A 71,484-nucleotide genomic window follows, 5' to 3' on the forward strand; every position below is an offset into this window, starting at 1 on the left:
GTAATAGGCTGTGGTTTAAAAGAATAAAAACAGCTCATTCATATACACAAATAAACCTGAAAATGCAATTTCTCATACATTTTATACTCTGCAGCTGGTATAACAAGTCTTTGAAAATACATTAAGGGGAAGAACAATTTTACAGTAAACTGTCCCTTTAACACTGATTGTATAGGTTTACCAAACCTTCTGTTTAATACTTTTTTGTTGTACTTACAGCTGGCGGTGGGATTAAGAAGTCTGGGAAGAAATAATTAGATAAACTGCAGCCTAACATGGAGGTTGATGAAGACGTTGGTTTAGCAGCTGAGTTGGACAGTTAGAATTTCCCTTGTTTAATAGATACTTGCCCTGAAATTCTTGTTTCTCTTTGTGTACAGCGATAATAAAAAAAAATTGTTGCGTTTTTTTTTAATCTGATGTTGGAATTGTTCAATACACTCAGTGTAGACAGTTTTGTTTACTACTAATTTACAGTGCAATAAGTGCTATATGTTATTTATTACTCTACAGAGCAGACAACCCGATCCCTGTTAAAGGGACATCAAATCCAACATTTCTTTCATGATTCAGAAAGAATGAACAATTGTATAAACTTTACAATTTACTTCTGTTAAATTGACTTTCTCTTTGTGTCCTTGAAAGGCCGGTAGGTAGGCTTAGGATTTTGTGTCTGGAGCATTATATGGTAGTTACAAGAATGCTTTTAACAATGTTAGACATTGTGCAAAACTGCTTCTGTATAGCACTCCTGAGTCTGCCTACCTGCTTTTTAATTACACACGGCTAGATTTAGAGTTGGGCGGTAGCCGTCAAAACCAGCGTTAGAGGCTCCTAACGCTGGTTTTTACCGCCCTCTGGTATTTGGAGTCAGTCAGGAAAGGGTCTAACGCTCACTTTCCAGCCGCGACTTTTCCATACCGCAAATCCCCTTACGTCAATTGCGTATCCTATCTTTTCAATGGGATCTTTCTAACGCCGGTATTTAGAGTCGTGGCTGAAGTGAGCGTTAGAAATCTAACGACAAAACTCCAGCCGCAGAAAAAAGTCAGTAGTTAAGAGCTTTCTGGGCTAACGCCGGTTTATAAAGCTCTTAACTACTGTGCTCTAAAGTACACTAACACCCATAAACTACCTATGTACCCCTAAACCGAGGTCCCCCCACATCGCCGCCACTCTAAATTTTTTAACCCCTAATCTGCCGACCGCACACCGCTGCCACCTACGTTATCCCTATGAACCCCTAATCTGCTGCCCCTAACACCGCCGACCCCTATATTATATTTATTAACCCCTAATATGCCGCCCCCAACGTCGCCGCTACCTACCAACACTTATTAACCCCTAATCTGCCGAGCGGACCGCGCCGCTACTATAATAAAGTTATTAACCCCTAATCCACCTCACTCCCGCCTCAAAAACCCTATAATAAATAGTATTAACCCCTAATCTGCCCTCCCTAACATCGCCGACACCTAACTTCAAGTATTAACCCCTAATCTGCCGATCGGAGCTCACCGCTATTCAAATAAATTTTTTAACCCCTTAAACTAATTCTAACCCTAACCCTAACACCCCCCTAAGTTAAATATAATTTTATTCTAACAAAATAAATTAACTCTTATTAAATAAATTATTCCTATTTAAATCTAAATACTTACCTGTAAAATAAACCCTAATATAGCTACAATATAAATTATAATTATGTTGTAGCTATTTTAAGATTAATATTTATTTTACAGGCAACTTTGTAATTATATTAACCATGTACAATAGCTATTAAATAGTTAATAACTATTTAATAGTTACCTAGTTAAAATAATTACAAAATTACCTGTAAAATAAATCCTAACCTAAGTTACAATTAAACCTAACACTACACTATCAATAAATTAATTAAATAAAATACCTACAATTACCTACAATTAAACCTAACACTACACTATCAATAAATTAATTAAATACAATATCTACAAATAAATACAATGAAATAAACTAACTAAAGTACAAAAAATAAAAAAGAACTAAGTTACAAAAAATAAAAAAATATTTACAAACATTAGAAAAATATTACAACAATTTTAAACTAATTAAACCTACTCTAAGCCCCCTAATAAAATAACAAAGTCCCCCAAAATAAAAAAATGCCCTACCATATTCTAAATTAAAAAAGTTCAAAGCTCTTTTACCTTACCAGCCCTGAACAGGGCCCTTTGCGGGGCATGCCCCAAAGAATTCAGCTCTTTTGCCTGTAAAAAAAACACATACAATACCCCCCCCAACATTACAACCCACCACCCACATACCCCTAATCTAACCCAAACCCCCCTTAAATAAACCTAACACTAAGCCCCTGAAGATCTCCCTACCTTGTCTTCACCTCACCGGGTTCAGCGATCGGTCCAGAAGAGGGTCCGAAGTCTTGATTCAAGCGGCGGCTGAAGAACTCCATCATCGGGCTGAAGTCGGAAGTCCATCATCGGGATGAAGTCTTCTATCAAGCCGCATCTTCAATCTTCTTTCTTCCGGAGTGGAGCCATCTTCTTCCCAGCCGACGCGGAACATCCTCTTCAACCGACGCCTACTCGCCGAATGACGGTTCCTTTAAATGACGTCATCCAAGATGGCGTCCCTCGAATTCCGATTGGCTGATAGGATTCTATCAGCCAATCGGAATTAAGGTAGGAATATTCTGATTGGCTGATGGAATCAGCCAATCAGATTCAAGTTCAATCCGATTGGCTGATCCAATCAGCCAATCAGATTGAGCTTGCATTCTATTGGCTGTTCCGATCAGCCAATAGAATGCGAGCTCAATCTGATTGGCTGATTGGATCAGCCAATCGGATTGAACTTGAATCTGATTGGCTGATTCCATCAGCCAATCAGAATTTTCCTACCTTAATTCCGATTGGCTGATAGAATCCTATCAGCCAATCGGAATTCGAGGGACGCCATCTTGGATGACGTCATTTAAAGGAACCGTCATTCGGCGAGTAGGCGTCGGTTGAAGAGGATGTTCCGCGTCGGCTGGGAAGAAGATGGCTCCGCTCTGCTCCGGAAGAAAGAAGATTGAAGATGCGGCTTGATAGAAGACTTCATCCCGATGATGGACTTCCGACTTCAGCCCGATGATGGAGTTCTTCAGCCGCCGCTTGGATCAAGACTTCGGACCCTCTTCTGGACCGATCGCTGAACCCGGTGAGGTGAAGACAAGTTAGGGAGATCTTCAGGGGCTTAGTGTTAGGTTTATTTAAGGGGGGTTTGGGTTAGATTAGGGGTATGTGGGTGGTGGGTTGTAATGTTGGGGGGGGTATTGTATGTGTTTTTTTACAGGCAAAAGAGCTGAATTCTTTGGGGCATGCCCCGCAAAGGGCCCTGTTCAGGGCTGGTAAGGTAAAAGAGCTTTGAACTTTTTAAATTTAGAATAGGGTAGGGCATTTTTTTATTTTGGGGGGCTTTGTTATTTTATTAGGGGGCTTAGAGTAGGTGTAATTAGTTTAAAATTGTTGTAATATTTTTCTAATGTTTGTAAATATTTTGTTATTTTTTGTAACTTAGTTCTTTTTTATTTTTTGTACTTTAGTTAGTTTATTTCATTGTATTTATTTGTAGATATTGTATTTAATTAATTTATTGATAGTGTAGTGTTAGGTTTAATTGTAGATAATTGTAGGTATTGTATTTAATTAATTTATTGATAGTGTAGTGTTAGGTTTAATTGTAACTTAGGTTAGGATTTATTTTACAGGTAATTTTGTAATTATTTTAACTATTTTAGCTATTAAATAGTTCTTAACTATTTAATAGCTATTGTACCTGGTTAAAATAAATACAAAGTTGCCTGTAAAATAAATATTAGTCCTAAAATAGCTAGAATATAATTATAATTTATATTGTAGCTATATTAGGATTTATTTTACAGGTAAGTATTTAGCTTTAAATAGGAATAATTTATTTAATAAGAGTTAATTTATTTAGTTAGATTTAAATTATATTTAACTTAGGGGGGTGTTAGTGTTAGGGTTAGACTTAGCTTTAGGGGTTAATCCATTTATTACAGTAGCGGCGAGATTCGGTCGGCAGATTAGGGGTTAATAATTGAAGTTAGGTGTCAGCGATGTTAGGGAGGGCAGATTAGGGGTTAATACTATTTATTATAGGGTTATTGAGGTAGGAGTGAGGCGGATTAGGGGTTAATAACTTTATTATAGTAGCGGTGCGGTCCGCTCGGCAGATTAGGGGTTAATAAGTGTAGGCAGGTGGAGGCGACGTTGAGGGGGGCAGATTAGGGGTTAATAAATATAATATAGGGGTCGGCGGTGTTAGGGGCAGCAGATTAGGGGTACATAGCTATAATGTAGCTTGCTGTGGTGTACGGAGCGGCAGATTAGGGGTTAATAATAATATGCAGGGGTCAGCGATAGTGGGGGCGGCAGATTAGGGGTTAATAAGTGTAAGGTTAGGGGTGTTTAGACTCGGGGTTCATGTTAGGGTGTTAGGTGCAGACTTAGGAAGTGTTTCCGCATAGCAAACAATGGGGCTGCGTTAGGAGCTGAACGCTGCTTTTTTGCAGGTGTTAGGTTTTTTTTCAGCTCAAACAGCCCCATTGTTTTCTATGGGGGAATCGTGCACGAGCACGTTTTTGAAGCTGGCCGCGTCCGTAAGCACCGCTGGTATCTAGAGTTGCAGTGGCGGTAAATATGCCTGTACGCTCCCTTTTTGGAGCCTAACGCAGCCATTCTGTGAACTCTAAATACCAGCGGTATTTAAAAGGTGCGGGAGAAAAAAAGCACGCGTAGCTAACGCACCCCTCTGGCCGCAGAACTCTAAATCTAGCCGTTAGTGAAAAAAAGTAAAATTGGAAACTTTTTTTTGGTTATACCTCATAAGTTTAATTTTATATAAATAATTTAAATTTGACTACTTACGGTGCAATGTTCTTAAACCTTTTATAACAATATATATTTTTTTATTTTGTACAACATAGTACATACAGTATATGAATGTCTGAGCATATGTGTACTCACAGTCTTGCTAATGGCAAATATGTGTTGTGTTGTGTGTACACACTGAATGATACCTTATCTGCAGGAGTTATCTTATTTTAACAGAGCGAGCATTAAAAAGGTAAAAAAAGGACGTAAAACCAACTAAACTCTGATACAGGACATTCACTTATGGATATCGGGGGAGTGTAAAGAATGAAACCTTTGTAGTAAAATCCTGGTTATTTAATAAAAATACAAAAAAAATGGCAAAAGTAGAAAACAAATTGCATCAAAAAAAGAATTTAAAATATACACTGTGTACAAAATAGAGAAACACATTTAGTTTCAATTTTTTTTTAAAAAAAACGTTTCTAATCCCCACAAACACTTTTTTGTTGTACACATATCCAGACATAAAATATGTTAATTCTGTGAAACTGGCTGTAGTTATGAATTCTATTCATGGTTCAGTTGAAGAAAAATACTTGATCAGAAGTCTTTACTTTTTCTTGGTGCTTTTTGGTTTGAGTTCCACTTCGACTGGATAGTGATCACTCACTGCTAGTGTCTGAAATAAATAAGGGTTATGTGTGTTGAGATACAGGTCGAATAATTTTTTTTCCTTACTGGCTAAAATAGGAGAGACCGCCCAAAAAAGATCATTTAATTTAAATGACCATTAAAGGGACAGTCTAGTCCAAAAAAAACTTTCATGATTCAGATAGGGCATGTAATTTTAAATAATTTTCCAATTTACTTTTATCACCATTTTTTCTTTGTTCTCTTGGTATTCTTAGTTGAAAGCTTAATTTAGGAGGTTCATATGCTAATTTCTTAGATCTTGAAGGCTGCCTCTTAAGAATGCATTTTAACAGGTTTTTCACCACTAGAGGGTGTTAGTTCATGTTTTTCATATAGATAACACTGTGCTCGTGCACGTGAAGTTACCTGGGAGCCATCACTGATTGGCTAAACTGCAAGTCTGTCAAAAGAACAAATAAAGGGGCAGTCTGCAGAGGCTTAGATACAAGATAATCACAGAGGTAACAAATATATAAATATAACTGTGTTGGTTATGCAAAACTAGGGAATGGGTAAACAAGGGATTTTCTATCTTTTAAAACAGTAACAATTCTGGTGTAGACTGTCCCTTTAAATACAATAGAATTGCATAATCTACAAATGCATAATAAAAAGTCAATGCAATAGCACTTAGTAGTGCAGGACTTCTTAAAAAAAATCAGATTTGCATCAGAGGTTTGTAAACCTCTCAAATCAATTCCAGAATTCTGAGCTCCATTGAGAGAAATTAAACATTTTAGCATAATTATCCAACTGCAGAATCATTTGTGCACACGATCAGGTCAGCTGAACTTGAATACACAAAATAGATCTTAACCTTTGTAATATTCTAGTTCAGTGTAAAAAAAAATTTGTTTTAACTGATGAGCTTCTTGCAACCTTAGAGATATAGCCAATGTTTTTGCAAAGTTGGTCAGTCGTTTGCAGTGTCATTCTGGTATATAATACACTTATTAGTGGGGTAGCTAGCTAAAATGTCTCCCCCCCCCCCTTTACATATTTGGGCATTTTGCAAAGAGAAGAGAAAATTGTTTACGTGAAGAGTTAAGATTTAGAGGCCTATTTATCAAATGTCTGTTGGAACTGATCCGACAGTGCGAACCAGGTCCGACAGACATCGCTGAATGCGGAGAGCAATAAGCTCTCCGTATTCAGCATTGCACCAGCAGCCCTTGTGAGCTGCTGGTGCAACGCCGCCCCCTGAAGACTCGCAGCCAATCGGCTGCCAGCAGGGGGGTGTCAATCAACCCAATCGTACTCGATCGGGTTGAATTGCGGCAATGTCTGTCCGCCTGATCAGAGCAGGCGGACAGGGTTATGGAGCAGCGGTCTTTAGACCGCTGCTTCATAACCGCTGTTTCTGGCGAGCCTAAAACACGGGCCCTCAAGTTCCATCCAGAGTTTGATAAATGGGCCGGTCTTGGTGTATGGAGACTACAAGTGTGGGGAATAGAAAGTAGTAGATCTGCTTTTTATTGCACACCTTGTAAGTATGTACAATATTTTATCATGTCCTTACAAACACAAATGTTTAGTATTAAAGAAACGGTAAACACCTTCAGATTTTATTATAAAAATGTTTAGTTATGCTTAATGAAACATTTTTCATTATTTATGTTGTCCCCTTTTTATGTAATTCAGCTCTGAAAATTGAGGATTGAACTTGAAATGCACACCGCTGACTTCTTAAAGGGACACTAAACGCAATTTTTTTCTTTCATGATTCAGATAGAACATTCCATTTTAAGCAACTTTCTAATTTACTCCTATTATCAATCTTTCTTTGTTCTTTTGCTATCTTTATTTGAAAAAGCAGGAATCTAAGCTCAGGAGCCGGGACATTTTTTGTTCAGCACCCTGGGTTGTGCTTGCTGATTGGTGGCTACATTAAGGCAGTTAAAGTAAAAAAATGCTCAAAGTCAAAATCTATGAGTATTTTGTAGTCTAAAACAAATCAGATGTATCTCTTATGTTTGACTCGTTCTCTATTCTCTGTTTTTAATGGATGGATAATAAGTATTTTTTTTAAATCAACTTCATATTGTCTTTCCTGTTTTGACATTAGTTTTGGACTAGAACATCTTATGTTTAAACATATGTAAAATGTGTATGCACTCATAACCAGCGTGTTTATTCTTACGTGGTCTGTATATCCTTGGAGTGTTTTTAACCCTTTATAATTTCTTAGCGAGATTTTATACTTACTTCCTGATCGGTTAGCTTGTATTCTTCCTGGAAGTTAAATGGTGTTGCAGATTCTGGAATAATGTGTTGGAACATGTCGTCGTGAACAACAATTCTGAAATGAAAAATAGGAGTATAGTATTGGTATCAAGACTTATGCTGGACATTATGCACAAGATAGATTTAATTTGTACACACAGTGTTATTATCAGATTCTAGTCAATGAAAGGTCATTTATAACTGCCCAAAGAGCAATTAAAGGGACAGTCAAGTCAAAATTAAACTTTCATGATTGAGATAATGCATGCAACTGTAAGCATCTTTCCATTTTACTTTTATCATCGAATTTGCCTTGTTTGCTTGGTATTTTTTTTAAAAGCTAAAGCGAGATAGGCTCATATGCTAATTTCTAAGCTGTTGAAGGATGTCTCTTATCTCGGTGGATTTTGACAGTTGTTTTTACAGCTAGACAGTGTTCAGGTGTGCCATATAGATAAAATTGTGCTCACTCCTGTGGAGTTATTGACGAGTAGGCACTGACTGGCTAAAATGAAAGTCTGTCAAAAGAATTGAATAAAGGGGACAGTCTGCAAAGGCTTAGATATAAGGTAATCACAGAGGTAAAAAGTATATTAATATAACTGCGTTGGTTATGGAAAACTGGGGAATATGCAATAAAGGGATTATCTATCTTTTTTAAACAATAACATTTTTAAAGGAATTGTCTCATTAATAAAGATTAGCAGATCCTTTTATTTTATTTTATTACAGTTTGGATGCAATAAACTTTGAGCTACACACCTGTTTATGAAGCAGGAGCAATTTGTATAGATTTATGTGAATTGCTTAGCCCAGGAATTCATACAGTTGTATTAGAGCATTTGTTGACAGGGGCTACTCTGTATATGATCACACAATTTAGGCCTACTTTCTATTGAGGTGGTAAAAACATTTATCTCCACTAAAGTCTATGGAGAATTTTTACGTTAATACCAGTTGGCAAACTTTACCACCTCAATGGAAACTAGACCTTACACAATAGGGATTTGCATTATTTTGTTAATCATCATTTGTTAGTGAAACAAATGCTGAAAATGGTTGTGGTCTGCGGAATTCGTCTTATTTCTGTGTCAGGATTATTAGACTAAAAGTGCCACACGCAAATACCTGTGTAAACCCAGATATTTTCTGCACTTTAATGAATAAGGAAAAAGGGCACATCCCTATTAACCTTTTAAAGATGTTAGGATGTTCCATGCCGTCCTAACTGCGCTGGGCTTTAGAGCCATTACGACAGCATGGAACGTCCTAGCTGTTTGGCTGTCCTGAAGCCAACGGTGCTTACTGCATGGGATCAGGTCATGTAGACAAATTTAACCTGACATGAAAGGGTTAAACAGCTGTCAGAACTCATTGTCTCACAGGGGCATAAATTAGTGTTTAATGGCTTACAAGCACAACTAGCGCTGTATCAGTGCTCATTGGCTGACACATAACTCATACTGCTATGTTAGAGCTTATTGGCTAAGAGCTACAGCTACAGTATAACCCATACTGATATTAGTGCTTATTGGCTGACAGAGAGAAATCCTGCAAGGGTGTTACTGGTTAACAGACACCACTCATACAGCTGTGTGTGTTCACTGTGCACTAGCATTTAGGAATATCACATTGTCACAGATACCAGACCCCCAAGGCTAACCCCCACCCCCTTATTACCTCACCCCTGTAGTTTATCAGCGGGTTTGGGCTACTCAGAGCAACCGCCATCTCTGGAAGCTTTTGGTTGCTTGTTTTTGTCATAAGTACTTTGTCAGAGAATAGCTGGCCTCTGACCGAAAAAACCCTCCTAGGCTGGCCGGGCTCCTGGAACTCCCGGTTGGCCGCCTCACAACAAACACCCGCCTAACCCCTGGTCCCTTCAGTGACCCTTTGCGCCAGAGCTCCGCTCTTTTGGGGATTGGTAGCCCCTAAGGAGGACAAGAGGTGGGGGAATTACAGGAGGGGAGCTCCTTTGGGAACCAGGGGTTTGGACACCCCTACCCCCATAACTTCAACGGACTGTATCTCTGGTCCCCAGTAACGAATCACACCGCTTTTTGGACTGTGGCATCTGGGGACCGAGAGATTTCAAATGACACCCTAGAAACTGTCACCCCTGGGTCCTGGGATTCAGTGGATTATGGATGCTATGGAGGCGCCAGTCTATCTAGAGGGGCGGGAATGGAGGGAAAATTGTAGGATTGTCCAGTTTCTAATCAAGATGAGCTTTGTGTATAAAAGGAGTGTGTGTTTTCCAATAAAATCAGTTCCTGTTTCACCTGAATGCTAGTATGTCCAGTTATTTTGGTGGGTTCCTGCTAAAATCACTTTCCTGGGCTACATAGCAGCCTGTTCCAGGCAGAGGAAGGACCCTCTGGTAGAGTTACCCAGTCTGGGTAGCCGGAGTCTGCCACAGGGTTGGACCCTGAATACTGGTGCTGTTGGGCATCAGGGGTGGCTACAGGCTGTGATCACTTGCCAGCTACATAGCTGCAGTCGGCGGGGGGGGAAGCAGGACCCATTTGGTGGAGCTACCCAGTCGGGGTATCCGGGGTATCCGTCACATACATATAGCATTATTAGTTTTCAATAGGTGACATGAATTCTGTGCACACACACATATATATATATATAAAATTATATAACAAATACAATGTATGGGCACGTTACATCCACGGTCCCAGCCTGTAATTTAGAACATCTGCAACCTTTGTTATTGCATTTGCCATAACAAACACAGTGGATCTGTTCTGGAATGACTTTATTGAGCATACACATAAGAAACATAACTTTTTCCCTCCTCAAATATCTTAAAAACTTGCTTGGTTGCAAAGCTCATAAGAAAAATGACATAAAAAAATATTAACACAGAAAGTCTGATACTCCCTTGCATGCTCGCTGGAAGAGTTAATTACTGTATTTGCCCATTTTTTTTCCTATGGGTTTTGCGCCCAATCTTGTCTGGTGTAAACTTCCTTGAAGAAAACCCAGTTTCTGCCTGAGCGCTGGTAAGCACCCAGGGCTGTGAGTTTTCCCAGTGGCACGAGATGTGTAACCCGCTGTAGTTTGAGTTTGTGTCTAGGAAAATTACATAACCTTGTGTCATCATTGTTTGGATTGATGTTATCATGTGTGGCTGGAGGTTAGGGACCCAAGGAGGAAAATACTTTGCTGTGGGCCTGAGCCTATCACCATTTGGTGGAATGCAGTAACTACCTCTTCCCATTTGTTTTTAATCTAGCTGTGTGCTTACTAGTAAGTAGCAGACTGTTGTGTTTATATTTGTATGCAATATTTCCTATGGGCTTTGCACCAAAGCTTGTCTGGGGTTAACTGCCTGAACCATTAAGGGAAAATGCAATCATCTGTGTGAGCTGGTGAGCACCCAGGGCTGTGAATTTCCCAGTGGCATGGAATGTGTAACCACTGTAGTTCAAATTAAAGCAACAGCACCTCCATTCTGCATCAAAAAAATCCTTTAATGGTGAGACATCACAGTATACAATAACGACGTTTTGTCAGCAATTGATTGACCTTAATCATGTTATACATAACCATATCCCTGTTCACATTTTATACCCTTCAATAGGGGAGGGACTTAATTACCTGTTCAGGTGTAACATTTTTTTTTTGCATATATTCACATTATCTACACCCCCCCCTCTAGTGGACACAGAAGTAGAAATCTTCTTAACCCATTAAGACCTGAAAGACATATATCAATAATTAAGAATACAGTCATTAAAAAATTAAAAACATTAACATTATCAAATTTTATCATCATATTGATCATTAAATATATTGTCAATATATTGTAAACCACACCAGTAAAGCTGTATGAACACAAATCTAATATTAGACGGAAAAATTTAGATGCTCCAGTTTCTAATCATTTTTTGCATGCAGGTCATTCAATATCCCAACTTAGATTCCAGATTATACTTAGAACATGTTAGGAAACCTAGACGGGGAGGTGATAGACTAAAAATTCTTAAATCCAGAGAAACATTCTGGATCTATACCTTACAGTCTATGTTACCATTGGGAATGAATAAAGAGATTGACTGGAATGTCACATTATAAATTATAAACTTGCTATGATTAAGTAGTGCTGACATAGCTTCTTTACTGGTGTGGTTTACAATATATTTACAATATATTTAATGATCAATATGATGATAAAATTTGATAATGTTAATGTTTTTAATTTTTTAATGACTGTATTCTTAATTATTGATCTATGTCTTTCAGGTCTTAATGGGTTAAGAAGATTTCTACTTCTGTGTCCACTAGAGGGGGTGTGTAGATAATGTGAATATATGCAAACATTTGTTACACCTGAACAGGTAATTAAGTCCCTCCCCTATTGAAGGGTATAAAATGTGAACAGGGATATGGTTATGTATAACATGATTAAGGTCAATTGCTTACCGAAACGTCGTTATTGTATGCTGTGATGTCTCACCATTAAAGGATTTTTTTGATGCAGAATGGAGGTGCTGTTGCTTTAATTTGAATCAGGGATCTGTGCAGGGTCCCTACAACGTGCACCCGGCTATTGGACTGTGAGTGAGTGCTGTGTTATATTTCTTGTAATAGTAACCACTGTAGTTCCATTTCTGTATTTTGTTTGTATATGTTGCGGGTAAAGTAAGAAATTGGTTAATCCTAGCATTACCCAGGTAAACCTGACATTACCCAAGCGGCTTTGGGTAAAGCTGATGTAACATGATACATCTTCTCAGAGTGCAATGAGTTACTGCAATAAACATATACTGTATACTATGCATTGTAATTCACACATCCTCACTATCTTTTTTGCCTCCTCCTGGGGGTTCAAGGGGGGCAAAGCTCATTCTCCAAGATTCACTTGGGGTGGGTGCCAGAGGATAGGTGGGGTACCTTCCTTGAACCCCCCCCCCAGGCAGAGGCAAAAAAAATAGTGTAGATGGGGGAATTATATTACATCTGGCTTTACCCACAGCCACTCGGGTAATGTCAGGTTTACTGACTTTACCCGTAACATATATATGTATATATATTCGTTCATTCGAAACGAATTTTTAATGTTTATATAACATTCTAACATTCAATTTTTGAATTTTCGTTTTCGAATTTTTCAATAAAATTTGAAAATATTTATTTGAATAATAGAATGTTTAGTTGTGTTTTTTTTATCACATTCAATTTCGAAATGTAATATTCAAATTAGAATGTGACATTCGAATTCAAAATAGTATTTTTAGTCTGCAACTGTGTTTAATAAATAGAAACATAGAGACATAGAATTTGACGGTAGATAAGAACCAAAAAGGCCCATCAAGTCTACCCATATTACGTTACTTTTTCCTTAGGATAGCCTTATGCATGTCCCAGGCATTTTTAAATTCCTTTACAGTCTTTGTGTTTACCACCTCAAATGGAAGTTCATTCCATGAATCCACCACCCCTTGTAAAAAAATGCTTCCTTACATTTCTCCTGAATCTGCTACCCTTTAACTTTAGATTGTGACCCCTTGTTTTGGTATTTATTTTTTTGGGAAAAATGCTTTCAGCTTCTATTTTATTAACTCCCTTCATATATTTGAAGGTTTCTATAATGTCACCTCTTTCCCTTCTATCCTCTAAACTATACATATTTAGATCATAGAGTCTTTCTTTGTACGTTTTATATTTTAGACCATGTACCATTTTAGTAGCTCTCCTTTGGACAGCTTCTAGTTCATTTATATCTTTCTGAAGATGTGGTCTCCAGAACTGTACACAGTATTCCAGATTTGGTCTAACTAATAATCTGTAAAGTGGCATAAGAACCTCGCTATTTCTGCTACTAAAACCTCTTCCAATGCAACCAAGCATTTGACTGGCCTTGCTGGCTGCACTGCGGCATTGTGTACCAAATTTTAAATCATCTGAAATAATAATTCCCAAATCCCTTTCTTCTTTAATTACAGTCAGTAATGTATCATTGAGACTATAATCGGCCTTTGGGTTTTTGGATCATATATGCATAATTTTGCTCTTGGAAATATTAAATTTCAGATCCCATTTATTTGACCAGTCCTCTAGTTTATTAATATCACAGTTCATTTGATCAACTCCTCCTGGAACATCTACCCTGTTACAAATTTTTGTATCATCAGCAAACAAGCAAACCTTCCCCTTAAAGGGACATGACACCCACATTTTTTCTTTCATGATTTAGAAAGAGAATGCAATTTTAAACATCTTTCTAATTTAGTTATATTATCTAATTTTTTTATTCTCTTGATATTCTTTGCTGAAAAGCATATCTAGATATGCTCAGCAGCTGCTGATTGGTTGCTGCACATAGAAGCCTCGTGTGATTGGCTCACCATGTGCATTGCTTTTTCTTCAAATAAGGATATCTAAAAAATGAAGCAAAATAAATAATAGAAGTAAATTGTAATCTTGTTTAAATTTCTATTCTCTATCTGAATCATGAAAGAAAGATTTTGGGTTTAGTGGCCCTTTAAGCCCACTTCCAATATCACTTATGAACATGTTAAACAGAACAGGCCCAAGAACTGACCCTTGGGGAACACCACTAGTAACTGATGCCTCATTTGAATGTACTCTATTAATTGAAACCCTCTGTCATCTATCTTTAAGCCAGCATTCTACCCACTTAACAATCTTAGCATCTATTCAAAGGCAATACATTTTGTGAATAAGTTTGTTGTGTGGGATGGTGTCAAATGCTTTGCTAAAGTCTAGATATACAACATCTACGGCTCCTCCCTGGTCTATTATTTTAGTTACATGGTCAAAGAAATCAATTAGATTAGTCAGGCATGATCTTCCAGCAGTGAAACCATGCTGTCCTTTGTCTTCTAAGTTGTTTGTCTGAATGAAAGATACAAGTCTTTCCTTTAAAAGAGCTACATTCAAATTTGAATATCACATTTGAATTCGAAATAGTATTTATAGTCTAATACTGTGTTTTATAAATGTAATATTCAAATTCGAATGTGACATTCGAATTTGAATGTGATATTCAAATTTGAAATAGTATTTCTAGTCAATGAGGCCGAATTATCAAGCCGTCAACTATGCTGCATTCGCCGGCACCAATATGCTCACCTAACATCGCCTAACATTGCGGCCGAGGACATGAATACGCTCTCCTTATTTATAAAAAAAGCTGTCAAAAAGCCACACACCAAGTACGGGGTGATGAGCAGTGGACTGTTGTTAACTAACAGTCATCGATCTCGCTGCTATTCGTCTTTTTCCCAACTTTATTTATACCTTGTCACTAAACACTGCCACTATACTAAAATGTTGAACCCCTATCCCGTCGCTCCCGGACCCCACCGCAACTAAATCAAGTTATTAACCCCCATCCCGCTGCTCCCGGAGCCCACCGCAACTCTAATAAAGTTATTAACTCCTATCCCTCCACTCCCGGAGCCCACCGCAACTTTAATAAAGTTATTAACCCCTATACCTCCGCTCCCGGAGCCAAGTTATTAACCCCTATCCCCCACTCCCTGAGCCCACCGCAACTCTAATAAATGTATTAACCCCTAAACCCCTGGCCTCCCACATCACTACAACTTACTAAACCTATTAACTCCTAAACCGCCAGCCCCCCACATCGCCATAAACTAAATTAAGCTATTAACCCCTAAACTTAACAACCCACTAACTTTACATTAAATATTAACTCATCCCTATCTTATAATAAATTTAAACTTACCTTTAGAATTAAAATAAACTATATTAAATGACTAATTACCCTACCCTAACTATTATACTACAATTACATTAAACTATATTAAACTATTAATTTACCTACCCTAACTATTATACTAAAATTAAATTAAACTATATTAAATTATTAATTAACCTACCCTAACTATTATACTAAAATTACATTAAACTAACAATTAAATTAACTATATTACATATTTAAAAACCTAACCCTACTCAAGTTATTTAAATCTACAATTAAAAATTACTAAGTTACAAAAAAATAACAACTAAGTTACACAAAATAAAAAACACTAAGTTACACAAAATAAAAAATAAATGATCAAATATTTAAACTAATTACACCTAATCTAATAGCCCTATCAAAATAAAAAAGCCCCCCCAAACTAAAAAAACCCTAGCCTGCAATAAACTACCAATGGCCCTTAAAAGGGCCTTTTGCGGGCATTGCCCCAAAGAAATCAGCTCTTTTACCTGTAAAATAAAATACATATGCCCCCCCAACAGTAAAACCCACCACCCACACAACCAAACCCCCCAAATAAAAACCTATCTAAAAAACCCAATCTCCCCATTGCCCTGAAAAGGGCATTTGTATGGGCATTGCCCTTAAAAGGGCATTTAGCTCTTTTTTAGCCTAACCTAAAATTAAAACCCACCCAATAAACCCTTAAAAAAAACTAACACTAACCACCGAAGATCCACTTACGGTTTTCGAAGACCGGACATCCATCCTCATCCAAGCGGCAGAAGTCCTCATTAAATCTGGCAGAAATCTTCATCCAAGCGGGCAGAAGTCTTCATCCAGACGGCATCTTCTATCTTCATCCAACCGGTGCGGAGCGGCTCCATCTTCAAGACATCCGGCGCAGAGCATCCTCTTCTTCCGATGTCTGTTGCAGAATGAAGTTTCCCTTTAAATGACGTCATCCAAGATGGCGTCCCTTACATTTCGATTGGCTGATAGAATTCTATCAGCCAATCGGAATTAAAGGGGGAAAAATCCTATTGGCTGTTGCAATCAGCCAATAGGATTGAGCTTGCATTCTATTGGCTATTCCAATTAGTCAATAGAATTCGAGCTCAATCCTATAAGCTGATCCAATCAGCCAATAGAATGAAAGCTTAATCCTATTGGCTGATTGCAACAGCCAATAGGATTTTTCCCCTTTAATTCCGATTGGCTGAATTTTATCAGCCAATCAGAATGTAAGAGATGCCATCTTGGATAACGTCATTTAAAGGAAACTTCATTCTGCAAGAGATGTCAGAAGAAGAGGATGCTCCACGCTGGATGTTTTGAAGATGGAGGCGCTCCGCGCCGGATGGATGAAGATAGAAGATGCCGTCTGGATGAAGACTTCGCCCCGCTTGGGTGAAGACTTCGGCCCGCTTGGATGAAGACTTCTGTCGGCTTTGCTGAGGACTTCTGCCGCTTGGATGAGGATGGATGTCCGGTCTTCAATGACTGTAAGTGGATCTTCGGGGGTTAGTGTTAGGTTTTTTAAAGGGTTTATTGGGTGGGTTTTAATTTTAGGTTAGGGACTTTGGGCTGAAAAAGAGCTAAATGCCCTTTTAAGGGCAATGCCCATCCAAATGCCCTTTTCAGGGCAATGGGTAACTTAGGTTTTTTAGATAGGTTTTTATTTGGGGGGATTGGTTGTGTGGGTGGTGGGTTTTACTGTTGGGGGGGTGTTTGTATTTTATTTTACAGGTAAAAGAGCTGATTTCTTTGGGGCAATGCCCCGTAAAAGGCCCTTTTAAGGGCCATTGGTAGTTTATTGTAGTCTAGGTATTTTTTTATTTTTGGGGGGCTTTTTTATTTGATAGGGCTATTAGGTTAGGTGTAATTAGTTTAAATATTTGATAATTTTTAGTTGTTTTTTTTTGTAACTTAGTAATTCTTTATAGTAGATTTAAATAACTTTGAGTATGGTTAGGTTTTTAGAAATGTAATATAGTTAATTTAATTGTTAGTTTAATGTAATTTTAGTATAATAGTTAGGGTAGCTTAATTAATAGTATAATATAGTTTAATGTAAGGGTAGTATAATAGTTAGGGTAGGTTAATTAGTAGTTGAATATAGTTAATTTTCATTCTAAAGGTAAGTTTAAATTTATTATAAGATAGGGATGAGTTAATATTTAATGTAAAGTTAGCGGGTTGTTAGGCTTAGAGGTTAATAGCTTAATTTAATATATGGCGATGTGGGGGGCTGTCGGTTTAGGGGTTAATAGGTTTAGTAAGTTGTAGTGATGTGGGAGGCCAGGGGTTTAGGGGTTAATACATTTATTTAGTTGTGGAGGGGTCCGGGAGATGAAGGATAGGGGTTAATAATTTTTTTAGAGTTGCGGTGGGCTCCGGGAGCGGCGGGATTGGGGTTAATACATTTATTTAGTTGTGGTGGGCTCCGGGAGCGTTGGGATAGGGGTTAATACATTTATTTAGTTGCGGCGGTGTCGGGGAGTGGCGGGATAGGGGTTAATATATTTATTTAGTTGCGGCGGTGTCGGGAAGCAGCGGGATAGTGGTTAATAACATTATGTAGGGTGCGGCGATGTTGGGGCGGCAGATTAGGGGTGTTTAGACTCGGTGCTTATGTTAGGGTGTTTGGTGTAAACGTAATTTGTTTTCTACCATAGAAATGGGATATCTGGCAGCATTGAAAATAAGCTTTTGCTGCTTTCCGACTCCCATTGATTCCTATGGCATCCGCGGCCTCCAGGGTGGTGGATTGAAAACCAGGTACGCTGGGCCAGAATAGTGGCGAGCGTACCTGTTAGAAATTTAATAACTTGCAAAAGTTGTCAGATAGTGCCGAATTTCTATTCGAAACATCTGTAATGACGTAAGCATCGATCTGTGTCGGATTGAGACCGGTGGATCGTATGTTACGTCACAGATTTCAACTTTTGCCAATCTGCAGGCTTTGATAAATGGGTCGAATCAGGCTCGCCACAATTACGCCGCGGAATTCCAGCGTATTTGCGATTGACAGCTTGATAAATATCCATCTATAACTGTGTTTTACAAATGTAATATTCAAATTTAAATGTGACATTCGAATTTGAAAGTCACATTTAAAAACTGTAAATAACATTCGATAATAGAATTTTTAAGAATATTCGTTCTTATCAACATTCTATTATGTAAATCGAATTTCTACAATAACATTTGTTCTAACATTCAAATTCAAATATAAACACATTCGCCCATCCCTATACTCAATGTATATAAGCAGGCTAGTCATTTACCTGTCGTATGAGCAATCTGTTGTGTTGGTGGCTGTAGTATCTTTATTATCATCAATTAACCAGTGAAAATCAGTGTCTGATCGAAGACGTATTTTCTTCATTTTCTTGCCTGAGACATAAGCTCCGTCTGCATTAAAATCTCCAAGCAGCATTATGTTCTGTATTGAAGGACATGGAAATAGCTATACGTTATGGTGTTTCTGACTATATATGCACCTTAAAGGGACATGGAACCTATTTTTTTTTCTTTCATGAGTCATATAGAGCATGTCATTTTAAGCAATTTTATAATTTACTTCTATTATCAAATTTTCTTCGTTCTCTTGCTCAGTAGCGTGCATGTGTCTAAAGCACTATATGGCAGCAGTTATGCAAGAATGTTACTCATTTGCAAGAGCACTAGATACCAGCACTATTCCCTGTCATGTAGTGCTCCAGACAACTACCTAGGTATCTCTTCAACAAAGAATACTGTAGGAACGATGCAAATTTGATAATAGAATTGGAAATGTTTTTTAAATTGTATGCTCTGTTGGAATCATAAAAGAAAAATTGGGGGTTTCATATCCCTTTAAAGGGACAGCATACTGTAATTTTTTTCTCCCCTTTAATGTATTCCCAATGATCTATTTAACCTGCAGTTTACATTTAGCTCTTTTAAATTTATTTTGTCATTTGAAATTGCTGTTTTTGCCTGTTGTATCCACACTGAGAGGCCCATTTATCAAGCTCTGTATGGAGTTTGTGGGCTCGTGCTTCTGGCGACTCTTCAGACTCGCCAGAAACAGCAGTTATGAAGCAGTGGTCAAAAGACCGCTGCTCCATAACCCTGTCCGCTTGCTCTGAGCAGGCGGACAGGAATCGCCAGAAATCAACCCGATCGAGTACGATCTGGTTGATTGACACCCCCTGCTGGCGGCCGATTGGCTGCGAGTCTGCAGGGGGCAGCGTTGCACCAGCAGCTCTTGTGAGCTGCTGGCGCAATGCTGAATACGGAGAGCGTATTGCTCTTCACATTCAGTGATGTCTGTCAGACCTGCGCCGCCATGTCGAATCAGGTCCGACAGACATTTGATAAATAGGCCTCTGATACTGGTTATAGAAAAGCTATATTTCTTCCAAGCTCTGATCATTATTATTAACTAAAATCTTTTTTTCTGAAGACAAAACAATACTTCAACAAGCTACATAAAAGAGAAGCAAGTTTGTAGGTTTAAAAAAAAAAAGTTACACTTGGGTTTTGATCTCATGAGATTGAGGGTGAGTAGACTTGTGATTTTCTGCACTTAATTTTAAATAAACATAAATGCAGAAACAGAAAAATTATTGCAGTGAGAACCAAAAGGTCATTGATTCTCTATATATTCCTTTCTGAGGTGTAAGCTTCATTAATTCTCAAAATATTCTTATTCATATCCCAAACAATTCTAAGCACATTTCTTCTTACCATCTCAATTTGAAGTCTATTCCATGAATCTTTCTTAAAAGAACACCCCCCCCCAGTAATTCTGCAATTGACTCATTAACTTACTACCCTCCAACTTAAAGGGACAGTCTACAGCAGAATTTTTATTGTTTTAAAAGATAGATAATCCCTTTATTACCCATTCCCTAGTTCTGCATAACCAACACTGTTATATAAATATACTTTTTACCTCTGTGATTGCCTTGTATCTAAGCTTCTGCAAACTGCCCCCTTATTTCAGTTCTTTTGACAGACATCCATTTTAGCCAATCAGAGCTGGCTCACCTGAACTCCACGTGCATGAGCACAGTGTTATCTATATGACATACATGAACTAACACCCTCTAGTGGTGAAAAGCTGTCAAAATGCCCTGAGAGAAGAGGCGTCCTTCAAGGGCATGGACATTAGCATATGAACCTCCTAGGTTTAGCTTTCAACTAAAAATACCAAGAGAACAAAGCAAAATTGGTGATAAAAGTAAATTGGAAAATTGTTTAAAATTGCATTCTCTATCTGAATCACAAACGTTTATTTTGGACTAGACTGTCCCTTTAAAGGGACAGTCTAGTCAAAATTAAACTTTCCTGATTCAGATAGGGCATGTAATTATAAATAACTTTCCAATTTAATTTTATTATCAAATTTGCTTTGTTTTCTTGGTATTCTTAGTTGGAAACTAAACCTAGGTAGGCTCACATGCTAATTTCTAAGCCCCTAAAAGCCGCCTGTTATCTTAATGCATTTTGACAGTTTACAGCTAGACAGTGTTAGTTCATATGTGCCATATAGATAACATTGAACTCACTCTCGTGGAGTTACCTATGAGTCAGCACTGATTAGCTAAAATGCAAGTCTTTCAAACGAGCTGAGATATTGCACATAAAAGGTGCCGGCAGATCAGATACTGCCATAAGTCGGATAAACCAGCGAGGTACAGAAATGTGCAGAAATAGACATTTCTGGAGTCGCCAGTGACTTACGTCACTAAAAACAAAAAAAGTTAAAACCCCTATAAAAGTTTAACCCGCCTCCCAAAAACTAAACCGACACGTTAAAATCCCCCACATTGCAACTAATAATAAAATGTATTAAGCTCTAAACCGCCATCCCCCACATCGCAACAACTAATAAAATGTATTTACCTCTAAACCGCCATACCCCACAACGCAATCTACCTAATTAAACTATTAACCTCTAATCTGCCAACCACCGACAATGCAAAGTACCTATCAACACTATTAACCCCTAAACCACTATCTCCCCAAAACGCGGGTTGGCGGATTAGTGGGGGTTGGCAGATTAGGGGTTAATACAGTTTATTTAGTTATTGCGGTGGGGGGATGGTGGTTCAGAGGCAGATATTGCGCATGCGTAAAGTGTTGTGTTAGTTAAGACTTTTAGGGTGCTCATATACTCAGGGCAAGGCTTGCTACGCCTGCCTATGTGTGGTGAGGTGAAAATGGAATAATATTTCTCCATTTTCACAGCGTAAGTCCTTGCGCTGAATATGTGATACCGACTTTTGATGCCGGTTCTAAGTTAGTTTATGGGAGTAAAAATAGCGGCCGAAAGGTGAAATATATGTGTCGCATTTGTATGCGACGCCGTAAATGTGATCGCAACATCCGACAAAAAATAGCTGACACCGGTTTTTGTGGACGACTCTGCATATGTGATCGGGCCCTAAATCCTTACTTTGAGCAAATGCTTATAAAATACTGTATTTAGTTCAAACTTAAAGGGACAGTAAAGTCAAAATTAAACTTTAATGGACTTCATAGAGCATTCAATTTAAAACAGCTTTCCAAATTACGTCTGTTATCAATTTTGTTTAGTTCTCTTTGTAGCCTTTGTTAAAGAGTGATCTTAGGTTAGTTCAGGAGTGTGCATGTGTCTCTAGTCAACTGGCAGCAGTGTTTACAACATTGTTTATTACAAAGTTATACATAGATACAAACACTGCTGCCATAGACTGCTAAAGACACGTGCATGCTCCTAAGTTCCTATCAGCCTACCTAGCAACAAAGGATATCAAGAAATCAAATAAATGTATTAATAGAATTAAATTTGAAAGTTATTTTAAATAAAATGCTCTCTTTGAATCATGAAAATGTAATGTACTGTCCCTTTAAGGATTTCTAAAAGCAGCGCCTTACCTGGGTTCCCCATTTCTCTTTAACATGAAGATAAACATCATAGAGTTCGTCAATTTCCTGTACAGAGTCTTTGGGTGTAGTATGTACGGGGATCAGGACAAAATCCTTCAGAGCTGGAGAAACACAAAAGTATTCATTTAAATCACATTTATGTTATAGCAGATTTTATGTGCATTGTTACTTTAGGTTAAATAGATAAATAAGCTAAAGGAAAATTACTTTTGTATAAGCCTTTTTCTGATTATTAAAGAATGACTAACAGATTTAAAATATTACAACATTTTCTATTATTTAAAAATGTCCAAAAACACACAATAATTGCATAATTTAACATAAATTGGATTAAATCATTTAGTGTACTGTATATATATATAAAATACCCATAAAGGGACATGAAACCCAAAAACTTCCTTCTATGATTCAGATAGAGCATACAATTTTAAACAACTTTCCAATTTACTTCTATTATCTAATTTAATTTGTTCTCTTTGTATTCATTAGTGAAAAGAATACCTAGGTAGGCTCAGGAGCCACAAATTACTACTGGGAACTAGCTGGTGATTGGTGGATGCACACATATACCTCTTGTCATTGGTTCACCCAATGGGGCCGATTTATCAAGGGCCAAATGGCCACTGATGCCACACAATGCTGTCACTTTGTTCCATAGGGGTTGGATAAAGGGGTTCACCAGAACTGCTTGTGCAATTTTAAATGCCAACAGCGTATGCTGTCGGCATTCATCGATGTTTGTCGGACATGATATGCTATAGCGTATCATGTCGGACAGACATTGATAAATCTGCTCCATGTGTTAAAGGGCCACTGTAAGTAAATATTTTCTATGCCTGTTACTAACTAACTACCCCAAATACTCTTTTTATCAATAGCATTTCATTAACATATCTCTACCGTATATCAGAAATCTTGTCTGCAAATTTAATTGTTTTCCAAACCCACTCCATGGGTATCCTTTGCTCTGTACCAATCCGTTTACAATACCTAGGTTTCAAAATGGCGCTTTAAACACAAAGTTATTGGTTTAAGTATTTTGAACATGCAATGCTGAAAATAGTGGGCAGGATAACGTGACATCATCGGCATAAAAGATATAACTTTTAGAACGTTATGAAACTTTGTTTTGGAGAAAATATAGGTCAGTAGGTTTTAATTAATGTTTATTAACTTTAATATGTTAGTTGTTTAGCTTAAAAATTATAACAGAAAGTAATCCTTTAAGCTTGCTCCTGTAATGCAATGCTGCTCCTTCAACAAAGAATACCAAAGGAATAAAGCAAAATTGCTAATTTATGTAAATTGTAAAGTTGTTTAAAATTGTATGTTCCATCTAAATCATGAAAGAAAAAATTTGGGTTTTAGATTCCTTTAAAATATATAAAGTTATACATTTTCATGCAATTTATAATATTCTTCCAATTTTGGAGCTCTGTTCTGCTGTCTTCTTCCATCCATTGTCTCATTTTCTGTAAAAGGCCCCTGGGACTGCCATGCTCACGGTTACTTAAAGCAGCACCTCTTTGCTCAGTCCCTAGTTTTACCATCAAAATGTTGGAAGGGATGGTATACAGACAGATTATAAATATATTTTAGACTATACTTAACAACATTAAATTAAAATATAACTTCAAGTGGAATGTAAAAGGTCTTAAACATCTAGGTGTTCATCTCTCTCATAACTTATCCTATTTTATAGATAACAGTTTGAACTCCCAAACTGGCCAGATGCAGAAGGAACTTGCCTCTAAGAGATATGATTAAGTATCTTGGTATGGTAGAATTGCAACAGTGGAAATAATGCAACTACCTAAACTCACATATCTATTTAGATGCCTACCTATAAAATTGCCCATATCAATACTTTGATTTTTTCAATCTTTGATCAATAATTATGTCTTGAAGGAGAAAAAAAAAGACAAGCAGCTAAAGTTCTTCAATGTAAACCAGAAACAGGAGGACTTGGTCTACCTAGTGTATGACTTTATTATGAAGCTGCCATGTAGACCCATGTCTAAGCACTGGTTGACTATTGTCCTAAATCCCGCAGGTTTGAGATTAAGTTAGCTTCACTTCCAGCTTACATGAACCTTGAAGACCTCCTGTGGTTACCTCAACACTGTTCATCTTCTATCCTCCTCCATAATATAATTTTGAAGCAATGCAGAGATTTCTGGTTTAAACTCTGACACTAACCTCAGATAGCGCCACATCTATAACTAATTCATCCAGTTAGAGGTCTTTCATTTGGTCTCCAAAACGCAAGGTTAAGGTTTCGGAGGTATCTAAAGGGACAAGCAGGGATTTTTTATGGACTCTTCGATTGTGTCTCATAATGAACTTATAGACAGTCTGTCATTGCCATACAGATACGTTTTTGACCTCTTTCGTTTAGGAGCTCTGATGAAAGATTGGGCATTTTATTTGTCCCCACCTAGATGATTAACATGTTGGGAACTCAAATGCGGTCACCATTATCAACTCACTATCAGTGCCTCTTGAATTGCCTTCCATTTACTAAAACTAAGTCTATAAAAGCTTGGGAGGACTGGAGTTCCATATTGTATATATGTGACGCTCTATGACTTGTTCTACAAATTGCTAACAAGATGGTACCTGGATCCAATCGAACTTCAGAAGATCTTTCTGATTGTAAAGTAACAGGGTGATTTCCAACACATTTGTTGGTAGTGCCCCTTTATCCAACCCCTATGGAACAATGAACCCTATGAACCCTGAAATTGATAGAATCATTACCACCGAAAACTGCCTTGTTACATTTAAATCTCAGGAAGATACCCAAAGTTAAAAGATGCCTTTTGAGCTCTATTCTAATAGCTACAACGTGAGTTATTGTAAAAAATGGGGAAAAAAATGTACTACACCACAATGGCAAGGAATCATAGATTTAATAAATTACTTTAAGAGCATGGAAGAGTATGTATATTGCTCCACCCTCCAGATTGACCAATTTTGTTATATTTGGGTACCCTGGGACACTTTAGATAGCAAAGTCCTACTATTGCCCATATAAGGCTTTTAAGGCTTTATTTAGTAGTGAACTGAACTCTGGGATAATTACTTCTCCTATTGATTGTTTTTTTCTATCTCCTAAACCCCCCTCCAACTTATCTGTACATTTTCTTTTGTTACCTGTATGAAGAACAGAAGACTGTTTTGAGTTTTATTTATTTCTGTATTTCTTTATTTTTATCATGTGATGTAACCACGGACAACTTTTGTACATTGTGCTTGATACAAGCTTTATTTTGGTTGGATTGTATATTTGTTATCATTTATCAATAAAAAATATATTATAATAAAATATATATTTTATTAATACCTGTCTTCTTTGATTCAAATCTGACAATAAATGGTTCACGGGCAAATGAATCCTCATCACCCGGTTGCATATCTTCATACTGATAGATGTCCTTTATCTTCACTAGGTCCTCTCTGGAAAGACAGAATATTACATAATCACCACTGGTTCCTTTTGTACCTCCCACTTAATGAATATAGACTTTAAAGATTGCAAACGTTATACCATTCAAATAATTTATGTATTCTTTTTATATTTATAAAAGTAATAATAAATATTAGTTTTCATTACTGCAAAGAGAAAAATAGTTGACAGTTCTTCATTATATCTTTATTTTTTTCCATTTGCTTTGTTTTGTTAGCAGCTGATAGAAACAAACAGGAGGCATTTAACTAGACATTAAAGGGACACTCAAGTCCAAAAAAAACTTTCATGTTTCAAATAGGGCATTTAATTTTAAACAACTTTCCAATTTACTTTTATCACCAATTTTGCTTTGTTCTCTTGGTATTCCTAGTTGAAAGCTAAACCTAGGAAGGCTCATATGATAATTTCTAAGCCCTTGAAGGCTGCCTCTAATCACATGCTTTTTTATTTGCTTTTCACAACAGGGGAGAGCTAGTTCAGGTAAACCATATAGATAACATTGTGAGCACGCTCGTGGATTGTGACTGCACTAATTGGCTAAAATTAAAGTCAATAGATAATAAATAAAATGTCATGTGATCAGGGGGCTGTCAGAAGATGCTTAGATACAAGGTAATCACAGAGCTAAAAAGTATATTAATATTTTGAAAAAAAAAGGGAGTTGAGGGAAAAGATGGGGTTGTATGAATAAGAATTATAGGATTAAATATTCCAACTTAAATTAGCTACCCCTTAAATTCTAGAGCTAAGGCAGTGGTATACACTAGTATGTATAGTTAATGCAACAGGATTTGCAAAACAAAGAACAAAGACTGCCTGTCTCTAAATGATTATTTAGCCAAGCCCATTAGTATAAGGAATCAAGTGTGAGATAAAATTGTCTCAACAGCAACATTTAAACTCAAAAAACTTTATTGGAGACAAAAATGTAAGTCCAGCTGGACTCGTACACACGCACACACACTGGTTAAAAATAGCAAAGCTCACAGCCACTTGCGGTAATGAATTACCAAATATCAAATCGAAAATATTATCAATTATTATGTGCAATCCGAATATATAAATTAATTGCCCCTAGAATGAGGTATAACTTTGAGATTGCAATATCATAAATATATGCAGGATATTGAATGTGATTGTTTAGCTCAAGTTGTTCTGTGCATGTATTGCTGGCCAGATTGCCTAAACTTATAACAAGTAGGGGACAAACACTGTCAAGATATGTACAATGATGAACTATGCACAAATGGTTAATTAAAAAAAAAGTCACAAATATCGTGTTAGTAAAATATACCATAAAGATGGAGTCACAAAATAGACAAGTTAGGCTCTTTGCACAAATTGCATTAATAAAGTAATATAAACCACATATAAAAATATAGGGAGCCGTAACCCTGTCAATTTTCAGAGTGACTTAGTAGGATAGCTACCATGCTAAATGTATCCGTTGTCTTGGATACATATTATCAGAATGCTTGATACATAGTATTACTTTCAACATTAACCAAATAGAAACTAAGTATTGCCTTTCTAAAAAAGCCTCTTCTATAGCGGAGGCTGTATTATCGTTATACTGGCTCAATTGTAGCAATAACAAGAAAACTGAGCTTGCAAAAGTCTCTACTATATCGGAGACTGATTTAACGTTAACCTGAGCTAGGTTCAATTGATAAATTACCAACTAAATATCATAGTCTGATTGAGCGAGCAACTAAAAACAGAGAGGTACTATGACCCCTTATCCTATGCACTTAGTCTTATCCTAGCACGACAAGCATATTCAGGCCACCTTATAGATTTTGCTAAAGACTAATTTTTATATTGTTTATATTTTGTATGCAATAAATATAATACAATTCAAGAACTTGATCAAAGTAATTCTTGATAAGTGAGTCCCCATGATCATAGCAGAACACGTACAATGCGTTCAAAGATGCTCTGTTCAAACATCATCCAATCATAGGCTTTCTTTCTGTTACTGTAGTTCAAAACACATTGCGTTCAGTCTTTATATGTTATCGATGTAATAGTGTTCCGATCTCTTTTTTGGAATAAATGATACATTCCTTAACACACAGTGGTTAAGTTAGAGCTCTTATAACAGTATATACATGGTTTCTACACTATTGACGTAATGCTGTATACATCATCTCAGGATAATCACTAATGCGATACATACTACAAACTTTCTATAAACTCCTTATGCTTCACAATAATGTAAACAAGACAATATCCAGCAATAATTATACCTGTGCGGATCTTCATGTAACATATTTTTTTTTAAAAATTTTTTTATTTAAATATTTTTATTGAGGTTACAGCACACATAGGGAAATTTTGCAGGATACAATTAGGTGAGTCTATTCATTTTACATAGTAAGCAGCATTCAGTAAAAATAAATAACCTACACTTGTGAGTCAGCCAGACCTCAATGGATGACCAGCTTACATAAAATAACCTCATTTTCTGTATAATAGTGCAAACAGTGCAAAGTATCAAGTAAACATCGGTATAGTTTTCAAACTTTCTAAATATCTTTTAACATAATAAGACAGTAGCAGACAAGAAGAAACTAGAGAAAGAGAGGAGGGGTAAGACTAGAGGGCAAGGGGAGAGCAGATGGGGAAGAGGAGAGTAGGGGGGGGGGGAGAGAAGAGGGGGGGGGTCCAGCAGCAGATCCAACCATCCTTTCAAGTTATAGTCAGTGTGTTTTGTGGAAGTGTGTCCCATATGGACCAAATGTCAGCATGTAAGTCTATGAGCCCTCTATTTAAGTATACCGCCTCTTCCATTGTTCTTATAGTGGAGAGTATCTCGAGGACTTTCCCCAAGAGGGGCGCGTTAGGTTGTTTCCAGTGCCTTGCAATTGCAAGCTTGGTGGACATCATCAAATAAACAAAAAGGAGTTTTAGTGGCTTAGAGAGTTTGGGAATGTTCAAATGTAGTAGGTAGGTCTCCGGGCCCTTGTCTGTCGGGAGAGTGAGGAGTTCGCCTATGGCTAGGACCTTGGTCCATAGTTTCTGGATTTCTGGGCAGCCCCACCAAATATGCAAGTCATCCCCCTTTTGGTTGCAATTTCTCCAGCATCTGTCAGAGGCAACAGTAGAGAGTCTACGCAGTTGGCTTGGCACCCAGTGCCATCTCGTCAGGAGTTTGATGTAACATATTAATTTAAGTGGCAGCCACTAACATAATATAAGACTTTTCCAACACCACTTAGTAACCAATGACGTTACTAAATATCCATCTATAATTGGTCAAGAGCAAGTCAGTGTTCAAACTATACTGACCAATTGTAATTGGAGAATGATATGACGATGATCCAATCAATGGATCCGGACGGGTCTTACATTGGTATTTTACCTGCTCAGTTCAGCCCCTCTGAAGAAGCGTTATGTGAAACGCGCGTCAGGGGCACTGTTCACGGGGTCATAGTACCTCTCTGTTTTTAGTTGCTCGCTCAATCAGACTATGATATTTAGTTGGTAATTTATCAATTGAACCTAGCTCAGGATAACGTTAAATCAGTCTCTGATATAGTAGAGACTTTTGCAAGCTCAGTTTTCTTGTTATTGCTACAATCGAGCCAGTATAACGATAATACAGCCTCCGCTATAGAAGAGGCTTTTTTAAAGGGCAATACTTAGTTTCTATTTGGTTAATGTTGAAAGTAATACTATGTATCAAGCATTCTGATAATATGTATCCAAGACAACGGATACATTTAGCGTGGCAGCTATCTTACTAAGTCACTCTGAAAATTGACAGGGTTATGGCTCCCTATATTTTTATATGTGGTTTATATTACTTTATTAATGCAATTTGCGCAAAGAGCCTAACTTGTCTATTTTGTGACTCCATCTTTATGGTATATTTTACTAACACAATATTTGTGACTTTTTTTTGAATTAACCATTTGTGCATAGTTCATCATTGTACATATCTTGACAGTATTTGTCCCCTACTTGTTATAAGTTTAGGCAATCTGGCCAGCAATACATGCACGGAACAACTTGAGCTAAACAAGCTATCACATTCAATATCCTGCATATATTTATGATATTGCAATCTCAAAGTTTTACCTCATTCTATGGGCAATAAATTTATATATTCGGATTGCACATCATAATTGATAATATTTTTGATTTGATATTTGGTAATTCATTACCACAAGTGGCTGTGAGCTTTGCTATTTTTAACTAGTGTGTGTGTGCATGTGTACGAGTCCAGCTGGACTTACATTTTTGTCTCCAATAAAGTTTTTTGAGTTTAAATGTTGCTGTTGAGACAATTTTATCTCACACTTGATTCCTTATACTAATGGGCTTGGCTAAATAATCATTTAGAGACAGGCAGTCTTTGTTCTTTGTTTTGCAAATCCTGTTGCATTAACTATACATACAAGTATATTAATATAACCGTAGTGGCTGTGCAAAACTGGGGAATGGATAATAAAAGGATTATCTAATTTTTTAAAACAACAAAAATTCTGGTATTGACTGCCCCTTTAAAGGAACATTAATGTCAAAATTCAACTTTCATGATTCCTTTGTTGAAAAGTATATGTAGGTAGGCTAAGGAGCAGCAATGCACTACAGGGAGTTAAATGTAGCCACCAATCAGCAAGCACTAACCAGAGTGTGGAACCAAAAATGGGCCAGCTCCTAAGCTTATATTCCTGCTTTTCTCATATAAAGATACCAAGAGAACAAATACAAATTGATAATAGGAGTAAATTAGAAAGTTGCTTAAAATATGCTTTATCTGTTTAATATCCCTTTAATACATTATGGGAAAACTAATATGCAGGCAGCATTTATCTACTTAATGTTGGTTTGCCCAGCCAGTCAGAGGTTGCATCAGCTGGACAGACCAGCCCTGTGTAGTGATATGGCAGAATCTGATTGGTTGCATGGCGCAAGACTGTTGGAAATACAGATTAGAATATTCTACGAAGGCACCAGTTATGATAGCCTATAATTACACAGTGATAATAAATGGATTATTATCTGAAGCTAATACATTATGTATAATATGTTTTCGCTACAAGACCTGGTGCCTCATACTTTATGCTCTTAGTAAAAATGCTAAATAACTATCTGCTTACCGGAAGATAAAAAGATACTGTTCCTTGTACTCATTCCTACCCAGAGGTTTGCTCAAGGCATAGTTGTAGCTGGCTCCTTCTTTACAGGTGCTGTGTGAGAAATTCATAATTAATGAAAATGGTTTTATATTCAGTCTCTCTACAAGAAAAGAATAAATCTTAAAAAAAAAAAAAGTGATGTACAGACAAAGCTCCAATCTGTCCTGAATACCAATGGATTGTCACTGCTTGGGAACTCCCTGTTCCTTTCTCAACTTCCCCTTGAGAGCAAATGTTCCTGATTTCAAAGCAAAACCTGGGACTGCCCACCACCCACTCCGTTCCTGCCCCCTACCCGTCCAAATCTGTCAATGCCAAAACCCATCCATGACACATCTATGTGGATCTTACCCTGCAGAAGTGGCTCCTCCCACAATTAACCACCAAAATAATCTCCTTCACCTAACACCCCACAAACCCTCCTGGTAATGTTAGTAGGTATGCACATGTGATACATTTACTGCCTAACCTACAGGGAATATAACTACAAGCTTTCAGGGCACTGAGGTCTCTTCGTCAGACCCACTCATGTGTATCAATTTGTTTATGTGTAAAGTTTTTATACTGTCTAGATACCTAGTTGGAATTATGAACAGATTTATGAATCAGTATTTTACATGTTTAATAGTTTAAAAGTGCAAATTAAACACATTTTAATCTTTGTAATGAAACTAGCAGGTGATTGTCTTAGTTCAAATATGAACTTAGCATGAGAGAGTTAAGAAGGCTGGATGTGCCATCCTACAGCAGCCAAAATACATTTCAATACTGTCCAGGAAATAATCCAGGAAATATTGTAAGAAAAATACTGTAAAAAAATATTGTATCCGTGATATACGTATCTGACACTCAAGGGATTTTTTTTATTTCTGGCCTCTAACGTTTCACTGTCCAACAGCAGTGGGAGATCTGTTAATCAGCCAGTGAGCACTTAGTCCTTAAGGCCCAGTTGTATACAGATACACACTCCTCGGTAACTTCCAAATCCGAAATAGCTTTAAATTTACATCATTTTTATGCAAACAAATATTTTTAACATCTTTAAATAGTAACATAGTACATGAGGTTGAAAAAAGACAAAAGTCCATTAATTTCAACCTATACAAATCTTAATTTAACTACAATAAAAGCTCCATTCAAGTTTAAATTAATCCCATTAAAAAGGTGACTCATTTAACACAAGCAATCATATCCCTGAATTCTGTTTCTAGCCAGAAATGTATCTAAACCAGTTTTAAATGTATCTAAGGTATTGGCATTTACTACCTCCTGAGGCAATGGCCTATATTTATCAAAGTCTGGCAGACCTGATCCGACAGTGCGGATCAGGCCCGCCAGACCTCGCTGAATGCGGGGAGCAATACGCTCTCCGTATTCAGCATTGCACCAGCAGCTCACAAGAGCTGCTGGTGCATCGCCGCCCCATACAGACTCGCGGCCAATGGGCCACCAGCAGGGACGTGTCAATCAACCCGATCGTACTCGATCGGGTTGATTTCCGGCCATGTCTGTCCGCCTGCTCAGAGCAGGCAGACAGGTGATGGAGCAGCGGTCTTTGTGAACCATTGCTTCATAACTGCTGTTTCTGGCGAGCCTGCAGGCTCGACAGAAACACGGGGCTTCAAGCTCCATTCAGAGCTTGATAGATATGCCCCAATGAGCTCCACAATTTGATTGCTCTTACAGTGAACAAAAAATTTACGTTGCTGGAGATTAAATTTCATTTCCTCCAGCCTTAAATTGTGACCTCTTGTCACAAGCAATTTTCTTGGAATAAACAGAGCTTCTGCCATCTCTGTATATGGGCCTCGAATGTATTTATATATTCACCTCTCAAGGGCCTTTTCATATGTACAATAAATATACATTGCAGGTGATCAGTTTGTTATATTGTTTCAACACTGACCTGTTTAGCTCTTCCACCAGTTTTTTTGCAGCTTTTTCCTTTGAGTCAAAGACTTCCAGAATCACAATAATGTCATAACGAGAAACAATCTGAAATTAAAAGTTATTTAAGTATGTAGTCAGGTGACCCAGACATACTCAAATTGGATAACTCTTATCTTATGTCCATAACTCACCTTGTTATGGGGGAATTGTGTGCATCAACAGAATTTTTTAAAATCATTTTTATAAGGAAATATATGCTTATTTGATCAATCCTTGAAAGAAAGATAAAAACCATCGCCTAGATTACAAGTTTTGCGATAACAGGGGTGCGGTGCTAACGAGCAGATTTCTCTCACCGCTCACTTACAGACAGTGATGGTATTATGGATTTTTACAAACCCGGCGTTAAAAAACAAGAAGTGAGCGTTGAGCAAAATTTTGCTCCAAATCTCACTCCAATACCAGCGCCGCTTAAGTCAGCGGTGAGCTGGTGTAACGTGCTCGTGCACAATTTCCCCATAGGAATCAACGGGGAGAGCCGGCTGAAAAAAAGTCTAACACCTGCAAAAAAGCAGCGTTTAGCTCTTAACACAGCCCCATTGATTCCTATGGGGAAATAAAATGTATGTTTACACCTAACACCCTAACATGAACCCCGAGTCTAAACACCCCTAATCTTACAATTATTAACCCCTAATCTGCCGCCCACGACATCGCCGACACCTACATTATATTATTAACCCCTAATCTGCCGCTCCGGACACTGCCGCCACTATAATAAACATATTAACCCATAATCTGCCGTCCCTAACATCGCCGCCACCTACCTACATTTATTAACCACTAATCTGCCGCCCCCAACGTCGCCGCCACTATATAAAAGTTATTAACCCCTAAATCTAAGTCTAACCCTAACACCCCCTAACAAATATAATTTAAATAAATCTAAATAAATATAACTATCATTAACTAAATTATTCCTATTTAAAAATAAATACTTACCTATAAATTAAAGCCTAAGCTAGCTACAATATAACTAATAGTTACATTGTAGCTAGAATAGGTTTTATTTTTATTTTACAGGCAAGTTTGTATTTATTTTAACTAGGTAGAATAGTTACTAAATAGTTATTAACTATTTAATAACTACCTAGTTAAAATAAATACAAAAGTACCCGTAAAATAAAACCTAACCTAAGTTACAATTACACCTAACACTACACTATAATTAAATGAATTGCCTAAATTAAATACAATTAAATACAATTAAATAAAATTAAATAAAATGATCTAAAGTACAAAAACAAACAAACACTAAATTACAGAAAATAATAAACAAATTACAAGATTTTTAAACTAATTACACCCAATCTAATCCCCCTAACAAAATAAAAAAGCCCCCCCAAAATAAAAAAAAGCCCTACCCTACACTAAATTACAAATAGCCCTTAAAAGGGCCTTTTGTGGGGCATTGCCCCAAAGTAATCAGCTCTTTTACCTGTAAAAAGAAATTACAAATCCCCCCAACATTAAAACCCACCACCCACACAACCAACCCTACTCTAAAACCCACCCAATACCCCCTTAAAAAACCTTAACGCTAACCCCATGAAGATTACCTTACCGGGAGAAGTCTTCACCCAACCGGGCCGAAGTCCTCAACGAATCCAGCAGAAGTGGTCCTCCAGACGGGCAGAAGTCTTCATCCAGACGGCATCTTCTATCTTCATCCATCTGGCGCGGAGCGGGTCCATCTTCAAGACATCCAACGCGGAGCATCCTCTTCAAACGATTGCTAAGACTGAATGAAGGTTCCTTTAAATGACGTCATCCAAGATGGCGTCCCTTCAATTCTGAATTAAGGTAGGAAAAATCCTATCAAGAGGATTGAGCTGGCATTCTATTGGCTGTTCCAATCAGCCAATAGAATGCCAGCTCAATCCTATTATCTGATTGGATCAGCCAATAGGATTGAACTTCCTACCTTAATTCCGATTGACTGATAGAATTCTATCAGCCAATTGTAATTAAAGGGACGCCATCTTGGATGACGTCATTTAAAGGAACCTTCATTCAGTCTTAGCCGTCGTTTGAAGAGGATGCTCCGCGTCGGATGTCTTGAAGATGGACCCGCTCCACGCCGGATGGATGAAGATAGAAGATGCCGTCTGGGTGAAGAATTCTGCCTGTCTGGAGGATCACTTCTGCTGGATTCGTTGAGGACTTCGGCCCGGTTGGGTGAAGACTTCTCCCGGTAAGGTGATCTTCAAGGGGTTAGTGTTAGGTTTTTTTAGGGGGGTATTGGGTGGGTTTTAGAGTAGGGTTGGTTGTGTGGGTGGAGGGTTTTAATGTTGGGGGGGATTTGTAATTTTTTTTTACAGGTAAAAGAGCTGATTACTTTGGGGCAATGCCCCGCAAAAGGCCCTTTTAAGGGCTATTTGTAATTTAGTGTAGGGTAGGGCTTTTTTTATTTTGGGGGGGCTTTTTTATTTTGTTAGGGGGATTAGATTAGGTGTAATTAGTTTAAAAATCTTGTAATTTGTTTATTATTTTCTGTAATTTAGTGTTGTTATTTTTTGTACTTTAGATAATTTTATTTAATTGTATTTAATTTAGGGAATTAATTTAATTATAGTGTAGTGTTAGGTGTAATTGTAATTTAGGTTAGGTTTTATTTTACAGGTACTTTTGTATTTATTTTAACTAGGAAGTTATTAAATAGTTAATAACTATTTAGTAACTATTCTACCTAATTAAAATAAATACAAACTTGCCTGTAAAATAAAAATAAATCCTAAGATAGATACAATGTAACTATTAGTTATATTGTAGCTAGCTTAGGGTTTATTTTATAGGTAGGTATTTAGTTTTAAATAGGAATAATTTAGTTAATGATAGTTATATTTATTTAGATTTATTTCAATTATATTTAAGTAAGGGGGTGTTAGGGTTAGGGTTAGACTTAGATTTAGGGGTTAATAACTTTAATATAGTGGCGGTGACATTGGGGGCGGCAGATTAGGGGTGCCGCTCACTTTTTGACAGACTCGTTATACCGGCGCTTTGCAAGTCCCATTGATAAAATAGGATACGCAATTTACGTAAGTGGATTTGCGGTATTTCCAAGTCTGGCCAAAAAAGTGAGCGGTACACCTGTACCTGCAAGACTCGCAATACCAGCGGGCGTTAAAAAGCAGCATTAGGACCGGCTAATGCTGCTTTTTAAGCCTAACGCACAACTCGTAATATAGCCGCATGTTTGTTATAAACATGACACACTCTTCATATCTGAGATACACACACACATGCCGTACACACAATCTCACACATACTGTACATATACACACACAGACTCACACATATATGCATACACTCTTGCACATACATATATACACACAGACTCTCACATATACACACACTCCGGGTCACACATACATATACACACATACAGATTCTCACATATACACTCACTCTTACACATACATATACACACACATATACGCATACACTCTTACACATACATATACACACACACACAGACTCTCACATATACATACACTCTTGCACATACATATACACACACAGACTCTCACATATACACACACTCTTCACATACATATACACACACACAGAGACTCTCACATATACACACACTCTTACACATACATATACACACACAGACTCTCACATATACACACACTCTTACACATACACATACACACACAGACTCTCACATATACACACACTCTTACACATACATATACACACACACAGACTCTAACATATACACAAACTCTCTTACACATACATATACACACATACAGACTATCACATATACACACACTCCGGGTCACACATACATATACACACATACAGATTCTCACATATACACTCACTCTTACACATACATATACACACACATATACGCATACACTCTTACACATACATATACACACACACACACACACACACAGACTCTCACATATACATACACTCTTACACATACATATACACACACAGACTCTCACATATACACACATTCTTCACATACATATACACACACACAGAGACTCTCACATATACACACACTCTTACACATACATATACACACACAGACTCTCACATATACAAACACTCTTACACATACATATACACACACAGACTCTCACATATACACACACTCTTACACATACATATACACACACACAGACTCTAACATATACACAAACTCTCTTACACATACACATACACACATACAGACTATCACATATACACACACTGTGTTACACATACATATACACACACTCACCCTCACATATACACACTCTCTCTTACACATACATATACACACATACAGACTTCCACATACTAACACAATCTCACACATACAGTACATATACACACAGAGACTCTCACATATACACACACTCTCTTACACATACATATACACACACACAGACTCACATACACACACAAGCTCACACATACATATACACACATACAGACTCTCACATACACACACAATCTCACACATACATATACACACACAGACTCACATACACACACACACAATCTGACACATACATTTACACACACAGACTCATATATACACACACTCTCTTGCACATACACACACACTTACGCATACTGTACACTAACAAACACACTCACAGTCACACACATACACATTCACTTTCACACACAAAGACTCTTATGAATGTAATCACACACACAAGCACACACTCTTGCGCAAGCAAATACAATCTCTTATATATATATATATACACACACACACACTCTTGCACATAAACAAAGACACACATGCATACATATACTCTGAAACATTCATGCACAAATATTATTTTAACATATATCAATGTGGAAAGCAAAAAAAAAGCTAATGTTATTGTAAGGCAATTTATATATTTTGTATATATCACTATATATTTTCCTGTTTCACAAAGCAGTAAAAACCTGGTATTTGTATACAGATTTCTTTGACTAACACACTGAACACCAGAGACTATCACTTCCTGCACTCTAATTTGTGCCACACATCTTAATCCCGGCACAAGGAGCTACAGCCAGTTAGACTTACCTTTGTTATAATGGGGAACACCTTGTTATCTGAACATTTTTTCAGTCCGAAACGTCTGGCATTGAAAGAGGCGATCTTCATTTTATTAGACTTCCTGTTATTGAAAAATTTAAAACATAGACTATTGTGTGAAAACATTGTGTGAGTTTGCGGTGTGAACCACACTCCGACAGAAATGTCTACTTCCTCCTCTGTAAGACACTGTTATCTCATCTTGCAGGGACAAACTACTGGTGTCAAGGAACAATGTTGCAATATATCAGCTGTAACAGATGAAGGTAACTGTTGGAATAAGAGGTCTTGTTTCTCAGCAATAATTGCCTTACTAAATAAATGGTTGACACTTGCAGCAAGTTCTCAGAAGTAGGGATAAGAGTGTCTGTCTCATCTGTGTACAAGGCCAGCTGTGTAATAGGACCAGATGGTACTACAGGACCCAGACAGCATTTAACTGTGGGACACCTAAAGTATTGCCTATCAGCCAGTGAGCTGAGTTCAATGTCCCTTTAAATACTTTTATATCAACGTTCAAAGGAAAGGCTGAAATGCACAAAGAGAAGGTCTTGGATATTTATTTATTTTTGCTTACATAGTTTAATCTCATGATTCACTTAGAGCATGCAATATTAAACAACTTTCCAATTTGCTTCTAGTATCTAATTTACTTCTTTCTCTTGGTATCTTTTGTTGAAAAGCATACTTAGGTAGGCTAAGGTTAGGAGTAGTAATGCACTACTGGGAGTTAGCTGCTGATTGGTTGCTGCACATAAATGCCTCTTTTCATTGGCTCACACAATGTGTCCAGCTAGCTCCCAGTAGTGAATTGCTGCTCGATCATCATACAATACCAAGCCAATACAACAAATTTGATAATAGAAGTCAATTGGAAAATTGCTTAAAAATGTAGCACTTTCTTAATCATGAAAGACAAAAAAAATGGGTTCCATGTCCCTTTAAGAACTTAAAGGGACAGTCAACACCAGAATTTTTGTTGTTTAAAAAGATAGATGTTGTTTATTACCTATTCCCCAGTTTTGCATAACCAACACTGTTATATTAATATACTTTTTACGTCTGTGATTAACTTGTATCTAAGCATCTTCTGACAGCCCCCTGATCACATGATAAACATTTTATTTATTATCTTGACTTTCATTTTAGCCAATTAGTGCAGTGTCTGCCACAAGCCATGGGCGTGATCACAATGCTATCTATATGGCTCACATGAACTAGCTCTCCCCTGTTGTGAAAAGCAAATAAAAAAGCATGTGATAAGAGGCGGCCTTTAAGGGCTTAGAAATTATCATATGAGCCTTCCCAGGTTTAGCTTTCAACTAAGAATACCAAGAGAAAAATTGGTGATAAAAGTAAATTGGAAAGTTGTTTAAAATTATATGCCCTATTTGAAACATAAAAGTGTTGACTGTCCCTTTAAATTCATTACAAACTCTGACAATGAAACATATTTCTACACTATAAGAAATATCAGACATTGCAGCATAATGTATTGAAAACATTTGTTTTTAATTCAGAGATGACCCAAAGGCTATAGATATTTGTAAATAAATAGGTAAGAATATTACTAGTTAAACTATAAAAGTCTTTAGCAATCTGAGTACCATGAGGACTTGCCTGAAAATATAATAAATATGTTTAAACTGAGTTTGTGTGCAAGTTTAATCACATATACACACACTCTTACACAAGGAACTTACTATAGAATTGTTTATCTGAATTGGGGAAGTTACAAAAACACAAATAATTCATATGGGAAGCGCATCAGATGTATGATTCCTACTATCATATTCTGGGTTCAATTGCTTTTGAAAAAAAAACATTTATTAGTCGTCATAATGAACATGAAACCCAAAATTTTTCTTTCATGATTTATTTAACAGTCAATTTTAAAAATCTTTTCACTTTACTTATGTTATTAAATTTGTTTTATTCTCTTGGTATCATTTGTTGAAGGAGCAGCAATGCGCTACTGGCTTCTAACTGAACGCATCGGTGAGCTAATGACAATCCATATGTACTGTATATGCAGCCACCATATCAGCCAAGTCTTAACATTTCTAAAACGAATTAACATTGTTTTACTGCAATTTTTTTTAGTAGCCAAACTCAGCCACATTTGGAGACCCCAATCTGGGCCTGTGAATGCAGACAACAAGACTAGCCACACTGCCACAGTCATGTTGTATATTTGCACTGGAGTAAAATGGTAATCTGCTGCAATTACAAACTTAACATCTGTAATATGAACATCTGTATATAAAAGTAAAAGCTGAGCTGATATAGGTAGTCAATGTACCCCCACTGGTCAATGTACACCCCTAATACTGTAATACTGCACACTAACACTGCAATGCTACACACTAATACAGTAATGCTGCACACTAATACTGCAATGCTGCACACTAATAAAGTAATGCTGCACACTAATACAGTAATGCTGCACACTAATACTGTAATGTCGCACACTAATACTGTAATGTCGCACACTAATACAGTAATGCTGCACACTAATACTGCAATGCTGCACACTAATAAAGTAATGCTGCACACTAATACAGTAATGCTGCACACTAATACTGTAATGTCGCACACTAATACTGTAATGTCGCACACTAATACAGTAATGCTGCACACTAATACTGTAATGTTGCACACTAATACAGTAATGCTGCACACTAATACTGTAATGTCGCACACTAATACAGTAATGCTGCACACTAATACAGTAATGCTGCACACTAATACTGTAATGTTGCACACTAATACAGTAATGCTGCACACTAATACAGTAATGATGCACGCTAATACTGTAATGCTGCACACTAATACTGCAATGCTGCACACTAATACAGTAATGCTGCACACTAATACTGTAATGTTGCACACTAATACTGTAATGTTGCACACTAATACAGTAATTCTGCACACTAATACTGTAATGTTGCACACTAATACAGTAATGCTGCACACTAATACTGTAATGTTGCACACTAATACAGTAATGCTTCACACTAATACAGTAATGCTGCACGCTAATACTGTAATACTGCACACTAATACAGTAATGCTGCACACTAATACTGTAATGTTGCACACTAATACAGTAATGCTGCACACTAATACAGTAATGCTGCACACTAATACTGTAATGTTGCACACTAATACAGTAATGCTGCACACTAATACAGTAATGCTGCACACTAATACTGTAATGTTGCACACTAATACTGCAATGCTGCACACTAATACAGTAATGCTGCACACTAATACTGTAATGTTGCACACTAATACAGTAATTCTGCACACTAATACTGTAATGTTGCACACTAATACAGTAATGCTGCACACTAATACTGTAATGTTGCACACTAATACAGTAATGCTGCACACTAATACAGTAATGCTGCACACTAATACTGTAATGTTGCACACTAATACAGTAATGCTGCACACTAATACAGTAATGCTGCACACTAATACTGTAATGTTGCACACTAATACTGCAATGCTGCACACTAATACAGTAATGCTGCACACTAATACTGTAATGTTTCACACTAATACAGTAATGCTGCACACTAATACAGTAATGCTGCACACTAATACTGTAATGTTGCGCACTAATACTGTAATGCTGCACACTAATACAGTAATGTTGCACACTAATACTGTAATGTTGCACACTAATACTGTAATGTTGCACACTAATACTGCAATGCTGCACACTAATACAGTAATGCTGCACACTAATACTGTAATGTTTCACACTAATACAGTAATGCTGCACACTAATACAGTAATGCTGCACACTAATACTGTAGTGTTGCACACTAATACTGCAATGCTGCACACTAATACAGTAATGCTGCACACTAATACTGTAATGCTGCACACTAATACAATAGTGCTGCACACTAATACAGTAATGCTGCACACTAATACTGTAATGTTGCACACTAATACAGTAATGCTGCACACTAATACTGTAATGTTGCACACTAATACTGTAATGTTGCAGACTAATACAGTAATGCTGCACACTAATACTGCAATGTTGCAGACTAATACTGTAATGTTGCACACTAATACAGTAATGCTGCACACTAATACTGTAATGTTGCACACTAATACAGTAATGCTGCACACTAATACTGTAATGTTTCACACTAATATTGTAATGTTGCAGACTAATACAGTAATGCTGTGCATTAATACTATAATTCTGCACACTAATACTGTAATGCTGCACACTCATACTGTAATGTTGCACACTAATACTGTAATGCTGCACACTAATACAGTAATGCTGCACACTAATACTGTAATGCTGCACACTAATACAGTAATGCTGCACACTAATATTGTAATGCTGCACACTAATACAGTAATGCTGCACACTAATACTCTAATGCTGCACACTAATACAGTAATGATGCACGCTAATACTGTAATGATGCACGCTAATACTGTAATGTTGTACACTAATACTGTAATGCTGCAGACTAATACAGTAATGCTGCACACTAATACAGTAATGCTGTACATCAATACTATAATGTTGAACACTAATACTGTAATGATGTACACTAACACTGTAATGCTGCACACTAGTACAGTAATGCTGTACATTAATACTATAATGCTGCACATTAATACTGTAATGCTGCACACTAATACAGTAATGCTAAACACTAGTACAGTAATGCTGTACATTAATACTATAATGCTGCACATAATAATGTAATGCTGCACACTAATACTGTAATGCTGCTGCACACTAATACAGTAATGCCGTACATCAATACTATAATGCTGCACATTAATACAGTAATGCTGTACATTAATACTATAATGCTGTGCATTAATACTATAATGCTGCACATTAATACTATAATGCTGCACATTAATACTGTAATTCTGCACACTAATACAGTAATGCTGCACACTCATACTGTAATGCTGCTGACTAATACTGTAATGCTGCACACTAATACAGTAATGCTGTACATTAATACCATAATGCTGCACATTAATACTGTAATGCTGCAGACTAATACTGTAATGCTGCACACTAATACAGTAATGCTGTACATAAATACCATAATGCTGCACATTAATACTGTAATGCTGCACACTAATACTGTAATGCTGCACACTAATACAGTAATGCTGTACATTAATACCATAATGCTGCACATTAATACTGTAATGCTGCACACTTACTTTTGTTGTTCTTCCTTCTGTAACTTGCTAGTGAGGAATGAAAGACAGGCTGAGGCTCGGACAGGAGAGACCCTTCTCATATCTATAAAACTGGCTAAACAGGTTTTCATCCTATGCTACAATACAACTGATGTGTAGTTTATTGTAAAACAACAAAAGCGCTTCAGGCTAAAGGGACATTCCTCAAAAAAACCTCCTCCTGCTTTCATCACTTTATTTTACAGACTCTAGAACCATGAGATACAGAATGTTTTACACACATATATATATTATTGTTAGAAGAGGTACTAGAAGGAATACTGCGCCTGTTAGTGTGCCCACTCAAAAAATGATAATACAAATGAATACCATATAAATAAATAGTGTGAGAGATGAATACTCTTAACAATGTATACAACGCAATTACAAAAGGTTTTCATCAAATGAAATAAAAGGTTTGGTAAAGGATAAGTGACACAAAATAATAATTGCAATGACAAAAATAACTTCTGAGGTGTATAGTCTGAAAGTCCTGAATAAATAAAACGTTATAATCCTTAAATATGTTGTAACAAGTCTGTATGTTACTTTGTAATGATCACAGAGGTGTGTATGCAAAGGACATGTTTGTATTAACTACTTACAGGACACACCCTCATTCCTATGAGGTAAGTGTAGGGCGCAAAAAGGAGATGATCTCATCTGGTGAATCTGCTGCATGTAAATTAATTCCTCCTCTATATCATCTGATCGAAGACCACACAATTTGATGGAAGATTAGGATTCCCAAAAGGAGGCTGAAGTCCCCAAAAGAAGGCAAAGAATCTTTCTTGCAGGACCCTTTAAGTTGATAGTTGCCCCAATGCTTTGCTCGGTATCATAAAAGAAAGAGAAAATGGCGAAACATAGTGTAATACGGTTTATTGAATAGTGCAAGTAAACGGTGTTAGCCAAATCAACACTTACAATAAAAGACCTCCATGGAAATGAGGTAACGGTAAAACATATACAAAAACACTTTCCACACAAAGAAAGGTGTATCGGCTTCTCCTAATTCAGGATGAACTGGTAGCAAACTGTGTGGCCCAAAGGATTGGATGTACCGGCCGGTTACAGATCCAAACGCCGTTGGGTAAACAGTGTATAAAGTCCGACAGAAAAAAGGGGGCTCTAATGTGACCCCAACTGTAACCTTACGCGTTTCGAAGGTGATCGCTAAATGTAGCTCCTTCTTCTTCAGAGGATTTTTATTTTCTAAGGGATTTCCAAGAAAGGGTTCTCCCGCTCACTAGTAGGTCATTTATAGCAGCCAGTTTTTTGTGTCCTTTCATTGATACTCATTTGCACTCATTTATATAAGTGTTTGTTTGTTTTCTTCCTTTACCAAGGAGCAGCAAAACATTCCACTCTTGTATTGACATTTATATTGAGACTTTGTAAGTGCTTCTTATAATAAGAATATCATTTTAAACTGAACATATCTGAAATAACAGAAATTTACCAATATACAATATACAGCCTTTGTTATATTCATAACTACAGTTGCTCCTCACACAATTATATAAGTGAGTGTGTATTCTCCTCACACAATTATATAAGTGAGTGTGTATTCTTTCTTTTTATATTCAACTCTTTAGTGATTATACTTACAAACCCTATCCAATTCAACTGAATTTTTGCGCACTCACATCCAGGGAGCTTGTACTTGTACTAGTTGCATTTACATTCTACTTGTTACACCATATATATATTATTATTTGTTTTATATCCTTTACTTTAAAATGACAGTATACAGTAAAATTCCATATTTTATAACACACACAGATGATTCTTTGTATTATCTCCTCTGTATATCAAAACCCAATAGTTTTGAGAGAACTGGAAATGAACATTTTATTACTTATCTCTACTACCTCCCATTAGGAGTGTAATTTCCTTCTGCTGGCTATGGTTACACAACTTTTCTTTAGCCTATGTTTAAAGGGACATGAAACACAACATTTTTTTTTTTTTAACAATAGTTTTTTATTGGTTTTGCAATAGAAAATAGTACAGTAAATTATTACATAGGTGAAATTTCACGATCAGTACGTAAGTTAACAAAGAGATAAAGGGTCTTCTCAATCAACATTTAAACTAGGATAATACCAACATTTGCGCGACTGAGTGGGTGGATCTCCGTAGGCGGATCTAGTTATGGATCAGTTCAAGAATTCTCACCTTCCGGAGGTCACTTAAACCCTTGACAGAGAACTATACCTCCGCTAGAGTGTCTCAGAGGAAGGAAAAAAATAAATATGTCCATTTTCACAATATCTGGTGTACAGTCTCTGCGCACTGCAATTTCACAAGTAAAAACCTTCTAACATTGCGAAACCAGAATGTAATATAACAGAAAGTGATAAACAGAGAAGAAGGGGAGGAGAAGAGAGACAAAAGAATGGAAAAGGGGAAAAGAAGAGGAGAGGGGATAGGGAAGGGAATTGATGCAGAGACAACCCTGGAGTTGGTGTATGGTATTGGCTAGTTGACCTCTACTTCTACGTCTGCATCTATTAAGCTTTGGGCAGCTGTAGATCTACTGGGTAGTTTTGCCCTCCAGTATAACAATTGGGTCTTGCAATATAGGTGGGGGGGGGATTCTATTTAGGGGTGATGGAGTCCCAGTAAAACCTGAGATCTGCATAGAATGCAGACTTGTTTCTTTTGTAGTAGCCATAATCCTCGCATGAAAGCATCTCGTCTGTTTTTTTAATCCACTGTTCTGGTGTTGGAATTGAGGGTGACTTCCAGTGTAGGGCAATGAGGGATTTCGCACAGTTAAGGCCTATGCGTATCAGTGTCTGTCTAATTGTGCATTTGATAGGCGGGGTTTCGTTTAAGAGGACTAGCCTAGGGCTTAGGGAAAAGTCTGTCTCAACTAATTTTTTCAAGGTATACTCTACACCATGCCAAAGGGGGCCCAATCTTGGACAAGACCACCACATGTGCAACATGGTGCCCTGTCCACCACACCCCCTCCAACAAAATGACGTAGCGGTAGGATAAATGTTATTCAGCCTGGATGGCGTTAAGTACCATCGTAGTAATACTTTGTAGTTCAGCTCTATGATTTTGGGGGATGTGGAGGAGGTGCGCGTATTCCGGAAGATTTGCAACCATTGTGTGGTATCTAGGGTCGTGCCCAGTTCCTGCTGTCATCGGGCTGTATATGGGGGCAGTGGAGGGGTCTGTGCTTTTTGTAATAGTACTTTGGCTAGCGACAGCGAGCCCTTAGCAATTTTCTCAGTTAGGCAGATTTGTTCAAATGGGGTTGGGATTCTGAGGAGGTCTTGCTTATTGTGAGTTGTCTGTATAAAATGTTGTAATTGTGCAAATTTAAGCCATGGGGCGAAGAATCCCCGGAATATTTGTGTAAGCTCTTCTCTAGTCTTAAGTTTACCTTGAGTGAGTAGTCGGGTGATGGGGATGGAATCTAACAGTTCGTGGACTATAGTGTCTTTTTTCCTAGGTTCGTACCCTCCCATTAGTTCTATGTTGGGAAAGATCGGGGTAAGTGGAGATGTTGGGGTGGATAGAGCTGGGGTTGTCTTAAGTAGTTGGTCCCATGTGTTAAAGATGTGCCTGTAGAGTGGGGACGTCGCACATAGGGGGGTGCGTCTGGACCTAGGGAGCCAGCACAAGGGGCCGGGGTTAGGTGATTTAAGCAGCTGTGAGTCAACTGCCACCCAGGCCTTAGAGTCTCTTCTACAATGCCAGTCAAGAATTCTTTGTAGGGTAACCGCTTGGTAGTATAGACGTAGGTCTGGAAGACCCAGCCCCCCACTCTGTAGGGATCTATACATAGTTCCTCTCGGTATTCTCGGGCAGAGTCTTCCCCATACAAAGCTGTTAATGGCTTTTTGCAATTGTTGTATAAAAGCTTTCGGGATTGTGATGGGCATAGCTTGTAGTATGTATAGGATTTTGGGGAGTATTGTCATTTTAATTGATTATATTCTACCCCACCACGATAGTGATTTGTCTTTCCAGGTAGATAATGAGTGCTGGATAGAGTGTAGGAGCGGTTGGTAGTTGAGGGCAAACCATCTCGATGGGTTAGAGGCTAATACTATGCCTAAGTACTTCAAGTGTGAGTTTTGAATTTTAAATGGGCAAGTTTTAATGAAATTTACAAAGTTCTTGGGGGTCATGGTAATGTTTAAAAGCTCTGATTTAGTGTAGTTGATGAGGAAATGTGAGTAACTACTGAATTTGTCAAATTCTGCGGTTAGACTGGGTAGGGAGAGTGCTGGGGAAGTGAGGGTGAGTAGGACATCATCGGCGAACATGGCCAGTTTGTGGGTATCTGGACCAATGGTAATCCCGTGAATGTTTGGGTTTTGCCTGATATGGCAAGCCAGGACCTCCATTGTGAGGACGAATAAGATGGGGGAGAGAGGACAGCCCTGCCTTGTCCCGTTGTGTATGTTAAAGCTTTGTGAGAGAACTCCATTAGTGCGGACTTTAGCAGAGGGGCCATTATATAATTGGAAAATGCGCTTGATCATTAGTTCCCTGAAGCCAAAATGTTTTAGTGTGCTGCGTAGGAAGGGCCAATTTAACCTGTCGAAGGCTTTCTCCGCATCAGTGGAGACCAGGACAGCCGGGGTTTGCTGCGTTTTGGCGAATTCCAACAAGTGGAGAACCCGGATCGTATTGTCCCTGGCCTCCCTGAGCGGAACGAAGCCAGCTTGGTCTACGTGTATAAGCGTTGAAAGTACCTTACTAATGCGGCTTGCAAGGATCTTAGCATAAATTTTGATGTCCCCATTTAATAGGGAGATAGGGCGGTAATTGCCTGGTTCTGTGGGGGCTTTATTGGGCTTAGGGATGACTGATATGTGTGCTTCTAAGAGGTTGGAGGAGAGCATCCCATCTTTGTCTAAGGAGGAGAAAAGATTAGTTAAGTGTGGAGCTAGTAGTGTTTGGAATTGCTTGTAGTATGACGCTGTGAACCCGTCTGGGCCAGGGCTTTTACGAAGGGGTGAACTGTTTATGGCTGTAATAACTTCCTGCAAAGTTATGGGTTCCTCCATCTGCTTGGCTATTTGGTCGGGTAGTGTTGGAACATTTGAGTCTTGGATATAGGAGTCTATTGCCTCATGGTCTGAGGAGTGGGGTGTTATTGGGATGTTATATAGTTTTTTGTAGTAATCGCTGAAGATGTTTGCTATCGACTTACTGTCATGGGTGTAGTCTCCTGGTGTGTTAGGAAGCGCTAGCTTACGGATGAAATTATTATTCGATCGAGCCTTGAGGGCTCTTGCCAGTAGGGGGCCTGCCTTATTGCCTTCTGTAAAGTAGAGTTTTTTTAAATAGATCGCCTTCCTTTGCGCCTCTTTGTTAAGCAGGGCATTCAACTCCTGTCTTGTTTTATATAGTTGTGCTATATGCTGTAAATTGTTTGGTGCTTGCATGTGTAATGTTTCTATCTGTCGAAGTTGTTGGAGCAGTTGCTTGTATTTTGCATTATAATTTTTTAAGAGTATCGCTTTCTGCTTCATAAATTCGCCTCGTATTACCACTTTATGTGCTTCCCATATCAGGGTGGGGGATGTGTTGGGGGTTGCGTTGTGATGGAAATAGTCTTTAAGTGTACGTGTGATTTTGTCCCTTATCAGGGGCTGTAAAAGGAGGGTTTCATCAAGACGCCAATGTGGGTCAGTTAAGGGTTTGTCTGGTAAAGCCAGGGATAGTGTCATCATCGAGTGGTCTGACCATGGGGTCGGAAGAATATCCGAGGACCTCATCATGGGCATACTCCTCTGGTCAATAAATATATGGTCTATTCTCGAATAGGACCTTTGGGGGTTGGAGTAAAACGTGTATGTTTTTTGTGACGGGTGTTGGATTCTCCAAGTATCAAGCAGTGTAGCCTCACGTAGTACTCTTATAATTGCTCCCAGAGAGCTTCTGGGTATCGAGCTCTTTTTGGTAGAACAGTCCAAGACTGGTTCCAAAGCTATATTACTATCGCCTGCGAGTATCACTGATCCCTGTACTACCCCTAAGAGGACTCCAATTACTTTTTTGAAGAATTGGGCCTGGCCAGTGTTTGGGGCATAGATGTTTACTAGCGTGACCTGGTGATTATACAGGGTGCCTATTAGTATTAGATATTGTCCCTCACTATCTGTATATTTGCTGGTGAGTTGGAAAGGGATGTTATTTCTGAACAGTATGCCTACGCCATTTCGTTTAGTGGGGGCTGAATTAAAGAATCCCACTGGGAAATGTTTGGAGGAGCATTTTGGTACCGACTGTGCGCAAAAATGGGTCTCTTGCAAGAAAATGATTTCTCCTTTGTGTTTATGGAACCAATTTAGTGCAATTGACCTTTTTGTTGGGGAATTAAGGCCCTTAACATTCTGGGAAATGAGTAATAGTTCAGGTACTGCCATGTGTAGTGTGGGATAAAGTATTTAGGCCAACCTGAATGCGATATATGTGGTCTGCCGCTAGGGGCTTTAGCGCAGTGTCAACTATTTCTATCGGTGTACGCTTTAATATTAGGGTGTAGGCCATAGAGAACTTTATTAGTGTATGACCATACCTGAGATCCAAGGCACGTCCGCGAGGAATTCCAGCTTTGCCTCTAGCATCAATATGAGAGGGGGGGGGGGGGTAGAGGAGAGGTAGTAGGAGGAGTAGAGTCTCCTGGAGATAGGCTCTGTAGTATCAAAAAGGAAAAGTAAATAACAAATAAACAACAACCATAACAGAACATCAAGAAAAACAAGATCAAACAGGAATATAACAAGTTATTCAATCTATTGGGGGGAGTCATAGTAACTAGAGAAGGTTACTATGGTGGAGCAAATTCCCACTGTGGGTGGGTTTATATATTAATATGAGTTAAGGACTAGGGAAGAAGTGCGGATTTTGCTAGATACTGCTAGGGGACTATATAGTACTAGGGGCATGATACATTTTTCCTGACTTTACGGGTACTTAAATATAATTAAGGTGGTGCACTGCACCAAGTAACAAATACTTAGAAACCCAATCATCAGAGGTGAAGAAGTCAGGTTAGTTCATCTCTAGGAGAGACTGCTTTTTGGTGTTGTGTGCTTGGTTTCCTAGACACTCTCGTCCAGGAAGGCCTTTGCTGTCTTGGAGTCTGTGCTGTTATATTGGCACTGGATGGCAAAGAAGGCCTTGTTAGGAGTGCAGATGGAGCTGGAATATTTAAGCTTTTGCAGAATTGTTCAAGGTCATCTGCCGTGCTGTATGTGATTACTTGAGAGTTGTGTAGTACCTTAAGACAGAATGGGAAACCCCATCTGTAGGGTATCTTCAGATCTTGTAGGTGAGTGGTAAGGTACCTTGCCTCTCGCCGTTTGGACAGCGTGATGGTGCTTAGGTCAGCGAAAATCTGAACTGTATCTCCCTCAAACAGGATATGGCGTGTTTTCCGTGAGGCCAGCATAATTCTCTCTTTATCTCTGAAACTTTGGAATCGGATAATTATGTCTCTGGGCGGCTTGTCTTCCATTGGTTTTGGGCGTAGGGCTCGGTGAGCTCTGTCTAGCGGAATGGTTGGCGTTTCTTCTTGTAAGAGATGCTTAAATAAAAGTTGGAGGTGTTGCTGGAGTTGAGCGGGCACTACTTTCTCGGAGATACCTCTGACCCTGAGGTTCTGCCGTCTCCCTCTGTTATCTAAGTCCTCAACTTGTTTCTGTAGTTGATGTAGCATATCATCGTGTACCTGCAGGGTACGGTTTTGAATATCTGTATCATTGTTGCATTGCTCCATATCTTCTTCTATCTGTAATACCCTATCGCCCAAGTCAGAGAGATCTCTTTTAACTTCAGTCAGTCCCTCTTTGATAAGTTTGCCCACTTGAGTAAAGAAGGAGGCGAAATCTGCTTTGGTAGGCAAATTTTGGATATCAGCTTTTGTGAGGAGGGCAGGTGTATCTGTGAGGCTGGCAGATGTATCTGTGCTAGGTGCATCTTTTCCAGTTTCCGCTATCTCATTTGTGCTTGACAAAGAAGTTTCCAACACTTTAAAAAAATTGTCCATTTTTGAGGTGGTAGGTACTAGGCTTTTGTTGGCTTTGTCAGGCCTAGGAGTGCGTCTCGACGCCATTTTGGCGCCTCTGTGTAGTAGATTGGCGAGGATTTCTCAGTTAGCCGTATAGATCTTTTAATGGGCTGGTGCAATCACAAGAGTTATAAAGATAGTAAAAGGCTTTAAGCGATATATTGCTGGTGATGCTTCAATTCAACACCATCTTGTTAGTTATTTTGTGCTGTAAAGGTTTTCCTTAAATGTCCATTTATCAGCAGACAAGTTTAACATTGTTGTGAGTTTGAAGTGATCGTGTCTTTTAAGCTATGTGGGCTGCAGTCTCTTTCACAACAGCATGGTCTTCATTTAGCTTAAAGAGTGCCTGCTGTGTATTTACATGAGGCCCCTATACCGTTGCTTTAAAGTGTGCTGCCTGTGTCTTTATTAATGTGAGCGACCATTATAAGCTGATTGCTGCTCAGGGTTTATGGCTGCCAGGCCCAAGGGGGCCAGGTTGCGTTCCGGTCTAGGGGTCTATCTGAGCAATAACAGGGGTAATGTTCGTGCTAGGTCTTTTACATGCCTACCCGGTCTGAATGTTATCTCAGTATGTCACGCTCCCAGCTTCAAATCTGTATCGCTTGTGCTGCGTTGTCAGAATTTCATGCGATGCGTGCTGAGGCTTGCGGCCTGTTGATCCGCTGGTGTGGTATGGAGAATATTCTTCCCGTGACTAGCTTTGGCATTCAAATTATGCTCCCAGTTGGTTAGAGACGATCCGCCATATGTTCTGTCTAACTGCGGCTTAATCGTCCTTAGATAACTGCCATGGAAAGTGCTCCTTCACCCGGAGCAAAAAATTATGCGGCCATCATAGACGCTGGCCGGCTCAGCCCCGAAACACAACATTTTTATTTTAGGATTCAGATAGATACATCTCTTGGTATCCTTTATTGAAGAAGTAGTAATGCACTACTGAAGCTAGCTGAACACATCAGTAAGCCAATAGCAAGAGGCATGTATGTGCAGCCACCAATCCAAAGCTTGCTCCCAGCTCCTGAGCCTACCTAGAGAACTAACCAAATTAGATAATAGAAGAAAACGGCAAACTTACTTAAAATTTTATGCTCTGAGTCTTGAAACAAAACTTTGATGTAAAAACTTTCAGTATATGCAGAGATACTACTGACAAAAAACTGCTATTTCAAATGGTAATATACAGGTAAAGGTGTTATTTGTAAACAATTTAATAAACTCCATCAGGTAAAACTGATAATTGGGAACAAATAAAAAGGGAGAAAAAATTAGGGTAAAATGTCCTTCAATTATATCAAAATTAGCACAATAGCAAAAAAGAAATTTAATGCAATGTATTTATTTAGGGAGATAACTCCGCTAGAATTAAGATTTGTGCGCTAGTCGGATTGCACTGGTATTACAAGTTGAAAGTAAACTGTTTTTGCTCTAGCGGTAACCTGACTAGTGCAAAAATCCGAACGTCCGAATATCATGTGCGTGTTCACGTATTCCCCTATAGAAGTCAAGGGAGAAAAAAAAGTTGGGAAAAAACACCCCACTCTCGTGCAAAAACCATCACATATTCTCATTATCACTAACCAGACATGAAAATATTAATATTTCATATCCCAATGTTCTTTATGTAATGGGATATGTTCTATTTATTCATAATGAAATATTTATATATATATATATATATATATATATATACACAATGTTCATCGAGAGCACTTTGTATTTATATATATATATATATACATACAGTATATATATAAAATTATATACTGTATAGGTATAGATATATACAGATATATATATAGGAATATCTAATTAAAATACAAAGAACATATTCCCCTATGTACAGAACATTGGAATGGGAAATATTTACAGTTAAAACCTTTATTAAATATGAATACTATATATATATATATATATATATATATATATAAAACATGTTTTCATTAACTTAAAGGGATAGTGAAGTCCAAATTAAACTTTCATGATTCAGATAGTGCATGTAATTTTAAACAACTTTCTAATTGACTTTTATCAACAAATTTGCTTTGTTCTCTTGGTATTCTTAGTTGGAAGCAAAATCTAGGTGGGCTCCTATGTTAATTTCTAAGCCCTTACAGGCCGCCTCTAATCTGAATGCATTTGACAGTTTATCACAGCTAGAGGGCGTTAGTACATGTTTTTCATATAAATAACATTGCGCTCACGCATGTGGAGTTATTTAAAAGTCAGCACTAACTGCTTGAAATGCAAGTCTATCAAAAGATCTGAGATAAGGGGGCAGTCTGCAGAAGCTTAGATACAAGGTAATTGGAGAGGTAAAAAGTATATTTCTATAACAGTGTTGGTTATGCAAAACTGGGGAATGGCAAATAAAAGGATTATCTATCTTTTTAAACAATAACATTTTTGGTGTTTACTATCCCATTAACAGCAAAATGCTCTAATAAACTTATATATACTGTATGTCTATATGTGTTTACATACTGTATGTATTTATATGTGTATATACAGTATGTTTGTAAATACATATACACATATAAATACATATGTACACATATTTATACATATGTATCTGTCTTTAGACATGTATATGTATTTATCTCAATGTTAAATCCCTTTCCCGGCTTTGTTTTTCTGTTCTAACACCCGAGATCTCATATTTTTGAGCCCTTATATTATTTTTGTGCAATATTTTTTTTTAAATAATTTTTAATAGACAGTGTTAATATAAGTGTAACTGTACTTTGTAATGTATTTTTAAAATGTTTTGTACAACTTTTTATTTTCTCCTAACAGTTTACCACAGCCCTGAAATCACAGTAATGATTCTATCATAAATCACGATTTTGCTGACACGATCGCATTTACTTTCAACTTGTAATACCAGCGGTAATCCCGACGGTAAACGATTGCGCTCCACTTGTAATCTATTTTTTAATTTGCCCTCTTTCTTGTAATTTATGTCTTAAATTTGTGTCTTTCCCTTTGTAATGAGCCTTGCCGGATTTTGAAAGCTACACTTTGATTGCTTGATCTGTTCAGGAGCTCATATAAGTCTTTCTCTGATTGGCCCCAGCAAACATAAAATATACTAGAGTGGCCATTCATTTTAAAAGTCTTTATATGCAGATCTTTTGCAAAGCAGATTTTTTTTGCTGATAATTGCTATACAGATGTGCTATACATTGACTTTCATTATAAATTACACATGGCATAGGACAATACTTAATTATTGCAATTGATTTTTAAGGGAAATAAACATGCAAAAAGAATGTATTCTAATATGCTAGAGCATATTATTATTGCCCTATTGGTTGTCTAATACTTCCCTTAAAGGGGCTTTAGCCCAAAAACAGCAATACACTACTGGCACCTAGCTGGTTATAAATGATGACAAGAGGTATATGTTTGTAGCCATTAATTGCCTGATAGCTCCCAGTAGTGCACTCCTGCTCCTGAGACTACCTATATATATTTTACAAAAATCAATAGAACAAAGTCATTTTTATAATAGAAAGTAACTGAAAACTATCTTGAAATTGAATGCTCTTCCTGAAAAAATAAAGAGATTACATAAGCGGCGCAGGCTTCAGTATAACTGCTGAAACCCTCGCCACCCGTAATTTCACCTTGCACATCAGGGAATCACATAAACCCCGCCGGCAGTTGATAAACTGCCGTAAGTCGGATAAACAAGCAATGTCCAGAAATGTGAGTAAATACACATTTTTGGAGTGGATAGTGACTTACGGCAGTTTAGAAAATGCCGGTGCATAAGAAAATAAAAAATAAACCCGACACGTCAAAACCCCTATATCCGCCATTGCCCCACATCGCAACTAATAGTAAAATTATTAACCCCTAAACTGCCAACCCCCCCAGTGCAATATACCTAATTAAACTATTAACCCCTAATTTGCAATTCACAAACATTGCAATCTACCTAATAAATGTATTAACACCTAATACGCCATTCCCCCTGCATCACAAAGTATCTAATTAACTTATTAAACCCTAAACCGCCATTTCCCCCACAATGCAAATAACTAATTTAATTACTAAGCCCTCTAACCTAACACCCCCTAAATTATCCCCAATTACATTAAATAAAAAAAATACTAAGTTACAATTAAAATAAAAAACCTAACATTACTTATAAAAACTTAAGATTAAATTAAATTAATCTAAAATGACAAAACATAAAAACTCTAACATTACAGAAAAAAATAAACCAAATTATCAAAAATAAAAAAATTAAACCTAATCTAATTCCCCTATTAAAATTAAAAGCCCCCCCAAAATAAAAACACCCCTGAGTTAAACAGCTCTTTTACATTTAAAAAAATACTAAGTCCCCCATAACAGTAAACCCCCCCACCCACCAAACCCCCCAAAATAAAAAAGTCTAACAGTAAAAAATCCTAAATTACCCATTGCCCCTAAAGGGGCATTTGTTTGGGCATTGCCCATAAAAGGGCAATCAGCTCTTTTACAGCCCAACAAAAACCCTAATGTAAAAAAAAAGCAACCCCAAAAAATTAAAAGAAATTCTAAATCTAAGCCACAAATAGGTACTCAACGTTTCTGAAGTCCGGCGGAGAAGGTCTTCTTCCAGTCGGTGATGATCTTCTTCCAGGCGGTCTTCTTCCATCACGGGGACCTCTTCTATCTTCATCCAGAACCAAGGCGACGCGGAACGGAGGTGACCGTGGAGCAAGAACGCGGTCCACAGAGCCATCCAGCATGGAGAATCCTCTTCGTATGATCACCACCGCACACTAAGGATTTAATGGATTTAATAAAAATGGGGTACCTTGCAGTCTTATTGGCTGACATTTTCAAATCAGCCAATAGGATGAGAGCTACTGAAATCCTATTGGCTGTCCCTTTAAGGCCAATGTGGTAATTCCTCCAGCGCTGTATCTCGTATCTCCTTTTCTGGAGAAATTACCCCATTGGCCTTAAAGGGACAGTACACTGTAAAATTGTTTTTCCATAAATGTATTTTAAATGACTTGTTATACCAACTGCAGAGTATAAAATATTTGAGAAATTGCATTTTCGGGTTTATTTGTGTATCTGAAGTAGCTGGTTTTGTGCTTTGAAACCACAGCCTATTACAATGGGTTAAGCTTCAGGTAATATCAGATCTCATTATGTTATCAATTTCATGTACACAGACTTGCTTCCTTATCTTATATTTGTATGGAACACCAAAGCTCAATACATAGAGAGAACAATGGAAAATTATCATTTTATTACTTAACTATCATGCCCCTACTAAGGGTGTAATCTCTTCTGCTGGCTGTGTTTACTTAGGCTATTCAATAGCGTATACGCCAGTATCAAAACTTTCAGTATAGGTTGGGAAACCACAAGCTAAATCAGCTATTTCAAATGCTGAAATATGGATAAAGGAGCTACTTGCAACCAATTTAATACACTCTAGCAGGTAAAAAGGATCCTTGGGAATAATTTAAAGGGGAGAACGTTTTTGGGTGAACTGTCCCTTTAAATAAAAAAATAAATTCACTTATATTGTTACACACTATTGTTGTTTTTGTATTGATTTACTTATTTGGTGTGTGTACAGATTAGGGACAACTGTTATTAGAATATAGCATTATTTTTATTCTCCTACATATCTTTTATTAGAAGTTAGTAGCACGTTTTTAATACAGTATACACAAATCCTAGAACCCAGTGGCAGGAGTTAAAATTACGTCAAGTTACTAATCTCACTTATAACTTATTCAGTGGGTCCAAACGTGGGCTTTTTGTGTGTTTTCCCCTTATATTCCATTTTTTTAAAAATGTGGTCTAAAAGTGACCACTAGCTTTCATCAAGCTACTCTATTGTGTTCCAATTTTAAACTTTAAACATTTGTAGTATGCTGCAGATACTATTTATAGTACACTACAGAAGTCAATTGCTCAAGAACTAGATGTTAAATGTAACTTTATGATGTACATTTGAGAGATACTTTTGTAAATTGCAATCTGTTTGCTTTTGTATCAGAAACGTAATAAAAAAATAAAAATAAAGTCTAGTTTTGGCTTTACTGTCCCTTTAGGTTGGCATTCAAGGCAATGTCCAAACAATTAATACAAACAAAAAAAATTAGTATGATGTAAGGCTTTGAAACTCCTCTTAGACGTGTATTTTGTGGCTACGGGGTCTGGATAAAGATAACAATGGTGACAAGTTCCAGTTGGCTCCTTGCTCTTGTAAGACTTGTTATTGTGTATTCATCTGTTGGCTGATAAGGCTGGGCGTTAGAGGAATGTTTGGCTATGGGGCACTGCTGACTTAGCATTAAAGATTCAAATCTTATCTTTATTTTCCCTAAGGACACTTTCTGCTGTGACAAAGCTAAAGGCTGCAGAAAATTCAACAAATGATTCTCTTTACTGTAGATATGTTAGGTAAATATGTCTGTGCTATATTTACGTGTCTGCGCAGTGTTGTAGCCTAAGGAAATAATGCACTCATGGTTAAGTCAACATAAAGCTCATTAACTTCTCTCGCTCCCTATATATGGGCAGAAAATGAATTACCAACAACAATATGGAAACTGGTTCCCTAGAGGAATATATAAGTGACATCTACAATCACAGCTGATTGTTTCAAGTAAAACATTTGATACTGAATAATATCCAAACATTTTCAGATGTTTAAAAAATAATAATTGGTAAATATTACTGTATACCTTATCCATCATCAAATGAATAATTATCTTAAAGTTAAAGTAGCCAATTTTGTTTATAGGGACATTAACCCTTTCACATCTGAATCATTTCTTCCATACTTTGCTAAGCTGTTTTGGAGTTTTTAGCTGCTACTCATATTTAAGCCCTACTCTTTTCAGTAAGAAACCCCACATATATTTACATTGTTTTTTGTTGTCATCAGATCCAGCAGATTCAAACTATAAGATTACTTTGCAACAAAATGTGTTAGAAAAAAGTATGTTTTTATAAACAAGATTTTAAACAATAGTGTATGTGCGTTTCTTTTTCTTAACTCTATAGTCAAAAGAAGAATAGGTTATCCTCATATAAATTAGGGTCTTTGGTATAATTACATAACTTTGGTGTGCACGTAGGGGCTCCCATGAACCGCTACTGAAATAAATGCACATTTATTCACACCATGGATCACCAGGCTATTAAAATTTTATTTTAAATAAGGGGTCATGGGCGTATCTAGGCCTTTTTGATGATCTGTTATGTGTATATGTGTAATGTTTGTTTAAAAATGTTGTTAAAAATGATTTATTAGTTATGGGATACATTCAAAATATGGACTTAAAGGGACATTATACACTAGATTTTTCTTTGCAAAAATGTTTTTTAGATATTTATATAGCCCATCTGGGAGTATTTCTGTAAAAAATTATAGTTTTGCTCATTTTTAAATAACATTGTGCTGATTTTCAGACTACTAACCAAGCCCAAATGTTTTAGATGTATACTGACGTATACAGACTTCTAGTGTGCAATGTCCCTTTAACTTACCTGACTTGGTATATGTTATTATCTGTATTGGAATTTTGTGTATAAATTCTAGAAGTCAGAGGATGCTCACTAAACAAATATTGCAATGTGATATACCACAAACTGTTGACTAAAAGATCCCAGAAGTCCACAATCATCTACTTGTAATCCGACCCTTAATTACTAATACTATATCTCTCTCTAGAAGAACACTTTACATTACCTTTAAGATCAGTTTTGGGCCCACATTCATGAACCCCTTCTATAACAGAAGTTTGAGAATTATTCTTACCACTGCAGACCATACAGATTTGAATAATTGTTTTCTGCATCACTTTGTACTTCATTCTTGAGATGTCTATATGCACAGGAACATAGAATAGTCCTAGATTACAAGTGGAGCGTTACTGTGCACAAGATATATAATGCTGTCTGCAAGCAAATGATATTGACCCTGTGTCACCTGTGAGTATACGGTAAACATCTGGGCACTACCAGTTTAGTAAAAAAAGTTTTTTTTGCTTATGCGCAAATATCGATTGTGAGCAAATTATCTGATTATAAAGTAAAAAGTATTTTCTATTGTTTTGTTTAAAAAAAAAAAAAAAATACCAGTTTCACATTAAACAAATGCAAATTACTAATTTAAAAGACCCTTTAGCAGTATCTATACCTTTGTACTGTGTGAAATGACAAAACAAAAAAACATTTACATGTGTGAAAATAATCTTTTCATTTGTAAAACAATAGACCTTAGATGTGTTAGGAAGGAAGGTCCGAACAAGAGCTCAAAGCAAGGTTCCAATTTATTCAACCATTAAAACAGGTAACAGCAAATTCAGGCAGGTATGGCTATAGTGTAGGTCCGTTACGAAGGCTGTAGTGGGCTGCGTCTGACGCGTTTCAGCTCCTATGAAACCTTACTCATAGACTGTATAGTGCCCCATAGCCTAACACAAGTTAATATAGGTTATCTTGTCTAGTTATTGGATACTAAGGCCCCCTTCTACTGACCAATGGCTACGCTGTAAGGGTAACACACCCACCTAATAACAATAGTAAAGGGGAAACCTCTGTGTGTAATCCTAGAGCTTCCCTAGTGTGATCGCTAACTACCAGTATATCCTGGCTGTGCTAATCTACTCTCAAATGTGGGGAGTTTTAAATTGAAGAACACTTACAAAGTATACCCTTAGGTTAAAGAAGAGAGATCAAGGTGGTGAAAGTAGTTCCTTAATGCCTAATTATTATAACACTGGTGGTTGGAGACTTGGAATTAATACTAATGCAACCTCAACTATAGGTGCATTATTAGCGCAAACCCACTGTGTTAAAATTTTTTTGAAAAATATATAAAAAAATATTAATAATAATAATAATAAATTGGATACATCTGTAAAGTGTGTATATGTTCAGTTGTGTATATATATGAAATTACATACATATATATATACATGCGACAAAGGTCCGCTTAACCTTGAGATAATAAAGCAAGTTGAGATGATGAGGCCTATTTAATAAATGTCTTGTGGACCTTATCCGACAGTGCGGATTAGGTCCGCAAGACATCGTTGAATGCGGAGAGCAATACGCTCTCCGCATTTAACATTGCACCAGCAGCTCACAAGAGTTGCTGGTGCAACGCCACCCCCTGCAGACTCGCGGCCGCCAGCAGGGGGTGTCAATCAACCCGATCGTACTCAATCGGGTTGAATTGTTGCGATTCCTGTCCGCCTGCTCAGAGCAGGCGGACAGGGTTATGGAGCAGAGGTCTTTGTGACCGCTGCTCCATAACTTTTGTTTTTGGCGAGTCTGAAGACTCGCCAGAAACATGGGCTCTCAAGCTCTTTTCGGAGCTTGATAGATAGGCCCCGATAGATCTAAAGTACAGTGGCGTCACTAGGGTTGGTGTCACCCGGTGCAGTAAGTTATGGTGTCACCCTCCAGAAAGCAGACACACAAACACAAAAACACAGGCACACACACATACAAAAACACTCAGATAGACACACAAAAACACTCAGACACACACACACAAAAACACACTCAGGCACACACAAACACTTAGACACACACACACAAAAACACTCAGGCACACACACAAACACTTAGACACACACACACACACACACAAAAACACTCACACACACACACACACACACACAAAAGCACTCAGACACACACACAAAAACTCAGACACACACACATACAAAATATGTAAACTTCACTGCATTAATGATAAAGCTCATGCCTAGAGCTGCTCCCTGGTTCAGCAGAGCATCAAATGAAAGATAAATAGAGCACTCTAAAAATAAATCACTAAAGAAAAGGTTTAGGCGCGCAAACTATGAAAATTCTTGTCTCTGACTCTGTTCCAAGTCTGTCAGTGCACAACCCCGGGCCGCGTGCCTACCGCTTCTTATGGCCAAGCACTTCTGCTCTCTGCCCACCCCAGACCCCCGTCCGCCCTCTCCTCCTACCTCTTCAGTGTGCACTTAGTGTACCGTAACTGTACTGGTCTGGTTGGCATCATACGTGGCTCCTTCACTTTAGAGACAGTGTCAGACAGTCATGCGGTCAGGTGCCAGGCATCCCCCTTATGATTTCCCAGTTCCCGTTTAGAGAGAAAGCACAGCAGTGAGTGACTCCACTGCTCCACACATCACTGAGCAGTGAGCACAGATAGGCAGGCAGGTTAAGGCTAGCAGCGCAACTTCGCAAACCCCACGGCACGCCCACAACATTCATAGTGAAATTGGGCAGGGGAGGGGCAAAGTACAAACAAGCAAAAGAAGCCGGAAAAACTATTTGTGGAAATTGCAGCGCTGGCTCAAGGGGCAAAAAAATGAAGTGTCTACAACTTTCCCAGTCCCTCTAATGTTCACAAATGCTGGCCCCTCTAATAAAAAATATATGTATCTCTACATTGTATTTCTTTGAATTTCAATAAAAAAAAAAAAAAAAAAAAATATATATATATATATTTTTTGGTCGTGTCACCCCCTGGAGGGTGTCACCCGGGTGCGGCCCGCACCCCCCGCACCCCCTAGTGACGCCACTGCTAAAGTAGATTTACATTAAATTGAACTCAATTGATCTTAATTAAATTTAATTAAATTAAATTGAATGAGAACTTTAACAGGTAAAGATACAGCGTGTGTATGCATGTGCACTATACTTATATACAGCTACCCATACATAGACATACATGCACACTACCAGTTTAGTAAAAAAGTTTTTTTTGCTTATGCGCAAATATCGATTGTGAGCAAATTATCTGATTATCAAGTAAAATGTATTTTCTATTGTTTTGTTTAAAAAAAACTACCAGTTTCACATGAAACAAATGCAAATTACTAGTTTAAAAGGCCCTTTAGCAGTATCTATACCTTTGTACTGTGGGAAATTACAAAACAATACAAAATCTTTTCAGTTGTAAAACAATAGACCTTAGATGTGTTATCTATATGAATTATTCTTAAAAAAATGCTTATTATAATTTATAAAAAAATTATTTAAGGGGAACTTCCGGGGGGAGGCCATATTAGGTAGCAATATTTTGAGCTCCGTTGGTCCATGAGGCAATCTATACAAAATCTTTATTTTCTGGACTCATCTAAGTGCACTTGTTTCACTAGACACTTCTGATTCCATTGATATATATATTGTGCCAGTGGTCTAATATTCGGGGCATTGACGGGGGTTGCAGCCTCCATACCTACCCCCCAGCAGGAACCTTCGGGCTCTTGCTGTATTGCAGCACTTGTTATATGCTGTAGTAATCCTAATCCTACTCGCTGATCTCAATGTTGATGGAGGGCTTGCTAATATCCCAGATCCAATGGCTCTTAGAGGAACATTTTGAGCGTCTCGAGTGGCACTTCGAGGAACTCTTCCCCTCTAACCACCAACTACCTGAAGGAGTAACATTGCTTGACAATAAGGGTGATGGAGATGAATTTACCTATCTGCAGATAAAGAATCTGCTGGGGTTAGAGACAGATTTACCACCTCCGTGTGCAATGATTGGTAAGACTCCTGTGAGACTTGCCCTGCCTACCTTTGCTGAACGTAGCTTTAAGAAGGATGTCTCAAGAAACCCACAGAATCCTAAACACTCCCTGCTAGAAGCTGTAACTAGTAGAAATCCATCAAGACACCGCATGATAATATACACAAAAAAGACTAATGCCGAGCGGCCCATGACTGGCGCACAGGGAGATGCAGACGGCTTCACGGTGCTGGGTGTGGGCCATCAGTTGATCCAATCGGCAGAACTTCAGGGCTTTTTTGAAGGTCTTCCGGGGCCTGTAAAGCTTACCTTCCAGCTGACCTTTTATACCGCTGAGATGCACTCGTTCCTCCAGGTGGAATCAGGAGTGGGGTGAGAGACTCTACAAAGGGGGTGTATATCTGTTCAGATCTTGAGAGGGGCGAATGTGAAGATACTTGTCTGATACTCTTCTCATCATGCTTGGCTCTGATCTCCTTACCCTGTCAATTTGGGACTCTATTTGTGAGGACTTTATATTAGCTTATGTAGAGCCTTATACTAGCCATATACTGTAGCATGGTGTGAAAGGGTAAATCTACATTCATATAGTATTATAAGTCTGTTTAACTATACTGTTTCCTGAACATGTGCTAATTAACATCTACCATATGCCAGGAATTTGTTAATTTGATTTATATATCTTCATTTTTCAACGTCACTTGGGAGATACATCGACTTGGATGCTTGCTGAGCGATTTTACAAATCTTCAAATTCCATTTTTATATGAGACTTGTGAGGTATATTGGCACCCTCGGACTTTAAGGCTATAAACCATATATTTCTTGGTATACTGCCTGCATGCTACAGGGTGTATACCCCTCACCCTTAATGCTATTCTGGTGCTTGTGTGCAGCCCTTTCACACAATTTCTCCCACCCCAGTTATAGATGGTGCATGGCACTGCTTATTTTCCATATAAGAAGTTTGACACAGGTGTTTATCCTTTAGCTTCAAATACAGTCTGAGAACCTCCTAGGATCAGTAAGTGCCCTCCTCTAGCTGCACTGATATTATTACTGCTATAACCTGTGAGCCAAATGCACCTACCATGCTAGTTAAATTGATGTTCTATGCAGCTCCTCACATTCTATATATATAGCCTAAAGCTACCCAAAACTCAGGACAGTTTAGTAATCTGACATAATCGGGCCCTAAAGAATGCTAGAATACCCAGAACACATGCTAGCTTAATACAATTACACATGAGTACTGAAGAAAGGACAGAAATTTATTGTATAAGAACAAATGGATACACCTAGGTTGAACATAGCATTCTCCACATGAACTGGCATGTTTGTGTAGGCTTGTGATCGCTGTACTGACAGATGATATATTTGCATTAACTGTTACTTGTGCTTTTTGATGATGTATGTCTCCCTCACAAAGGAGATAAACTTCCTTCTCAAAAACATGTACAGTATTACTGATATAACCCCTACAAACCCTCTTGGTGCATAATTTTAGGCGGGGTGGTTAATGAGAGACTACCAATTTATGCTTGGGCCAACTTTTGTACCCCTAACTTATCGTATAGTGTAGGAGTTATATAGAATGTCAGACAAGGGGGGGGGGGGGGCAACATAGTAATATGGCCAATTGAAATGTATATAATCGAAGCCATGAGACAATCGGGTGAACGTAAATGCTATAAACCCTTATAAGGAGAACCTACTTTGGATTTCATGACCAGTTATCACGCAATAATAGGGAATGAGAAACTGGAGAATGTAATTAACAACAAAGAGCACACATTTTTGAGTGTGAATACCCCAAAAACAGCCACCTTCTATCTACTACCCAAAATTCATAAAAACAGAATGTTACCACCAGGAAGGCCCATTGTATCTGGGATAGAAATCTTATGTGAACCGGCATCTAAATACGTAGATATAGTCCTCACATTACTATCTTACACAAGAGACACCATGCATGTCCTCTGTAAGATCGAGGAGATGGTTTTGGATGAACATACTTTACTGGCCACTTGTGACGTAGAATCGTTATATACCTCTATTGAGGATGTCTGGGGCTGTCATGCTGTTGAATACTTTCTGAAAATGGAGGCATCAGAATATGCACCCATAAATCAGTTCATAATACATCTGTTGAAATTTGTACTCAGCCACAACTATTTCGTATTCAATAACAAATTATTCCTTGAGGTTTGCGGTACCACCATGGGGAAGGCATGTGCCGCTACCTATGTAAACATTTATTTAGGTTGGTGGGAATGCGAATTTGTCTTTGGGGAAGCTATAGAACAATATGCCGACCACATCTTGTGGCTGAGATACATAGACAATATTTTCGTATTATGGAAAGGTAAAGAATGCCTTTTCAAAGAATTTGTTAACAAACTAAATCTGAATGAACTGAATTTGAAACTTACCTACGAAATTAGCTATGAAAAGGTCTAGGGACGTTTGGCAAAGTAAAATCCGACCTGTTTAGAAAAAAAACAGCAACAAATTCAATCCTGAATTTGTATAGTACCCATCATCCCTCAACTAAAAGAGCAATCCCCTTTGAGAAATTCTTGTGGATACACCAAAATTGTTCTGATATACAGACCTTTAAAACACAGGTAAATGATATAAGGAAAAGACTCAAAGAAAGAGGCTATCCAAATAGTTTTTGTTTTTTTAAAAAAAGCCTATCATAGAGCACTGTATACCTCAAGAACAGAGTTTCTGACACTCAAAAAGAAATGCAAGCAAGATGGTACAGTAAGATTTGTTGAGACTTTCAATGAAGAACATAAAGAGATCAGTGAAATAATAAATAGACATCTGCATATATTACAAACGGATAAGGATATGGCCAAATGTGTAGGAAACAGAGTTGCGATAAGTTGAAGAAGCACCTACCATTAAAGAAAAGGTGGTGGGGAGCCACTTTGTCAAACATAAGAGCTGCAGAAAAGACAATTTGAAAGGCACCTACCCTTGTGGAACATGTAAATACTGTCCCTTCATACAGAATGTGAAACAGATGAAAATCTTTCCAGATGGAATAAGATATATAAATGAAATATTCAAGTGTAGAACTAAAAATATCATATATTGCCTAGAATGCATGTGTAGTAAAAAGTATGTGGGCATTCAGAAAACGACTTGGGGAACACCTAGGCAACATAAAGAATGCTAAAAATGACTTAGAAAAGGACAGAAAAATAACTTCAGTTGCAAGACATGGTTGTTATAGGAGGGCTGAACAGGCAAATGAAAAAGAAAAAGAGGTTTATTTTGTAGTTTGCACTTTCAATGTTAGGTATTTTGTTACAGATTGAATGCTGAGCCATCCACTTATCTGTAGATCATAGATATGATGTTTAAGACTGTAATTTTACATGTTAATCTGTATGTAGCCGCTTGTTTTATTGGATGTGTAAACTAGATGTCATTTGTATATGTAAACCGCAATAAAAATTATTTTAAAAATAAACTGCTAGATTACGAGTCTTGCGTTAGCCTTAAAAAGCAGCGTTGAGAGGTCCCAACGATGCTTTTTAATGCCCGCTAGTATTACGAGTCTTGCAGGTACAGGTGTACCACTCACTTTTTTCGGCCAGACTAGAAAATACCGCAAATCCACTTATGTCAACTGTGTATCCTATTTTTTCAATGGGATTTGCCTAACGCTGGTATTACAAGTCTTCCTAAAAGTGAGCGGTAGACCCTCTCCTGTCAAGCCTGGTACCGCATTTGAAAGTCAGTAGTTAAGAGTTTTATGGGCTAACGCCGTAGTATAAAACTCTTAACTAAAGTGCTAAAAAGTACACTAACACCCATAAATACCTATTAACCCCTAAACTGAGGCCCCCCCACATCGCAAACACTTAAATACATTTTTAACCCCTAATAAATATATTAACCCCTAAACGCCGCACTCCCGCCTCGCAAACACTAGTTAAATTTTATTAACCCCTAATCTGCCATCCCTAACATCGCCTACACCTACTTACATTTATTAACCCCTAATCTGCCGCCCCCAATGTCGCTGCCACTATATTAAAGTTATTAACCCCTAAATCTAAGTCTAACCCTAACACCCCCCTAACTTAAATATTATTTTAATAAATCTAAATAAAATTACTACAATTAACTAAATTATTCCTATTTAAAACTAAATACTTACCTATAAAATAGACCCTAAGATAGCTACAATATAACTAATAGTTACATTGTAGCTATCTCAAGGTTTATTTTTATTTTACAGGCAACTTTGTATTTATTTTAACTAGGTACAATAGTTATTAAATAGTTATTAACTATTTAATAGCTACCTAGTTAAAATAAAGACAAATTTACCTGTAAAATAAAACCTAACCTAAGTTACAATTATACCTAACACTACACTATAATTAAATAAATTCCCTAAAATTAACTATAATTAAATACAATTAAATACAATTATCTAAAGTACGGGGAAAAAAACACTAAATTACAGAAAATAATAAAATAATTACAAGTTTTTTAAACTAATTACACCTAATCTAATCCCCCTAATAAAATAAAAAAGCCCTCCAAAATAATAAAAAGCCATACCCTTCACTAAATTACAAATAGCCCTTAAAAGGGTCTTTTGCGGGGCATTGCCCCAAAGTAATCAGCTCTTTTACCTGTAAAAAAAGTACAAAACCCCCCAACATTAAAACCCACAACCCACACACCCAACCCTACTCTAAAACCCACCCAATCCCCCCTTAATAAAACCTAACACTAACCCCTTGAAGATCACCCTACCTTGAGAAGTCTTCACCCAACCAGGCCGAAGTCCTCAACGAAGCCGGGCAAAGTGGTCCTCCAGACGGGCAGAAGTCTTCATCCAAGCCGGGAAGAAGAGGTCCTCCAGATGGGCAGAAGTCTTCAACCAGATGGCATCTTCTATCTTCATCCATCCGGCGCGGAGCGGGTCCATCTTCAAGACAACCGACACGGAGCATCCTCTTCCTTCTGACGACTCCCGACGCATGAAGGTTCCTTTAAGTGACGTCATCCAAGATGGCGTCCCTTCAATTCCAGTTGGCTGATAGAATTCTATCAGCCAATCGGAATTAAGGTAGGAAAAATCCTATTGGCTGATGCAATCAGCCAAAAGGATTGAACTTCAATCCTATTGGCTGATCCAATCAGCCAATAGAATGTGAGCTCAATCCTATTGGCTGGTTTTATTAAGGGGGGATTGGGTGGGTTTTAGAGTAGGGTTGGGTGTGTGGGTGGTGGGTTTTAATGTTGGGGGGTATTGTACTTTTCTTTACAGGTAAAATAGCTGATTACTTTGGGGCAATGCCCCGCAAAAGGCCATTTTAAGGGCTATTTGTAATTTAGTATAGGGCGGGGTTTTTTATTATTTTGGGGGCTTTTTTATTTTATTAGGGGGATTAGGTGTAATTAGTTTAAAAAAACTTGGAATTATTTTATTATTTTCTGTAATTTAGTGTTTTTTTCCCCGTACTTTAGATAATTGTATTTAATTGTATTTAATTGTAGTTAATTTAAGGAATGTATTTAATTATAGTGTAGTGTTAGGTGTAATTGTAACTTAGGTTAGGTTTTATTTTACAGGTAAATTTGTCTTTATTTTAACTAGGTAGTTATTAGATAGTTAATAACTATTTAATAACTATTCTACCTAGTTAAAATAAATACAAAGTTGCCTGTAAAATAAAAATAAACCCTGAGATAGCTACAATGTAACTATTAGTTATATTGTAGCTATTTTAGGGTTTATTTTATAGGTAAGTATTTAGTTTTAAATAGGAATAATTTAGTTAATTGTAGTAATTTTATTTAGATTTATTTAAATTATATTTAAGTTAGGGGTTGTTAGGGTTAGACTTAGGTTTAGGGGTTAATAACTTTAATATAGTGGCAGCGACGTTGGGGGCGGCAGATTAGGGGTTAATAATTGAAGCTAGGTAGCGGCGACATTGGGGGCGGCAGAGTAGGGGTTAATAAATATAATGTAGGGTTCTGCGATGTTGGGGGCTGCAGGTTAAGGGTTAATAAATGTAGTTAGGTTGCGGCGACATTGGGGACGGCAGATTAGAGGTTAATAAATATAATGTAAGTGTCGGCAATGTTGGGGACAGCAGATTAGGGGTTTATAAGTATAATGTAGGTGGTGGCGGTGTCCGGAGCGGCAGATTAGGGGTTAATAATCTAATGCAGGTGGCGACGATGTCGGGGTCGGCAGATTAGTTAGGGTGTTAGGTGTAGACATAAATGTTCTTTCCCCATAGGAATCAATGGGGCTGCGTTAGGAGCTGAACGCTGCTTTTTTGCACGTGTTAGGTTTTTTTTCAGCCGGCTCTCCCCCATTGATTCCTATGGGGAAATCGCGCACAAGCACGTTTTACCAGCTCAACACTTACGTAAGCAGCGCTGGTATTGAGGTATGGAGCTAAATTTTGCTCTCCGCTCACTTTTCTGCGGCTAACGCCGGGTTTGTAAAAACCCGTAATAACAGCGTTGTCTTAAGTGAGCGGTGAGAATAAAATGCTTGTTAGCACTGCACAGCTTTACCGACAAAACTCATAATCTAGCCGAAAATTATTTAAAATTTCAATAAATATTCAAAGAAAAGTTGTAAAACAATTCTTTCTGTAATGAAAAAAATGCAAAACACAATTTCTAACCAATTTCTCTCTCAATACAGTAAAAGTACATCACATAACCACATGTACATCAATAACATGAATATGCAGATACCGTTTAACAGTATAGATTTTAAATTAGCTTTGTCAATCACCTTGTTTCTCAGCTACAAAGCTGCTATATATTCATCTCATATAAATTAAATAGAATAACAATTAATTTATGATTTATTTTTTTTGCTTGGTTTTGCTCTAGAATAAAGAATACTGGATATTTATATAAAGGCTGACCAGACATCCCAATTTTACTAGGACATGGCTGGCTTTTATTGCCCATATAATGTGTCCTAAGGACACTTTTCAGGATGACAAATTGTCCCGAATTTGGTCATAGCAAATTAATTGTTTAAAAAGATAGATAATCCCTTTATTGCCTATCCCCCAGTTTTGTATAAACATATATAATATACTTTTTACCTCTGTGATTACCTTGTATCTAGATCTCTGCAGACAGCCCCCTTATTTCAGGTTTTTTGACAGACTTTCATTTTAGCCAATCAGTGTTGACTCTTAAATAACTCCACGAGAGTGAGCACAATGGTATTTATATGACACACATGAACTAGTAATGTCTAACTGTCAACAACTGTCAAAATGCACTGAGATAAGTGGCAGTTCAACAGCTTAGAAATTAGCCTACCTAGGTTTAGCTTTCCACAAAGAATACCCAGAGAACAAAGCAAAATTGATGATAAAAGTAAATTGTAAAGTTGTTTAACCCTTTAGTGACCAGACCATTTTAAAATGTTCTTACCATTAAGGACCAGGGCTGTTTTTACATTTCTGCAGTGTTTTTGTTTAGCTGTACTTTTCATCTTACTCATTTACTCAATTTTTTAAAATAAAATATGATGAAAAAATTGAAAAAACACACTTTTTCTAACTTTGACCCCCAAAATCTACAACCACCAAAAAACATCCATGCTAAATAGTTTCTAAATTTTGTCCTGAGTTTAGAAATACCCAATGTTTACATGTTCTTTTCTTTTTTGCAATTTATAGGGCAATAAGTACAAGTAGCACCTTGCTATTTCCGAACCATCCCCCCCCCACAAATTAGCGATAGTTACATTGCAACACTGATATTTTGCTCCCTCCTGCCCCTTGCACACCTCCCTCCCGCCCATCACACACCTCCTCCCGCCTCCTCCAGCGATAGCATGTCCACCCACTTCCCTCCCACACCGCCAACGATCGGCACCATCACTGGCCGATGCAGAGAGGGCCACAGAGTGGCCCTCTCTGCATAGGTTGCTTAACAAAGGGTATTGCATGATGCCTCAATATTGAGGCATCGCTGCAATACCCTGAAAGCGGCTGGAAGCGGTCACGATCGCTTCCAGCACTTGAAACCCCAGGGGATGTGCCAGACATGTCCTTGGTCGTTGGCTAACGTTTTTTGTAGGACGTGCCTAGCACGTCATCAGTTGTTAAGGAGCTAAAATTGCATACCCTATCTGAATCATGAAAGTTTGATTTTGACTAGACTGTCCCTTTAATGATGAGGAATCCTTTTCATAAAGTAATAATTATATAATATATTGATAGCTTTATTTTAAGATTATTTTATTTTAATTATTATTATCCAACATTTCCCCACCCTGTGCTCATCCAGTGGACTTAATTGGTGGATCCAGAGCACGATCCTGCCCCAAACCTACTCACTTTCATTAGCAAGTGTGATGCCTCTGGACCGTGATGGAGGCTGGAGTAGGTTTGAGGGTGGTGCAGCTGTAACACCACATGCCTAGTAATGGCCAATCGTAACGTTGTGCCGGTGTCACATTTGTGCCAAGAGCGACCACCTTCCTGGTCTGTTGGAGGCTATTATTGGCAGATCAGACCATTCTAATCATCTAATCATCATAATCTCCAATGCAGGCCAGGGAGGTGGATATCATTTTTGAGGGTGACACACACATGACACTGA

The 71,484-nt window shown here is 37.7% G+C and overlaps 1 protein-coding gene across 1 annotated transcript; it reads right to left on the reverse strand.

Moving 5' to 3' along the window:
- Positions 1–5,212: 5,212 nt before the first annotated feature.
- LOC128666345 (deoxyribonuclease gamma) lies at positions 5,213–43,326 on the reverse strand. Its single transcript, XM_053720878.1, has 9 exons — positions 43,274–43,326; positions 38,033–38,126; positions 32,951–33,039; positions 31,006–31,095; positions 25,772–25,884; positions 22,414–22,526; positions 18,792–18,949; positions 7,779–7,872; positions 5,213–5,559 (listed from the first exon to the last, which is right to left on the reverse strand). Exons 2-9 carry the CDS (start codon positions 38,111–38,113, stop codon positions 5,491–5,493), a joined length of 807 nt encoding a protein of 268 aa, XP_053576853.1. The 5' UTR covers positions 38,114–38,126; positions 43,274–43,326; the 3' UTR covers positions 5,213–5,490.
- Between the last annotated feature and the right edge of the window lie 28,158 nt (positions 43,327–71,484).

This window comes from Bombina bombina, chromosome 7 (genome assembly GCF_027579735.1).
Source record: "Bombina bombina isolate aBomBom1 chromosome 7, aBomBom1.pri, whole genome shotgun sequence".
Classification (NCBI taxonomy): domain Eukaryota; kingdom Metazoa; phylum Chordata; class Amphibia; order Anura; family Bombinatoridae; genus Bombina; species Bombina bombina.

Bases quoted from the DNA above. Each gene is read 5' to 3' on its own strand.
- LOC128666345 (XM_053720878.1), bottom strand. From the start codon at position 38,113: ATGAAGATCGCCTCTTTCAATGCCAGACGTTTCGGACTGAAAAAATGT. The intron at 25,885-31,005 runs GTAAGCAGATAG...CTGTCTTTCCAG, and splicing joins CAGTATCTTTTTATCTTCCG to AGAGGACCTAGTGAAGATAA. The intron at 5,560-7,778 runs GTAAGTATAAAA...TATTTATTTCAG, and splicing joins ACAAGCTAACCGATCAGGAA to ACACTAGCAGTGAGTGATCA.